This window comes from Heteronotia binoei, chromosome 13, assembly GCF_032191835.1.
Source record: "Heteronotia binoei isolate CCM8104 ecotype False Entrance Well chromosome 13, APGP_CSIRO_Hbin_v1, whole genome shotgun sequence".
Classification (NCBI taxonomy): Eukaryota; Metazoa; Chordata; class Lepidosauria; order Squamata; family Gekkonidae; genus Heteronotia; species Heteronotia binoei.
The window spans coordinates 7,071,084-7,125,675 of record NC_083235.1 but is presented as its reverse complement, the minus strand read 5'-3'; the positions used below and the strand labels follow the sequence as shown (position 1 = coordinate 7,125,675).

Here is a 54,592-nt window from a genome sequence, read left to right as displayed (position 1 = left end):
CCGGGGTCATTGCAAGGGTTTGGACTTCGTTCAAGGCGCAGCTCCCTTCTGGCCTGAGCGCAAGAGACCACGATCCCCAATCAAACCTTGGCAGGAAGGAAGCTCATTATCTGGTCCCTGATTGGGATACGGAGAGAGGAAGGCGGCTGGCGGCAGCGGAAGTGAGCAAAGAGCTTTTACAAGTCCCCGCAGAGCCATTAAGTGAGGCCTGGCAGGCGGCCGTGCTTGATTAGAAAGTTCTTCTTGTCCCCTAAAAGAAGAAACAGCATCTTGGCCTAATCAGCTGACCCGCCGGGCAAGAATTTGGACGCGGAGCGGGGGTGTCATGGGTGCTGGGGGCCCTGCAGAAGAAGCCGAGCCTGCAGAAGAAACTGTACCCCTGCCTCCTGCTGAAGAAGATCCCAGCCCCCCTGCCTCGCCCTCTCGGGTGGCTCGTGTGCGTGACCGCCTCCGTCAGGACCTCAGGGATCGGAGGAGGGCGGCACGCTCACGAGCAAGACGCTCCCTGAGCCCTGAGTTTTGAGAGGATTCTGGCCCTCCTAAGAGCAAGGATGCTTGAGTTGTAACAGGATCCTGGCTGCCTCCCAGAGCCAGCAATTAGCCCAAATGGGCAACAGCCAGCAGAGGGCTATATAGCTGTGGGCTTTGGGAGGAGGCTTTGTGGAAGCAACTAGTTATCTCCCTGACGTTCTAGCAGCCACTCTGGCTTAACTTTGGTTCTTGACTCCCTGACTTTGGCTTTTGACTTCTGGACTCCCTGACCTCGGCTTCTGGACCTCGGACCTGCGATACTTGCACAGCGATTTGGATTTGGCACCTTGGACACTCCTGCTTGCTGGCTACAGACCTCGGACTGCCTCTGGACTTTGCCTGACCCGGCCCCAGCCGTGACAGGGGGCACCTCTGATTTTTAGGTTTTTAGGTTGCATCTTCCATAAGAACATAAGAGAAGCCATGTCGGATCAGGCCAGTGGCCCATCCAGTCTATACAATGGGGTGTTCTTAGCATTGCCAGCTGTGGACTGGGAAACACTGACAGATTTGGGGGGTGGACCCTGGAGACTGTGGGGTTTGGGGTGGGGATTTCAGTGAGGTATAACACCAGAGAGTCCACCTTCGACAGTGCCATTTAAAAAAAAAAATTGGCCAGGGAAATCGATCTCTGTTGCTTGGAGATCAGATGTTATCCTAGACGTTCTCCAGCCGCTACCTGGAGACTGGCAACACTAGGTATTCCCAGCAAGCCTCCGCTCCCTTTAAGTAGGGTTGCCAGATCCAACTCAATAAAATATTTGAGGACTTTGGGGGGTGGAGCCAGGAGACTTTGGGGGTGGAGTCAGGTGCAAGCACAATTTACGGTAACTCCAAAGGGAGTTCTGGCATCGCATTTGAAGGGACCGTGCTCCTTCTAAATGCCTTCCCTCCCTTTGGAATAATGAAGGACAGGGGCACCTTCTTTGGGGGAATCATAGAATTGGACTCCCTGGTGCAATCCTTTTGAAACTTGGCTGGTGTTTTGGGGGGCGGCACTGGATGCTATGCTGAAAATTTCATGCCTCTACCTCAAATAGCAGCCTCTCCAGAGTCCCAGATAACCGCCGATCAATTTTCTATTATACCCTACGGGAATCGGCCTCCATAGGGAATAATAGAGTGCTCAGCAGACATTTCCCTCCCCCCTCGCTTTCTGATGACCCTGAAGTGTGGGGGGGGGGCTCCAAAGCAGGGGATTCCCTGCCCCCACCCCGGAAATTGGCACCTCTAGGCACAAAACCTCAATATGTTGATCCCTTCTGTAACGTACTCGAAGCGGAGACGAGAGTAGGGCAACATGGTTTATTAGGAGCACGTTGCAAGAGAGAGAACCCGCGGGCCGGGTCCCACTTATATACAATCCCCGGTACAGCCTACAGGGTTGGTCAGGCCAATCCTGACCCGTTGAACTTCCCGCCACAGCTGTTAATAGGCGGGTCGATTCGCGCCCTGCGCTGGGGCTTCTGGGACGGCCCAGTTGCCCCTGCGTCCGGTCGCATATTGTTTACTGATACACTACACCCCTCCCCCCCTGGTTAATGAACATAGTCTTGCAGATATGCGGGAGGTCGGCGCTCTCTGGTGGACCGTCTGGGGAGGTCCTGTGTGGGCGGCGCTGCCCCCGCATCTGATGCTGCGGGGGACCCTGGTGCGGACGGCGGCGGCCGGACTGGTTCTTCGGCACCTTCGGGCTCCGGCGGTTCCGGTGCTACCCGGGCCGGCGTTAGGGGTGATGGGGCCGCGTCCTCCGGTCGGTCCCCGCTGGGCTCTTCTCCGGCTCTTGCCTCATCTGTGTCCGCCAGTTCCTCTGGTAGCGTGCGGCGCCTCAATTGGTCTATGTGCCGCCGTAGTACCTGGCCCCCCTCAGTTGATATGTCGTAGTGGCGGGACCCGGTGACTCGTAACACTCGGCCCGCCACCCAATTGGCCCCCCTTGCGTAGTTCCGGGCGTAAACCGGGTCGCCCGCGAAGAAACCCCTGACTGCGTCCCGGACCTCAGGGCTCTCGCGGGTGTCTGACGCCCGGTCAGGGTGTAGTCTGTCCAGCCGGGTTATGAGCTTTCGCCCCATGAGGAGCTCGGCCGGGCTAACCCCTGTGACCGGGTTGGGGGTGATCCTATTGTCGAATAGGAATGCCGCTAATCGGTGGTCCCAGTCTCCCTGTACAATACGGCCCAGGGCTTCCTTGGTGGTGCGGACCATCCGCTCTGCCTGACCATTGGTGGCTGGGTGGAAGGGGGCCGACCTTATGTGCCTAATAAGGTATCGCTGGAGGAACGCCTGGAAGTCTGCGGACGTGAAAGCTGTCCCATTGTCCGAGACTATGGTGTCCGGGATACCGTGTGTGCTTAAGACCCTGCGTAATGCTCGGATTGCGGCTGCGGACGAGGTGGACCCTACGGGGATGACCTCCAGCCATTTGGTGTAGGCGTCCACAATTATCATGAAGATCTGCCCCTGGAATGGCCCCGCGAAGTCGAGGTGGAGTCTCGACCACGGTTTCCTGGTGGACTCCCACCTAGTGGCGGGGGCGCTGGGAGGCTCGGGCCGCGACTCCTGGCACGTCTGGCACCTGCGGACCCAACTCTCTATTTCCCCGTCCATTCCCGGCCACCAGACGTAGCTTCTGGCCAGGGCCTTCATGCGAACTATGCCGGGGTGGGTCTCATGGAGGGATTCTAGAACACGCCTTTGCAGCGGGGGCGGAATCACCACCCTACTCCCCCATAGTAGGCACCCCTTGTGTGCCGCTAGTTCCTCCCTCCTGACCTTATAGGGTTTGAAATCTTCCCCCATGTTCCCCTCTGGCCACCCCCTCACCACCCAGTCGAGCACCCGTGCAAGTGTCTTATGTTTCTGGGTAGCCTTGGCGACCTCCGCTGCGTGAAGGGGCGGCTCTGGGAGGCTTTCCATCAGCATGACCTGGTGTGCGGGGGCGGGGTCTGGGCCCGTTTCCGGAAGCGGCAAGCGGCTGAGCGCGTCAGCGTGACCCATAGCCTTGCCGGCCCGGTGTACCAGTGTGTAAGTGTAGGAGTTGAGGAATTGATTCCACCTCAACACGCGCTGTGACAGGATTTGGGGGGTTTGTCGATCTGGGGCCAGCAGACCTAAGAGGGGCTTGTGGTCCGTGGCTATGGTGAACCTCCGCCCGTACAGATACTCATGGAACTTGCGGACCCCCGCCACGATCGCCAGAGCCTCCTTGTCTATTTGTGCGTAATTGCGCTCTGCCGGTGTCAGTGTGCGGGAGTAGTACGCTACCGGCACCTCCCTCCCGTCCGGGAGTTGGTGCCCCAGGACTGCTCCCACCCCATACGGCGATGCATCGCAAGCCAAGATGACGGGGAGGCCCTCGTCAAAATGGTGGAGCACCGCGTTGGACACCAGAACGTCCTTGACCGCCTGAAACGCGGCGGCTTGTCGTTTGCCCCAAACCCAAGGGGCATTTTTATCCAGTAGGCGGTGAAGGGGCTCTGCTAGGGCTGCCTTGTGGGGGAGGAATGAGTGATAAAAGTTAAGGACCCCCAAGAAGCTTTGTAGCTCCGCTTTGCAGGTGGGGGCCGGAGCTTGCACGATGGCCCGTGTCTTTTCTTCCGTGGGGTGGATTCCCGCTGCGTCCACGGCGAACCCCAGGAACTCCACCCGCGGAACCCCCAGCAGGCACTTCTCCCTCTTGACTTTGAGCCCCGCAGCCTGGAATCGGCGGAGCACCTCTCTTTGGCGGTTGCCGAATTCTTCGGGGTCCGGGGCGGCGACTAAAACGTCGTCGAAGAACGGCTGGACTCCGGGGATCCCTTTAAGGAGAGCGTCCATTATACTCTGGAAGATCCCCGGAGCGACGCTTACCCCGAACTGTAGCCTCCTCACCCGGAAAGCCCCCCTGTGCGTTACTATCGTCTGGGCCTCGGCCGTCTTATTGTCTACCGGGAGCTGTTGGTAGGCCTGGGCCAGATCCAGCTTCCCGAAGATTTTAGACCCCGCGAGGGCAGCCAGGACGTGGCTCACCACCGGCACTGGGTAGGGGTTATCCTGCAGTGCCCGGTTTATCGTGCATTTGTAGTCTGCACAGATCCGCACCTCCCCGTTGGGCTTTAGTGGGGTTACGATGGGGGTCTCCCAGGGGGCGTAGTCCACTGGCTCCAGGACTCCCTGGGCTGTGAGGCGGTCTAGTTCGGCCTCAATTTTGGGCTTTAAGGCGAACGGAACCCTCCGTGCCTTGAGCCGAATCGGCCTGACCGTGGGGTCTAGGGGCAGGGAGATGGCCGGGCCCTTGTAGCTTCCCAGGGACCCGTCGAATACTTCGGGGAACTCTTTGCAAATCTCCCCGAACCCGCTGGGCGTTAAGGTTTGCCCCACCCCCTCCACGCGTATCCCCAAGGGTTTGAACCAATCCAGCCCCAGCAGGGTGGCAAGTTGGCGCTTTACCACCAGGATGTCCAGCGGCCCGTAGAAGGACCCCCTCTCGACTTGCACCCGCGCCCACCCCGCAATTTGCACCGGGTTCTTCTGAAAGTCCCGGAGTATGAAGTTCGCCGGCCGTAGTTGCAGCCGCTGCCGGGGGCACAGTTCCCTCAGGGTCTCCTCCGCTATGAGGGAAATGGAGGAACCTGAGTCCACCTCCATTTGGCAGGGGTTCCCTTCGATGAGGACTGCCACTTTAATTTTATCGGGGGTGGCGTGGGGCAAGTTCAGTACCTGTAGGGACGTGGAGTCTGCTGAGTGGGACTCCGCTGACTCGTGGTGCGTGGTCGGCCTCCGGCGGTTGAGCTTGGCCCGGCAAGCCCTGGCGATGTGGCCGGTCTTCCCGCAGCTCCGGCAGTCCCAGGTCCGGTACTGGCAATCTCTCCGATCGTGGGAGTCGCCGCAGCTGGCGCACTTGGTGGCCGGAACCCTCTCCGACGCTGGTGGTCGATCGGCCGCTCGGGGGCGTTGGGCCGCTCTGTTGGGTGGGCCGGCGGGGCGACGCAGCTGGTAGGCTTCTCTCTCCTCCATGCGGTCGTGGTCCAGCTCCTCGTGGTGGACGGCGTCGGACCGGGTCTTGGGAAAAGTCCTGGAGGTCCTCTCGAACGCCACCGCTTCGCTGAAGGCGCTCTGGAGGGTGAGCTCTTCTTTTGCGAAGAGCTTCTGTTGGAGCCTCTCGTCGCGGAGGCCCCACGTAAATCTGTCGGCCAGGGTGTCTTCCAGCTGGGGGAAGCTGCAGTTCCCGGCGATCTTGCGGAGGGCCGCCAGATAGTCGGCGGCCGATTCTCCTGCCGCCTGGTCCCTCCTGTGGAACAGGAATCTGCGAGCCACCCGGGAGGGCTGCGGCAAGAAGTGGCCCGTGAGGAGTCTGATGATCTCCTCGTAGGATTTCTCCGCCAGGCGGGCGGGCGCCGAGAGACCCTTTGCGATCTCGAACGTGGCAGGCCCGCATACGCTCAGGAGAACATCCCTCTTTGCTCCGGCGTCGGTGACCTTGTTGGCCCGGAGGTAGAACTCGACCCGTTCCGAGTAGGACTCCCAGCCCTCTGGATTTGCAGGGTCGAAGGCCTCGAGGTAGCCGGTGATTCCGCCCTGGTTGGCCATGGTGGCGGCGGCGGTCGCGACCGGTCGTTCGTTGCCCACGATCTACACCTTCCTTTCAGTCACGAATACCCAATTCATCTTCCTTAGTGTAATGCAGTCCCCGGCTTTTGTCCCAGGCCAAACGATGAAGCAATTCAAAATATTGGTGCGTCAGAAGGCCCTGCCAGGCAAACACACACAAACGGTTTGACTTGGAGGCCTCTTCTCGTGCATGATGGAAATGAGATTCCAGAGCGGTATCAGATGCTGCCACTTGGAAACCGGCAGCTCTCCCTTTCGAGAGCCAGTTTGGTGTCATGGTGAAGTGTGCGGGCTCTTATCTGGGAGAGCCGGGTTTGATTTCTGACTCCTCCAGTTGCAGCTGCTGGAATGGCTTTGGGTCAGCCATAGCTCTGGCAGGTGTTGTCCTTGAAAGGGCAGCTTCTGTGAGAGCTCTCTCAGCCCCACCCACCTCACAGGGTGTCTGTTGTGGGGGAGGAAGGGAAAGGAGATTGTGAGCCACTCTGAGACTCTTCCGAGTGGAGGGTGGGATATGAATCCAATATCATCATCATCTTCTTCTTCTTCTTCTTCTTCTCCTTCTCCGCTTGTTGTACATGTGGTTGGAATCGTATCTATGATATGGAGTGCTCGCCTGGCTCATTGGAGCCTGTAGGACTGAGCTTGGGGACTCGGGAACAATAAGCAGCAGAATCCAAATCCCTGCTGCCCTGCTCCAATCACGGGCCCCCTGCTGGTTTGAATGTTCCAATAGCACAGGGGTGGCTGACGGTGGCTCTTGAGATTTTTTTTTTGCCTACAAATCCCGTCAGCCCCAGCCAGCATGGCCAATGGCTCGGGCTGATGGGAGTTGTAGGCAAAAAAAACATCTGGAGAGCTACCCTTGGCCACCCCTGCAATAGCATGCTAGTGCGGGAACCTTGAGTGTTGGCTTAGCTCTCCAGTCTTTTGAGGTAGCGCTATACTATGCTGTATCTAATAAAAGAGCTATGGTCACTACCACCTCGCTTCATCATTGCATGGAACCCACTGCATTATACAGCTCATGAGTCATTCCTTCCTCAGTTTCCCCCCATTCTATCCCCCTATCCCCCCACTCACCAACTGCAAGGTTCCAGCAAGCCAGAAAAGGAAACAGGCAGTTCATACTGTGAGAAGGAGAAGTGTGGTCATAGAATCATAGGCCGTTTTCGCACTTAGCGTTTGCTCCCCTTTTTCCGCGGCGCAATTATGTCCAGATCATTTTTCTCGTTTTCCCACTAGTGACTCTTTGAGGAGTCGCCTTCCCTGAAGCCCCGGCTCAAATCGTTTTCCCACTGGCATCGGCTTGAGTCCGATGCCCTGTCAATCATTTTTTTTTTAAGCGCAAGTCTGGTTGCGTAATGACGTACTAACGTACTAACGTAACATCGAGCTGCTGCCTCCCCTTCTTTTCGTGGACAAACCGCATCACGTGTGCTGCTGCTGCTTATGGATTGGCTGCAGCTGTAGAATCCTCCACAGCCCTTCATGTATTAACAGAAGCATTCACAGTGGAGAATCCTAGCACTAGATTCCCCCCCCCCCCAAATTCTGAAGCACTAGATCCCCCCCCCAAATTTCCTCCGCTCTCTTTCCCCTCCCCGGCTGGCCCTTGCAACGGGGACCTGACTGATTCCTGCTGCCAGAGCTCCCCCCCCCCCCGCTCCATTCTCTCCTTCCCCTTCTGTGGCGCGTGTGAGGAGCTCGCTCGCGTCTACTTTCTAACCGAGCGGAATGTAGCCAGGGAGAAGAATGCAGGACTCCAACTTCCCATTTTATACATGGCGATTTTGTGCAGGTCCAGAAATCCTGGTGGCACAGCTGAGGGAGGCATTCCCTTCTTAAAACACACACACATGGACGCTTTGGCCCGCACCGGCACTACATTCCCCCCCCCCCCAGCAATGGTCGTTTTCGCATTATCGAGATAACGCAACAGCGGAATAACGCAACTAAAGTCAATAATGAAAAAAAATTCTAATGAAACCAATTGAAGTGCCAATTGAGGCTATTCCAGGAGGGTTTTTTTTTTTCTATTTGTTAATTTCGAAATATCGCTATTACGCAAAACTGTGAAGTTTAAAAAAAAAAAATGGCCGTGCCGGCACTTTGGGGAAGCGCCGCGAAATGCTGATGATTGGCCAAGCGGGTGGATGGGGTGGGAGGACGGAAAGGGAGAGGGTGACGCCCCCAAAGCAGTCGATCCGGCGTGGATGGATTTCGCACAGGAAACTCCGCTGAGTGGATCCGGAGTGGATCCGGAGGTTTTCGGAAACTCCGGCAACTTGCTGAAAAACATACTCCGGCGTAAAATCCCTGAAGCGCCAGAGCAAAGCGCAGCGCCGGAGCAACATGTGCGAAATCCAAGAGAAGATCCGGAGGTAAATGGGGCGCTACGCCGGAGCAAACGCTAGTGGGAAAACGGCCATAGAGTTGGAAGGGACCTCCAGGGTCATCTAGTCCAACCCCATAGAAGAAGGAGAAGAAGAAGATGATATTGGATTTATATCCTGCCCTATACTCTGAATCTCAGAGCAGTCACAACCTTCTTTACCTTTCCTCCCTCCCACAACAGACGCCCTGTAAGGTAGGTGGGTCTGAGAGAGCTTTTACAGCAGCTGCCCTTTCAAGGACAACACCTGCCAGAGCTCTGGCTGACCCAAGGCCGTTCTAGCAGCTGCAAGTGGAGGAGTGGGGAATCAAACGCGGTTCTCCCAGATAAGAGTCCGCACAGTTAACCACTACACCAGACTGGCTTGGAAGGAAGGAGCAGAGACACATGGTGCTATGGGGATTTCTCTACAAGTTTTGAGCCCAGCAGGAAGGTACAATGAAAACTAGAGAAGAAGAAAAAGACTGCAGATTTACATCCCACCCTCCACTCTGAATCTCAGAGCGGCTCACAATCTCCTTTATCTTCTTCCCCTTCACCAGTGGGGAGTCAAACCCGGTTCTCCCAGATAAGAGTCCGCACACTTAACCATTACACCAAACTGGATCTCGGGAAGCAAAGATTCTGGGAAAGATGTCGGAATGGCTCCACTATTCCTCAGATATTGGCCTTACTGTACCATTTGCATCTAGCCTGGCCACGGAGTGTCTTTCTAAAGGGAGGGACAGTGGCTCAGTGGTAGAGCATCTGCTTGGTAAGCAGAAGGTCCCAGGTTCAATCCCCGGCATCTCCGACTAAAAGGGTCCAGGCAAGTAGGCGTGAAAAACCTCAGCTTGAGACCCTGGAGAGCCCCTGTCCGTCTGAGTAGACAAGACTGACTTTGATGGACCGAGGGTCTGATTCAGTAGAAGGCAGCTTCATATGTTCAGATGTTCAAAGTGAGTTTCAGAGGGCAGCCATGTTGAAGAAAAAGACTGCAGATTTATATCCCACCCTCCACTCTGAATCTCAGAGCAGCTCACAATCTATCTTCCTCCCCCACAACAGACGCCCTGTGGGGTGGGTGGGGCTGAGAGGACTCTCCCAGCAGCTGCCCTTTCAAGGACAACCTCTGCCAGGGCTATGGCTGACCCAAGGCCATTCCAGCAGCTGCAAGTGGAGGAGTGGGGAATCAAACCCGGTTCTCCCAGATAAGAGTCCGCACACTTAACCACTATACCCAACTGGATCTCATTACACCAAACTGGATCTTGGGAAGCAGAGATTCTGGGAAAGACGTCGGAATGGCTCCACTATTCCTCAGATTGGCCTCACCGTACCGTTTGCATCTAGCTGGCCATTGAGTATATTTCTAAAGTGAGTTTCAGAGGGCAGCCATGTTGAAGAAAAAGACTGCAGATTTATATTCAACCCTCCACTCTGAATCTCAGAGTCTCAGAGCAGCTCACAATCTCCTTTATCTCCCTCCCCCACAACAAACGCCCTGTGTGGTGGGTGGGGCTGAGAGGGCTCTCACAGCAGCTGCCCTTTCAAGGACAACCTCTGCCAGAGCTAGCCTATGGCTGACCCAAGGCCATTCCAGCAGCTGCAAGTAGAGGAGTGGGGAATCAAACACTGTGTGGTAGGTGGGACTGAGAGAGCTCTCCCAGAAGCTACTCTTTCAAGGACAACTCCTGCAAGAGCTATGGCTGACCCAATTCCATTCTAGCAGCTTAGGGTTGCCAATCCCCAGGTGGGGGCAGGGGATCCTCCGGTTTGGAGGCCCTCCCCCTACTTCAAGGTCGTCAGAAAGCAGGGGGGAGGGGAGGGAAATGTCTGCTGGGAACTGTATTATTCCCTATGGAGATTTATTCCCATAGAAAATAATGGAGAATTGATCGGCAGGTATCTGGGGCTTTGGGGAGGCTGTCTTTTGAGGTAGAGGCACCAAAGTTTCAGTATAGCATCTAGTGCCTCTCCCCAAAATACCCCCCAAGTTTCAAAAGGATTGGACCAGGGGGTCCAGTTCTATGATCCCCCGAAGAAGGTGCCCCTATCCTTCATTATTTCCTATAGAAGGAAGGCATTGTGCTGGCCAGAACTCCCTTGGGAGTTCAGTTACGCTTGTCACAGCCTTGCTCCTGGCTCCACCCCCAAAGTCTCCTGGCTCCACCCCCAAAGTTCCCAGATATTTCTTGAATTGGACTTGGCCATTGGCCTGATCCAACATGGCTTCTCTTATGTTCTTATGTGACCCAGAATGTTGGACTGGGTGGGCCATTGGCCTGATCCAACATGGCTTCTTTTCTGTTCTTATGTCTGGGAAGTATGCTTTGTATTCTTAGTGCTTGGGGGGCTCGCAGTGGGAGGAATTCTAGTGTCCTGGCCCCACTGATGGACCTCCTGATGGCACTTGGGTTTTTTGGCCACTGTGTGACAGAGTGTTGGACTGGATGGGCCACTGGCCTCATCCAACATGGCTTCTCTTATGTTCTTCTGTGACCCAGAGTGTTGGACTGGATGGGCCATTGGCCTGATCCAACATGGCTTCTTTTATGTTCTTATGTGACATAGAGTGTTGGACTGGATGGGCCGTTGGCCTGATCCAACATGGCTTCTCTTATGTGACACAGAGTGTTGGACTGGATGGGCCATTGGCCTGATCCAACATGGCTTCTCTTATGTTCCCATTTCTCCAAAACTTAAACTGACAACTCAACAGCACCTCTCCACTGCCTGAGAGGAGGACAAAGGAGGAAGGAGGGTGTTAGCCTAGACTAGAGGTGGCCAAACTGTGGCTCGGGAGTCACATGTGGCTCTTTCACACATATTGTGTGGCTCTTCGAAGCCCCCGCTGCCCCACTGGCTGGCTTGGAGAAGGCAGTTCTCTCTTTAAATCACTTCTCCAAGCCAAGGCAGCTGGCAGCTTGGAGAATGCATTTAAAGTTAAAGTTGTTTTCTTTCCACCCTCCCTCCTCCCATCTATTTGCTTCCCTCCTTCCCTCCCTCCAGATGTTTATTCTTTGAGGCTCTTACATTAAGCAAGTTTGGCCACCTCTGGTTTATACTAACTTGCCTGGGACAGATGTTAGTCTGGCTGGTTTGAAATTTCCTGGTTCCCCTCTGGTTCCGTTTTTAAAAAGTGGTGTCACATTTGCTGTTCTCCAATCTTCTGGTTTAGGGGATGAATTTAGTGATAGGTTTCTCTCCCCAATGTTATTGGAAACTCCTGGAGATTAGGGGATTGAACGTGAAGACGAGTGGGACTTCAGTGCATACTATCCCACAGAGTCCCCCCTCCAAAGCAGCCCTTTCCTCCAGGGGAACTGATCTCTGAGTCTGGAGAGGAGCTGGAATTCTGAGGGATCCCCAGGTCCCCCCTGGAGGTTGGCATCCCTGAACCTCAGTGGGGCACAAGGCCACAGAGTCCCCCCTCCAAAGCAGCCCTTTCCTCCAGGGGAACTGATCTCTGCAGTCTGGAGAGGAGCTGGAATTCTGAGGGATCCCCTGGTCCCACCTGGAGGCTGGCATCCCTGAACCTCAGTGGGGCACAAGGCCACAGTGTCCCTCCTCCAACGCTGCCCTTTCATCCAGGGGAACTGATCTCTGTAGTGTGGAGAGGAGCTGGAATTCCAGGGGATCCCCTGGTCCCCCCTGGAGGCTGGCATCCCTGAACCTCAGTGGGGCACAAGGCCACAGAGTCCCCCCCCCCCCTCCAAAGCAGCCCTTTCCTCCAGGGGAACTGATCTCTGCAGTCTGGAGAGGAGCTGGAATTCCAGGGGATCCCCAGGTCCCACCTGGAGGCTGGCATCCCTGAACCTCCGTGGGGCACAAGGCCACAGAGTCCCCCCTCCAAAGCAGCCCTTTCCTCCAGGGGAACTGATCTCTGCAGTCTGGAGAGGCGCTGGAATTCCGGGAGATCCCCAGGTCCCACCTGGGGGCTGGCACCCCCAGCAGGGCAGCCCGGCTGAAGCTTCTTGTGGAGAGGACAGGACGCCTTTCCCCTTCGTCTGCAGCACTGAAAGGGTTAAACCCACCGAGCTGATTGCTAGAGAGGCCGAGCAGGGACGTGGGGGGGGGGCGGGCACTGAAAGGCTCTTTTCCGGGGATGGGGAAGGCTTTGCTTCTGAAGGCGGGAGGCGAGCAGGACGGGCTGCAGAGCTGCAACAGCCGGGTTCCCTTCCAGGTGAGTCCTTTGGGGATGATCAGCTTTGAGTTCCTGGAAGGGATCTTGGCCACGGGTGGCTGATAGGGTTGCCAAGTCCAATTCAAGAAATATCTGGGGACTTTGGGGGTGGAGCCAGGAGACAGTGGGGGTGGAGCCAGGAGCAAGGGTGTGACAAGCATCATTGAACTCCAAAGGGAGTTCTGGCCATGACAGTTAAAGGGGCTGCACACCTTTTCAATGCCCTCCCTCCACTGGAAATAATGGATGGGGCGCCTTCTTTGGGGGCTCATAGAACTGGACTCCTTGGTCCAATCCTTTCGAAACTTGGAGGGTTGTTTGAGAAGAGGCATCGGATGCTATGCTGAGAATTTGGACCCCCTACCTCAAAAAGCAGCTCCTGCAGAGCCCCAGGTACCCATGGATCAATTCTCCATTCTACCCTATGAGAATCATTCATTTTCCATAGGGAATAATGGAGTTATCAGCAGATATGTCTCTCCCTCTGCTTTCTGATGACCCTGAAGTGGGGGGAGGGCTTCCAAACAGGGGGATCCCCTGCCCCCACCTGGGGATTGGCAACCCTACTGTTCATTTCTTCAGGTATTTTATTATCTGAAGAAGTCGGGCGTGATCCGTGAAAGCTACAGCCCTGACACAAATTCCGTTCGCCTTTAAGGCGCTCCTGGCCTCCTGTTCTTTACCAGGGGTCGGTTTCCGTAGAAAAATACGTGGTGGGGCTTATTAGCATAATTCATTAGCATATGCGCCCCCCCCCACCAGCCAAAAGCAACCAACGCAAGAAAGGAGAGCCCTGGGTGAGTGAGGCCTGTTTGGCTGGCTAGAGATCCAGCCAGTCCAAGCAGGCCTCGCTAGCCTGGGGCTCTCGTGGGCTGCCCCCTCTCCAGTCAAAAGGCCAGCAAGCCACCCGCTGCCCAAAATCACGTAAGAAGTGGAGAAAGGGTGGGGTGGGCTTCTCCACGGGTTCATGAGGGCTGCTGGGGGTGTGGCAAAGCCCCTGGTGGCTGGCTGGCTGCCCGCTCTCCTCATGCGGGGATTGTTATGCAGCTGCACCTCCTATTCCATGGACAAGGGAGGTGGGGAGGAGGAGGGGGAACCCTCAGAAAGGTTCAGAATTCAAGGCCTGCTCTTTACTAATGCACGCATTCGGCATTCTGCAACCCCTTTTGGGGTTTCCCTTAAGACTTAGCCCCAGGACAGACTGAGCCAACGGAATGAGAGGCGAAGCTGGGTCACATCCTTGAAGAGCCAAAGAGAGACGTTAACTTTCCCAAAAAACCACGGAGGCATCTCTGAAATTATGGCTCGGTTTATCACAAGCCTTGAATTCATCAGGAGCTCACAGGAGTGCAGCTCCTGAACCTTTCTGAGGGTTCCCCCTCTTCCTCTCCACCTACCTCCTCCGCAGGGTTGCCAAATCCAATTCAAGAAATATCTGGGGGCTTTGGGGGTGGAGCCAGGAGACTTTGGGGGTGGAGCTGGGAGACATTGGGGTGGAGCCGGGAGCAAGGGTGTGACAAGCGTCATTGAACCCCAAGGGAGTTCTGGCCATCACATTTAAAGGGACAGCACACCTTTTTAAATGCCTTCCTTCCATAGGAAATAATGAAGGATAGGGGCACCTTCTTTTGGGGCTCATAGAATTGGACCCCCTGGTCCAATCGTTTTGAAACTTGGAGAATATTTTGGGGAGAGGCACTGGATGCTACACTGAAAATTTGGTGCCTCTACCTCAAAAAACAGCCCCCCCCCAGAGCCCCCGATACCTCCAGATCAATTCCCCATTATACCCTATGAGAATCGATCTCCACATAGGGAATAATGACGTGGCCAAAAAACATCCCCCCCCCCCCGTTTCTGGCGACTCTGAAGTGAGGGATTGGCATCTCTACTCACGAGTTGCTGCCAACTTCTTCAAAGTAGCACAGACACCCCATCCCAAGAGGAAGCCTTTCCAATCAGGGACTGAAGCCTCCGGAGGTGGAAAGTCACATGGTGGCTGTGGGGGCGGGGCTTCCCCTCACAGGGCAGCTGACTGGGGGGTTTGAAGGAGCCTGGGAAAGCGGGAGAACCCCTGCTGGGACCCGGGGATTAGCAAGCCATTGAATAGGAGGTACAGCTGCATAACAATCCCTGGATTAGGAGAGCGGGCAGCCAGCCAGCCACTAAGGGCTTTGCCACGCCCCCAGCAGTCCTCATTAACCCTTGGAGAAGCCCACGGTGCCGTTTCTGATGTGATTTGGGTGACTGGTGGCTTGCTGGCCTTTTGACTGGGGGGGGGGTAGCCCAGGAGAGCCCCAGGTGGGCGAGGCCTGCTTGGGCTGGCTGGATCTCTAGCAGGCCTCACTCGCCTGGGACTCTCCTTTCTTGTGTCAGGTTGCTTTGGGCTGGTGGGGGGTGGTGGCGGCATATGCTAATGAGTGATGCTAATGAGCTCCACCGCCTATTTTTCTACAAAACGACCCCTGGTTTGTCGTATGGAAAAATGATATTCAACCTCGTCTACAAACCACAAAAAGCACTTTTGTTCTGATCCACAAGGGCAATGCTCATGCATCTCCAGAGCATGTGCTATTGGATTTCTATCCCACCCTATACTCTGAATCTCAGAGCGGTCACAATCTCCTTTACCTTCCCCTGCCCCCCACGCACACACACAACAGACACCCTGTGAGGTGGGTGGAGCTGAGAGAGCTCTCCAAGAAGCTGCCCTTTCAAGGTCACCTCTGTGAGAGCTATGGCTCACCCAAGGCCATTCCAGCAGGTGCAAGTGGAGAAGTGGGGAATCAAACCCCGAGAGGTGGGTGGGGCTGAGAAAGCTCTGACAGATGCTGCCCTTTCAAGGATACCTCTGCGAGAGCTTTGGCTCATGCAAGGCCATTCCAGCAGCTGCAAGTGGAAGAGTGGAGAATCAAACCCGGTTCTCCCAGAGAAGAGTCCATGCACTTCACCACTACACCAAACTGGCTCTCGTTTTATTCAGAATGTAAGCTTTATACCCCGCCCTTCTCTCTGAATCAAGAGACTCAGAGCAGCTTACAATCTCCTGTATCTTCTCCCCCCACAATAGACACACTGTGAGGTGGGTGGGGCTGAGAGAGCTCTGACAGAAGCTGCCCTTTCAAGGACAACCATGCAAGAGCTATGGCTCACCCAAGGCCATTCCAGCTGGTGCAAGTGGAGGAGTGGGGAATCAAACCCTGAGAGATGGGTGGGGCTGAGAAAGCTCTGACAGAAGCTGCCCTTTCAAGGACAACTCTGCAAGAGCTACCCAAGGCCATTGCAGCAGGTGCAAGTGGAGGAGTGTGGAATCAAAACCTGATCAGAGTCCGCACACTTCACCACTACACCAGACTTAACCACTACACCAAAGTTTGCAATGTTTCATAGTGTATCTCCATTCTCTTTTGTTTTCCGTGTGACTTCGAAGGAGAGCCCCTGAAAAATTAATGGATACCCCTATAATAATGAATGAAAGCATGCTTCTTCCTTCAAAAAGACGCAATGTTCATTAGAAACTGACTATACCGCCCTGTGGTCGTGAGCTCCAGCTGTAGGCTTAGATAAGGGAACAGCCTCGTACAGGCCACTTGCTGTATATAGATAGGTAAGGAAACTTCGTCATGGAAATTTTACTGGAAGGAGTTGCAAGGGGGGGGCGGGGAATGTTGAATCAGATAAGCCTGGGGGCCTGCCGGCTTGTTTTTTGGTGTGAACAAAACTGGCTGTATTTAGAATGATTTTGGGGGGCCCATGGCCGACTGTGTCCTGCTTATGGTGCCATAAAGTAAACCTCTCTTCACACAGTAAGTGTGCGAACCTCATAAGAACATAAGAGAAGCCATGTTGGATCAGGCCAATGGCCCATCCAGGCCAACACTCCGTGTCACACAGTGGCAAAAAAACCTGGGTGCCATCAGGAGGTCCATCAGTGGGGCCAGGACACTAGAAGCCCTCCCACTGTGCCGCCCCGCCCCCAGCACCAAGAAGACAGAGCATCCCTGCCCCAAATATATACGTACACACACACACTGTGGCTAACAGCCACTGATGGACCTCTGCTCCATATTTTTATCTAACCCCCCTCTTGAAGCTGGCTATGCTTGTAGCCGCCGCCACCTCCTGTGGCAGTGAATTCCACATGTTAATCACCCTTTGGGTGAAGAAGGGCTTCCTTCTATCCATTTTAACCCGACTGCTCAGCAATTTCATTGAATGCCCACGAGTTCTTGTACTGTGAGAAAGGGAGAAAAGGACTTCTTTCTCTACTTTCTCCATCCCATGCATAATCTTGTCAACCTCTATCATGTCACCCCGCAGTCGACGTTTCTCCAAGCTAAACAGCCCCAAGTGTTTTAACCTTTCTTCATAGGGAAAGTGTTCCAGCCCTTGAATCATTCTAGTTGCCCTTTTCTGCACTTTTCCCAATGCTATAATATCCTTTTTGAGGTGCGGTGACCAGAATTGTACACAGTATTCCAAGGGAGACCGCACCCTCGATTTATACAGGGGCATTATGATACCTCGTTATTTCTCTGCTTCAACTGTCTCTCTTCTTTGCCCCAAAGTGAAGACTCTCTTCGTATCAAATTGACTGAAGGCATCTTTATCCATTCAGACGTGACCCCGGAGAAGGGGAAAGTGATGGAAGAGAAAAACCCAGAAGGACCTGGAACTGGCAAGACAGCGAGAAAAAGCCACTCTCCCACCCGAGCTGGGAGTACTCTTGAATTCTGGGAAAGCCCGGTGCCAGAGATCTGTGATCAGCTCACTTCAGTCTCAGATGTACATTGCCAGCGCTTCCGGCAATTCTGCTACTGTGAGGCTGATGGGCCCCGGGCAGTTTGCAGCCAGCTCCATGGACTTTGCAGCCACTGGCTGAAGCCAGAGAGGCGCTCCAAGAAGGAAATTCTGGACCTGGTGATCCTGGAGCAGTTTCTGACCATCCTGCCCCAGGAGGTGCAAGGCTGGGTCAGAGGATGCAGGCCGGAGAGCAGTTCCCAGGCGGTGGCCCTGGCTGAAGGTTTCCTCCTGAGTCAGGCAGAGGAGAGGGGGCAGGTGGAAGAGGTGAGGGGATTCCAGCCGGATATGTCAAATTCAAGCAAATCCGGCCTTCTCCAAGAGCTTTCCTGCCAGATAACTGTCTGAAGTCAGGAGTGGCCAAACTTGCTTAAGGCAAGAGCCGCATAGAATAAAGGTCAGATGTCGGAGAGCCGCAAGACGTGGATGTCGGATGTTGGAGAGAAGCAAGGAAGGCAGGCAAATGGGTGGGGTGAGGGAGGAGGAAGAGAAAGGTAGAAAGGAAGCAACTTTAATTTTAAATGCATACTCCAAGCCGCTGGCTGGCTTGGCGAAGTGATTTAGAGAGACAAATGTCTTCTCCAAGCCGGCTGGCAGGGCGGTGAGGGCTTCAAGAGCCACACAATGTGTGTGAAAGAGCCACATGGGACTCCTGAGCCACAGTTTGGCCAGCCCTGGTCTAAGTGTTAATCTTCCAAATGGGATATTGAACATTCTCCTTATCTTCTAGCTCAGGGGTATCAGACTCATTTTGTTATGATGGCCAGATCTGACTCAAATGTGACCTTTTTGGGCTGGGCCATGAGCGTTATAAAATGCAGTGCCAGGTAGCAGAGAGATGAACTTTATAAAGGACAGAGACAAACACAATTAAAGATTTAAAAAAACTTAAAATAAGACATACTTAAAACATTAGTACTCAGTCTTAAAGCTGCTTTCTTTTCTATCTCTCTGGTGCGATCCAGGGAACTGGGCCAAGGAAGCTTTGGCTCTTTCCCCAGGGGACCGGGGTGGGGGGGGGACCATCAGCCAATAGAAGGAAGAGAGGCTTGGCTCAGTAGCCCTGCACTGCAATTGAGAGAGCCTGGTCTTATAGGTGCTTTCTTTGTATCTCTCGCATGGAATTCAGGGAGCTGGGTAAAGGAAGCGCTGACTGTGGGGGGGGGGAGCCTCAGCCAATAGAAGGAAGAGAGGTTTGGCTCAATAGTCCCCTTTCCTCCCCAAGGAAGGAGCCTCAACCAGTGGAGAAAACAGAGGCTTTGCTCTGTAGCTCCTGTGTGATTGAGCAAGCCTTGCAAAGCAAGCTGTGATGCTGAAGGAAGCGAGAGAGAGAGAAGAAAGCAGATGACAGCCCGTTGTTCAGGAGCCTGATAGGAGCCCTTCGGGGGCCTGATTAGGCCCCAAGGCCACACATTTGACACCCCTGTTTTAGAGAATTTCTTATTTCTCCAGCTAACTTCCCAGGTCTGCTGATGGAAGGGTGCAGAGTCTGGAAGTGAGACCGGATCCATTCCTGGGTCTCTTTTCCACTCCGTCTCTTACCCCTCTCTCTTGGTCTTCTGTTTCAGGCGTCAGGACCAGGGCTGAAGACAGAACCTACCTTTTCTGGGGCAGAAAGAGCTTCCTTGGAGCAAGGGCAGAGGGCGCAGGTCCTGGAGTGTGCCCGAGATGCCCTCTCCTATGGTAAGAACTCACGGGGCCTGGGTGAAGTAGGGACATCCTGTGAATTTGCTGGGGAGAGAGTTCAGGTCAGGAAAAGAATTAAACCAGGGGTGGCCAAACCTGTTTAACTGAAGAGCCACATGGAATAAAGGTCAAACGTTTGAGAGCCACAAGACATGAACGTCAAATGTTTGAGAACCGGGAGGGAGGGAGGAAGGAAAATAGATGGGGGAGGGAGAGGCAGAAAGAAAGCAGCTTTAAATCTTTTTTAAAAAATTATTTTAAGAAGAAAGCAACTTTAACTTTAAATACATTCCCCAAGTCAGCCGATCGGGCAGTGGGGGGGCTTCGAGAGTCACACAATATGTGTGAAAGAGCCACAGTTCGGCCACCCTGAACCGAACACTTCATTACATGACACAGAGTTAATTTGCGGCACTCGGCGTCCACTAACTGCGATGAAGAGATTGGAGGGCAATTCCCCCCCTTCATTTAAATATTTGTCTCTCGCCTCCCTTCAAAAGAGGAACTCAGGGTGGCTCAAATGAGAAAAGGCCTGGGCAGAGCTCTTCAACCTGGTGAATAAAGGGAACCTCCATCTTTTGAGGCTGTGGAGATCTGGAAACCAGTTCCTAGAGCCCAATAACGATGGGGAAATGCGGCCTCTGTGCCCAGGCTTTTAAAGGCACCTGTCAGGCTGCTGTGGGAAACAGGGGGCAATGGCCTAGCCCCCCCACCCACCGGAGCTTCGGGGTGGGTTTTGCAGAGGGCCTTGGGGCAGCTGGGTCAGGTCAACATTGTGCCTGGGTGCAAACCTGGTTGTGACGTTAGCAGGACAACAGATTCCCGGAAAACTCATTCCTATTCCCCTCAAGTCCCTAGATGCGCTCCAGTCTTGACTGGGCCAAATGTGATGAACATAAGAACATAAGAGAAGCCATGCTGGATCAGGCCAATGGCCCATCCAGTCCAACACTCCGTGTCACATAAGAACATAAGAGAAGCCATGTTGGATCAGGCCAGTGGCCCATCCAGGCCAACACTCTGTGTCACATAAGAACATAAGAGAAGCCATGTTGGATCAGGCCAGTGGCCCCTCCAGTCCAACACTCTGTGTCACATAAGAGAAGCCATGTTGGATCAGGCCAGTGGCCCCTCCAGTCCAACACTCTGTGTCACATAAGAGAAGCCATGTTAGATCAGGCCAATGGCCCATCCAGTCCAACACTCTGTGTCACATAAGAACATAAGAGAAGCCATGTTGGATCAGGCCAGTGGCCCCTCCAGTCCAACACTCTGTGTCACATAAGAGAAGCCATGTTGGATCAGGCCAGTGGCCCCTCCAGTCCAACACTCTGTGTCACATAAGAGAAGCCATGTTAGATCAGGCCAATGGCCCATCCAGTCCAACACTCTGTGTCACATAAGAACATAAGAGAAGCCATGTTGGATCAGGCCAGTGGCCCATCCAGTCCAACCTTCTGTGTCACATAAGAACATAAGAGAAGCCATGTTGGATCAGGCCAATGGCCCATCCAGTCCAACACTCTGTGTCACACAGTGGCCAATATATGTGTTTGTACACACACACACACATACACACACACACATATATATATATACTGTGGCTAATAGCCACTGATGGACCTCTGCTCCATATTTTTATCCACTCCCTTCTTAAAGCTGGCTATGCTTGTAGCCATTACCACCTCCTGTGGCAGTGAATTCCACATGTTAATCACCGTAGATGGTGACATAGAATCCTAGAAGAGTTGAAGGGACCTCCAGGGTTGTCTAGTCCAACCCCCTGCACAGTGCAGGAGACTCGCAAATGCCCGGTGTTCCCTCTAAGCTGAGTTAGTGTGAGCTAGCTCACAGATTTTTAGCCTCCAGCTCGCACAGTTTTGTCCTAGCTCAGGAAAAATGGCCCCAGAACACAATAATTGATGCAGGAGATTTCAACTTTAATGCCAGGAGCTCACAACTGAACGCCAGGAGCTCACAAAGTAGAATTTTTGCTCACAAGACTCTGCATCTTATGCTTTTGTTTAATTCGATTTATACCCCGTCCTCTCCGCCGAAGCGGGCTCAGGGCGGCTTTCATCATATCATAGTATACTATGATCGCAATCACAAGATCAATAAAACCATTAAACAATATACCGTTGGTGCTAACAAATTAGATGTTACTCATATTCTCAGGGCAACAGTTGTTCCAGAATTCTCCTACGGTCGACTGAAGGCTTGCCGGAAGAGAGAGGTCTTACAGGCCTTGCGGAACTGAGCAAGGTCCCACAAGGCCCTAACCTCTTCCGGCAATTGATTCCACCAGGAGGGGGCTGCCACTGAAAAGACCCAATGCCTGGCGGTCGATAGTCTCGCCTCTTTCAGCCCGGGGATCACTAGGAGATGTTGAGATCCAGATCTCAGCACTCTCTGGGGAACGTGTGGGGACAGACGGTCCCTCAGGGAAACTGATCCTTGGCCATATAGGGCTTTAAAGGTGATAACCAGCACTTTGTAACGAGTCCGGTACACTATTGGTAGCCTCCCCCTAAATTCACAGGATCTTCACTGCTGTCAGATGGCCACCTAGCCTCTGTTGAAAAACCTCCAAGGAAGGAGAGCCCACCACCTCCCAAGGAGGAAGCCTGTTCCACTGAGGAACCGCTCTAAACTCACAAATCCCTCCCCCTAAATTCACAGGCTCTTCATGGCTGTCAGATGGCCATCTAGCCTCTGCTTAAAAACCTCCAAGGAAGGAGAGCCCACCACCTCCCGAGGAGGAAGCCTGTTCCACTGAGGAACCGCTCTAAACTCGCAAACACCTCCCCCTAAATTCACAGGATCCTCATTGCTGCCAGATGGCCATCTAGCCTACGTTGAAAAACCTCCAAGGAAGGATAACCCACCACCTCCCAAGGATGAAGCCTCTTCCACTGAGGAACCACTCTAAACTCACAGACACCTCCCCCTAAACTCACAGGATCCTCATGGCTGTCAGAGGGCCATCTAGCCTCTGTTGAAAAACCTCCAAGGAAGGAGAGCACACCACCTCTCGAGGAAGCCTGTTCCACTGAGGAACCCCTCTAAACTCACAAACCCCTCCCCCTAAATTCACAGGATCTTCACTGCTGTCAGAGGGCCATCTAGCCTCTGTTGAAAAACCTCCAAGGAAGGAGAGCACACCACCTCCCAAGGAGGAAGCCTGTTCCACTGAGGAACCGCTCTAAACTCACAAACCCCTCCCCCTAAATTCACAGGATCTTCACTGCTGTCAGATGGCCATCTAGCCTCTGTTGAAAAACCTCCAAGGAAGGAGAGCACACCACCTCCCAAGGAGGAAGCCTGTTCCACTGAGGAACTGCTCTAAACTCACAGATACCTCCCCCTAAACTCACAGGATCCTCATGGCTGTCAGAGGGCCATCTAGCCTCTGTTGAAAAACCTCCAAGGAAGGAGAGCACACCACCTCTCGAGGAAGCCTGTTCCACTGAGGAACCCCTCTAAACTCACAAATACCTCCCCCTAAATTCACAGGATCTTCATTGCTGTCAGATGGCCCTCTAGCCTCTGTTGAAAAACCTCCAAGGAAGGAGAGCCCACCACCTTCCAAGGAAGCCTGTTCCACTGAGGAACCGCTCTAAACTCACAAACACCTCCCCCTAAATTCACAGGCTCTTCATGGCTGTCAGAGGGCCATCTAGCCTCTCTTTAAAAACCTCCAAGGAAGGAGAGCCCACCACCTCCCAAGGAGGAAGCCTGTTCCACTGAGGAACCGCTCTAAACTCACAAACCCCTCCCCCTAAATTCACAGGATCTTCATTGCTATCAGATGGCCATCTAGCCTCTGTTGAAAAACCTCCAAGGAAGGAGAGCACACCACCTCCTCCCGAGGAAGCCTGTGCTAAGAGAACAGCCAATCAGACTGCAGGCCTCGGGATCCTGGAGACTCACGGAAGCACATTTCCAGCTCAGGCCTACTAACACAGCAAATCCATAACACTCTGTATCACGCAGAACGCCACCATTCCAGACGCGACATTTTGAAAGGGGCTCCGGGGTAGTTGGCAAGTGGCTATTTCCCCAGGGGCACGCAAGTCAGAGGGAATTGTCCCCCGCGGTAACCAGGCATTGAGCGGCAGGAGACACATACTGATTCCCTGCTAGCCTTGTCCCAGTCTTGCACTTCTCTGCGGCGCTTTTGTCTGATTCTGCACAAGCTGCCGCAGGGCTGCAGCTCGCCCCGCCTCTTTCCGGCGGCAAGCAGCAACCAGTTTTCAGAGGATCTTGCTTGCCACGGGAAAGAGGCAAGGCGAGTCGCAGACCCGCAGCAGCTTGCGTGAAATCGGACAGAAGCGCCGCGGAAAAGAGGAGCGTGAGACCGTGACAAGGCTGGTGGGGAATCAGCCATAGAGGCAAGGCATCGGTTCTTGGAAAGGATGCTGGGAGTCCTTATTCTTCCAGTGGGTAAATCCCTAAATCAGGGGTGGGGAACCTCCATCCTGAGGGCCGTATGCGGCCCTCGGAGTCACTTGGTGTGGCCCTCGGGGATTGCTGGGCCGAACCGAGCCATGTGGCAGCCTCCCTGGGGCCTGGCTGGCCAGCAAGGATCATGGGGCCCAGCTGTGCTGTGCAGCAGCCTCCCCAGGGCCAGGCAGGGATCACAGGGCCCAGAGGTACTGTGCGGCAGCCTCCCGGGGGCCTGATTGGCCGGCCAGAATTGCTGCAGGGCCTGGAAAAGTTACTGCCACAGTTCAGTTTGCACTTGATTATCCCAGAGGGTGTGGCCTAATATGCTAATGAGTGTGTGACCTAATATGCTAATATTAGGGGATGTGGTCTAATATGCTGCTGAGTTCCTGCTGGACCAATGTATTTGTCTAGGGCGGCAGGCCGTGTGTAAGTGCGCGCGCGCGCCAGATGAGGCTCTCCCCACATGACTTCAAATAGAAAAACAATTATTTGCTTTAATTTTGCTGGCCTGAATTGTTCTCCCTCGGCGGAGCACTGTTTTTTAAGTTGATAATTTTTTATGGCCAGCGAATGATGTTATAAATATCCATATGGCCCTTGGCAGAAAAAGGGTTCCCCACCACTGCCCTAAATCAATCAGGCGGTGGTGGTGGCTACTTGAAAGTAAAAAGGGAAGCCCTTCCAGAGAGTTGGGAACCCCTAGGAGGGCAGGGCAGAACGGGGCCTGTAGGCCTGTGCGGGCAAATTCATGAAGCAGGGTACAAGCAAGCAAACACACTTCCTTCCTCCTTTGTCTCCGTAACAGACAGCGAAGAGATGCTGTTGAGCTGTTGTCTTTCCAGAGATGTGGAAATAGCTGCTGCTCCTCCAACCCAGGTAGGAGAGATGAGCAGGGGAGACAACCTGGGCCCTTCCTCCTTTCTCAGGGGAGGGATTTTGCTCCTGCAGTTTCTGTGAGGAGTCTGGGTAAGAGAAGCTCTGAACTAGGGTTGCCAAATCCAATTCAAGAAATATCTGGGGACTTTGGGGGTGGAGCTGGGAGACTTTGGAGAGTGGAGCCGGGAGACTTTGGGGGTGGAGCCGGGAGACTTTGCAGGGTGGAGCTGGAAGACTTTGGGGGTGGAGCCGGGAGACTTTGGAGGGTGGAGCCGGGAGAACCTAGAAAAACTAGCTTTGCCTCCCTCCCCTCCCTCCCCAAGGGAGGAGCCTCAGCCAATGGAGAAAATAGAGGTTTTGCTCTGCAGCTCCTGTGCGATTGAGCAAGCTGTGATGCAGAAGGAAGCGAGATATAGGGAGAAGGAAGCAGATGACAGCCAGTTGCTCGGGGGCCTGATAGGAGCCTTTCGGGGGCCTGATTCGGCCCCCAGACTGCATGTTCGACACCCCTGTTTCGGGGACGGGCATGGTCAGCGGTTCTGCTTTCTGTGTCAGTGATCTCATTATTAGCTATATATTTGTTTCTCCTTTTCTATAAATGCGTTAAGTATCTGTTACTGTTGAGGCTGGTTTTTCGTGGATGCCTACTGGCTTTTTTCCTGCCCCACCTGGAGATTGGCAACCCTACTCTAGACGCTAATCCCTTTACCCGTCCAAAGTCGTATCCTATACCTTCCCAGACTGGTCCCTTCCAGGGCGCGATCTCTGCCGAGATCTCTGTTGAGGGAATCTGCTCTTTTCTTTCAGGGTTCCTTTTCCTTGGAGGAGGTGTCCGTTTCTTTCACGGAGGCAGAGTGGGCCTTGCTGGATCCGGGACAAAGAGCTCTGTACAGGGAAGTCATGCTGGAGAACTATGGGAATGTGGCTTTTCTGGGTAAGGATCCTTTCTAGGTGCCAGGCTATCAGGCTCCCAAGCAACTGGCTCTCATCTGCTTCCTTCTCCCTATATCTTGCTTCCTTCTGCATAATAGCTTGCTTTGCAAGGCTTGCTCAATTGCTTTTTTGCCACTGTGTGACACAGAGTGTTGGACTGGATGGGTCGTTGGCCTGATCCAACATGGCTTCTCTTATGTTCTTATGTTCTTATGAACTGCTCCCGCTGTGAGGAGCCATGAGTCAAAATACTGAATAGCAATACATCATTTTGCCGCCTGTCCTGCTACTTTGGGAGGGGCAGTGGCTCCCTGGCAGAGCCTCTGCTTGGAATGCAGAAGGTCCCAGGTTCAAGCCCCGGCATCTCCAGTTAAAAGGACCAGGCAGGAGGTGATGGGAAAGACCTTGACCTGAGACCCTGGCTCAGTGGCAGAGCCTCTGCTTGGCGTGCAGAAGATCCCAGGTTCAATCTCCGGCATCTCCTGTTAGAAGGACTAGGCAGGAGGTGATAAGAAAGACCTTGACCTGAGACCCTGGCTCAGTGGCAGAGCCTCTGCTTGGAATGCAGAAGGTCCCAGGTTCAAGCCCCGGCATCTCCAGTTAAAAGGACCAAGCAGGAGGTGATGGGAAAGACCTTGACCTGCTTGGAATGCAGAAGGTCCCAGGTTCAATCCCCGGCATCTCCAGTTAACAGGACCAGGCAGGAGGTGATGGGAAAGACCTTGGCCTGAGACCCTGGCTCAGTGGCAGAGCCTCTGCTTGGCAGGCAGAAGGTCCCAGGTTCAATCCCCGGCATCTCCTGTTAGAAGGACTATGCAGGAGGTGATAAGAAAGACCTTGACCTGAGACCCTGGCTCAGTGGCAGAGCATCTGCTTGGCCTGCAGAAGGTCCCAGGTTCAACCCCTGGCACCTCCCGTTAAAAGGACCAGGCAGGAGGGGATGGGAAAGACCTTGACCTGAGACCCTGGCTCAGTGGCAGAGCCTCTGCTTGGCATGCAGAAGGTCCCAGGTTCAATCCCCACCATCTCCAGCTAAAAGGACCGGGCAGGAGGTGATGGGAAGGACCCTGACCTGAGACCCTGGCTCAGTGGCAGAGCCTCTGCTTGGCATGCAGAAGGTCCCAGGTTCAATCCCCACCATCTCCAGCTAAAAGGACCGGGCAGGAGGGGATGGAAAAGGCCTTGACCTGAGACCCTGGCTCCCTGGCAGAGCCTCTGCTTGGCATGCAGAAGGTCCCAGGTTCAATTCCCAGCATTTCCATTTATTTAGAATTTATATTTGGAGACTGCCGTAGCCCTGAATCCACACGGCTCAGGGCGGTGAACAACATAAGGATAAACATATTGATAAATAATAGAACAATTTAAATCAGGGGTGTCAAACCCCTGAGTATCAGGCGCCCAAGCAACTGGCTCTCATCTGCTTCCTTCTCCCTATATCTTGCTTCCTTCTGCATAACAGCTTGCTTTGCAAGGCTTGCTCAATTGCTCAAGAGTTACAGAACAAAACCTCTATTTTCTCCATTGGCTGAGGTTCCTCCCTTGAGGAGGAGGGGGGGGGGGAGGGAGAGCTTGCTTTGCCACGCTCTCAATCGCACGGTAGAGCTACTGAGCCAAGCCTCTCTTCCTTCTATTGGCTGAGGCTCCTCCCCCCCACCCCCGCAGTTCCCTGGGGAAGGAAAGAAAGAGTCAGAGCTTCCTTTGCCCAGTTCCCCAGATCCCATGGGAGAAATACAAAGAAAGCACCTTTAAGACCAGTGAGTGCTAATGTTTTAAGTTTGAAAATATACATATATTTGTGTTTGTCTGTGTTCTTTATAAAAATTTATATCTCTGTCACCTATTCTTAAATAGGTACACACATAGCCCGACCCAACCTGACATGGCCCGACCCAACAAGGTCTCATTTATGTCAGATCCAGCCCTCAGGAGTTCGACACCCCTGATTTAAATAATACATAGAAACATTCTCATACAGTGTTATATCCTCCCAGAAGCATTTTTTACTTTTTACTTCCTTTCTTCCCTATATAAGAACGATCACTTTCTCTCTCTGTGAATGAAGCCAGAACAGAGACTATGATGGAGACAGGCAATGACCGTACATCCAGAAAAAAGCTGGAGAGTTCGTCAAGAGGATCCCAAAAGCAGATTTCTTTCCTAAATAATCTGGCTGAGAGTAAGTCTCCTTCACGGTTATGTTCAAGGGAACAGGCAAAGAATAGCCACGGGGGATTTCTGATTCACTTAGAACCATAGAGTTGGAAGGGACCTCCAAGGTCATCTAGTCCAGCCCCCTGCACAATGCGGGAAACTCACAAATACCTCTCCCAAAATTAACAGGATCCTCATTGCTGTCAGACGGCCATCTAGCCTCTGTTTAAAAACCTCCCAAGGAAGGACAGCCCACCAGCTCCTGAGGAAGCCTGTTCCATGGAGGAACTGCTCTAACGGTCAGGAAGTTCTTCCTCATGTGGAGCTGGAAACTCTTTTTGATTTAATTTCAACCCCTTGGTTCTGGTCCTACCTTCTGGGTCCACAGAAAACAATTCCACACCATCCTTTATAGCAGGGGTGGGGAACCTTTTTTCTCCCAAGGCCCATATGGATATTTATAACATCATTCACAGGCCATAAAAAATTGTCAACTTAAAAAATAGTGCTCCGCCAAGGGAGAACAATTCAGGACGGCAAAATTAACACAAATAATTGTTTTTCTATTTGAAGTCATGTGGGGGGAACCTAATCTGGCACACACACACACAGCCCGCCGCCCTAGGCAAATGCATAGGTCCAGGGCTTTTTTGTAGAAAAAGCCCAGCAGGAACTCAGTAGCATATTAGACCACATCCCCTAATATTAGCATATTAGGTCACACACTCATTAGCATATTAGGCCACACCCTCTGGGATAATCAAGTGCAAACTGAACTGTGACAGTAACCTTTCCAGGCCCTGCAGCAATTCTGGCCGGCCAGCCAGGCCCCCGGGAGGCTGCCGCACAGTACATCCGGGCCCTGTGATCCCTGCCTGGCCCTGCGGAGGCTGCTGCACAGTGCAGCTGGGCCCCACGATCCTTGCTGGCCAGCCAGGCCCCAGGGCTGCTGCCACATGATTCGGTTTAGCCCAGCAATTCCCAAGGGCCACACCAAGTGACCTCGAGGGCCGTATGTGGCCCTCGGAATGGAGGTTCTCCATCCCTGCTTTATAGGACAGCCCTTCAAGGACTTGAAGATGGTGATCCTATCACCTCTCAGCCGCCTCCTTTCCAGGCTAAACACTCTTTCTTCATAGTACTTGGTCTCCAGACCCCTCACACCGCTTAGCAACACTTTGTTTGGTACAATCATACAGCCTGCTGGTTAAGGCTGAGGGAAGCCTTCTGGAAGCCTGATATTGGGAGGCTCAGAGATTCCTTCTGGGCAAGAGCTCAGCTGTAGCTCTTGAGGGGAGGGGGTATGTTTTCTTAAGTACAAGATTTTGCATGGGATAGAGAAGGCAGAGAAAGACCTGCTTTTCTCCCTTTCTCACAATACGAGAACTCGTGGACGCTCAATGAAATTGTTGAGCAGCAGAAGAAGAATTGCAGATTTATACCCCGCCCTTCTCTCTGAATCAGAGACTCAGAACGGCTCACAATCTCTTTTATCTTCTCCCCCCACAACAGACACCCTGTGAGGTGGGTGGGGCTGAAAGGGCTCTCACAGCAGCTGCCCTTTCAAGGACAACCTCTGCCAGAGCTATGGCTGACCCAAGGCCATTCCAGCAGGTGCATGTGGAGGAGTGGGGAATCAAACCCGGTTCTCCCAGATAAGAGCAGTCGGGTTAGAACGGATAAAAGGAAGTCCTTCTTCACCCAAAGGGTGATTAACACGTGGAATTCACTGCCACAGGAGGTGGTGGCGGCTGCAAGCATAGACAGCTTCAGGAGGGGGTTGGATAAACATATGGAGCAGAGGTCCATCAGTGGCTATTAGCCACAGCGTATTGTTGGAATTCTCTGTCTGGGGCAGTGATGCTCTGTATTCTTGGTTCTTGGAGGGGCAACAGTGGGAGGAATTCTAGTGTCTTGGCCCCACTGATGGACCTCCTGATGGCACTTGGGGTTTTTTTGGCCACTGTGTGACACAGAGTGTTGGACTGGATGGGCCATTGGCCTGATCAAACATGGCTTCTCATGTTCTTATGGGCCATTGGCCTAATCCAACATGGCTTCTCTTACATTCTTATGTCTGGAGCAGTGATGCTCTGTATTCTTGGTGCTTGGGAGGGGGCACAGTGGGAGGGCTTCTAGTGTCCTGGTCCCACTGGTGGACCTTTTGATGGCATCTGGGATTTTGGCCACTGTGTGACACAGAGTGTTGGACTGGATGGGCCATTGGCCTGATCCAACATGGCTTCTCTAATGTTCTTATGTTCTTACTATATATTCTGGTGGAAGGTGGAGAGGTGGTTAAGATCAACCAAGTTGGATGAGGTCAAAGGGCTGTCAGTTCTCTCCTCCTGCAGTCACATAGAAGCCTTCGGACCTTCCCAACTCTCTGAGGTGTTAACAGGATTTATTTATTTATTTTTCCAGCAGAGGAAGATCAGCGAATGCTAGACAGAGTTAAAAATAAAGACTTGAAGGAAGAAGTCAGAACTCGAGAGAGAAAGAAGCAAGATGGAAGAAAGCTGAATGCATATTTTCCAAGGCACAGGATAAAGAAGGCAAGTGAATCCATTCTGTATGGAACGTATTTCAGAAACAGATCACAGCTCTTTGTACACCAAAGAATAAACACAGGGCAGAAACCTTTTGAATGCTCAGAGTGTGGAAAGAGATTCAGTCGGAGTGACAGTCTTCATGTGCATCAAAGAACCCACATAGGAGAGAAACCTTTTGAATGCTCAGAGTGCGGAAAGAGATTCAGTTGGAGTGGCACTCTTCAGAAGCATCAGAGAACTCACACAGGGGAGACACCTTTTGAATGCTTAGAGTATGGCAAGAGACTCACTAGCAGTGCCTCCCTTAAAGTGCACCAAAGAACCCACACAGGGGAGAGACCTTTTGAATGCTCAGTGTGTGAAGAGAGATTCAGTCACAGTGGCCATCATAAAGTGCACCAAATAACCCACACAGGGGAGAAACGTTTTGAATGCTCCGAGTGTGGAAAGAGATTCAGTCGGAGTGGCACTCTTCAGGAGCATCAGAGAACCCACACAGGAGAGAAACCTTTTGAATGCTCAGAGTGCGGAAAGAAATTCAGTCAGAGGGGCAATCTTCATCTGCATCAAAGAACCCACACAGGGGAGAAACCTTTTGAATGTACAGAGTGCAGGAAGAAATTCAGTCAGAGTGGCACTCTTCAGGAGCATCAGAGAACTCACACAGGGGAGAAACCTTTTGAATGCTTAGAGTGCGGAAAGAGATTCAGTCGGAGTGGCACTCTTCAGGAACATCAGAGAACTCACACAGGGGAGAAACCTTTTGAATGCTCAGAGTGTGGCAAGAGACTCACTAGCAGTGCCTCCCTTAAAGTGCACCAAAGAACCCACACAGGGGAGAAACCTTTTGAATGCTCAGAGTGCGGAAAGAGATTCATTCGGAGTGGCACTCTTAAGAAGCACCAAAGAACCCACACAGGGGAGAAATCATTTGAATTGCATCAAAGAACCCATGCAGGGGAGAAACGTTTTGAATGCACAGAGTGCAGAAAGAGATTCAGTGGGAGTGGCGGTCTTCGCCAGCATCAGCAAACTCACACAGGGGAGAAACCTTTTGAATGCTCAGAGTGTGGCAAGAGATTCACTAGCAGTGCCTATCTTAAAGTGCACCAAAGAACCCACACAGGGGAGAAACCTTTTGAATGCTCAGAGTGCGGAAAGAAATTCAGTCACAGTAGCACTCTTCAACAGCATCAAAGAACCCACACAGGGGAGAAACCTTTTGAATGCTCAGAGTGCGGAAAGAAATTCAGTCGGAGTGGCAAACTTCATCTGCATCGAAGAACCCACACAGGGGAGAAACCTTTTGAATGCTCCGAGTGTGGAAAGAGATTCAATCGGAGGGGAAATCTTCAGCAACATCAGAGAACTCACACAGGAGAGAAACCTTTTGAATGCTCAGAGTGTGGAAAGAGATTCAGTCAGAGTGGCACTCTTAAGCAGCACCAAAGAACCCACACATGGGAGAAACCATTTGAATTGCATCAAAGAACCTATACAGGGGAGAAACATTTTGAATGCATAGAGTGCAGAAAGAGATTCAGTGAAAGTAGGTATCTTCAACAACATCAAAGAATTCACAAAGGTGAAAATTGCTATGAGTGCTCAGAGTGTGGAAAGAGATTTGGTTGGAGTGGCAATCTTCGGAGGCATCAGCGAACTCACACAGGGGAGAAACCTTTTGAATGCTCAGAGTGTGGAAAGAGATTCACTAGCAGTGCCTATTTTAAAGTGCACCAAAGAACCCACACAAGGGAGAAACCTTTTGAATGCTCAGAGTGTGGAAAGAGATTCATTAGCAGTACCTATCTTAAAGTGCACCAAATAGCCCACACGGGGGAGAAACCTTTTAAATGCTCAGAGTGTGGAAAGGGATTCATTAGGCGTGACAGTCTTCAGCGTCATCAGAGAACTCACACGGGAGAAACCCTTTGAATGCTCAGAGTGAAACAGATTCAGTTACAGTAGCCATCTTAAAGTGCACCAAAGAACCCACACAGGGGAGAAACCTTTTAAATGCTTAGAGTGTGGAAAGAGATTCATTAGCAGTGGCAGTCTTTGGCATCATCAGAGAACTCACACGGGATAAACCCTTTGAATGCTCAGCATGTGGAAAGAAATTCAGTAAGAGTTGCAGTCTTCAACAGCATCAGAAAATCCACACAGCAGAGAAATCTTTTGAATTCTTAGCGGAAAGCTCTTCGTGGAAAGCCATCTTCAAACTGTGGAACAAACCTTGCTTGACTACCCTCTTTTTTTGAATTTGGGGGGACTTTTTTTGTAAAAATTGTTAATCGTCTGATGCTATAGTTCCTTGATTTTTGCACAGTTCCTTCAATTTTTCCTGTTTTCTCCAGTGTTAAATAAATGAACAAGGGTTTATCCATGAGTACTCATTTTTGTCTCCTCACTTTTACTAATGTTGTCCCAGGTGGGACAGAAGACAGCAGTTCGATCCTTTACTTAGGAAGGGAATTAGGAAGGGGATTGAAAACAAATCAGCCAGTATCATAATGCCCCCTGTATGAAACGATAGTGCTGTCTCATTTGGAATACTGTGTACAATTCTGGTCACCGCACCTCAAAAAGGATATTATAGCATTGGAAAAAGTGCAGAAAAGGGCAACTAGAATGATTAAAGAGTTGGAACACTTTCCCTATGAAGAAAGGCTAAAATGCTTGGGGCTCTTTAGCTTGGAGAAACGTTGACTGTGGGGTGACACAATAGAAGGTGACAAGATTATGCATGGGATTGAGAAAGTAGAGAAAGAAGTCCTTTTCTCCCTTTCTCACAATACAAGAACTCGTGCGCATTACATGAAATTGCTGAGCAGTCAGGTTAGAACTGATAAAAGGAAGTCCTTCACCCAAAGGGTGATTAATGTGGAATTCACTGCCACAGGAGGTGGTGGTGGCTATAAGCATAGACAGCTTCAAGAGGGGATTGGATAAGCATATGGAGCAGAGGTCCATCAGTGGCTATTAGCCACTGGGTATTGATGGAACGCTGTCTAGGGCAGTGATGCTCTGTATTCTTGGTGCTTCTGGGGGGGCACAGGGGGAGGGCTTCTAGCCCCACTGGTGGACCTCCTGATGGCACTTGGTTTTTTTGTCCACTGTGTGACACAGAGTGTTGGACTGGATGGGCCATTGCCCTGATCCAACAAGGCTTCTCTTATGTTCTTATGTCTGGGGCAGTGATGCTCTGTATTCTTGGTGCTGGGGGGGCACAGTGGGAGGGCTTCTAGTGTCCTGTCCCCACTGATGGACCTCCTGATGGCACCTGGGTTTTTTGGCCCCTGTGTGACACAGAGTGTTGGACTGGATGGGCCATTGGCCTGATACAACATGGCTTCTCTAATGTTTGTCCGCTCTTGGCATATGGGTTCTGTGTCTCCCATAGAAAGGCTCTCCTGCTTTTTCCTCCCCCCTCCCCATCCACTTAATTACCATGGGAGCTATGGTGTCAAGCTCCAATAGTCCCAATAGTGATATCCTTTGTTTATTTAAAATAGACTCGTTTGTTCTGACCTAGAGATGCTTACAGGACAGGTAACTGAAAGAACTAAAGAACCAAACCACATACAGAGATATATAATAGGGCAGTGTTGGCGAACCTTTTAGAGACCGAGTGCCCAAACTGCAACCCAAAACCCACTTATTTATCGCAAACTGCCAACACTGCAATTTAAGCGGAATACTGAGCTTTTAGTTTAGAAAAAACTCATAGTGAAATTAACGAACTGAAAGAACATTTGGTCTGGGTAGCATAATGTGTTTAGTGGGAGCTGGTGGTTAAGGTGTCCAAATCAGATCTGGGAGGTCCTGATTCATATGCCCACTCTTCTCTGGCAGCTTGCTGGAAAACCTTGGACCAGTAATATACTCTGAGTTAACAGCCTCATAGGTTCGTTGTGAGGATAAAAGAGAAGGGGAGAGTGTGTCAAACCACTTCAGTGTCCTTTTGGGGGAGGAAGACGGGGGATACATGATAGTTAATAAATTAAGTTGATGAAAGGAGTCCACTGATTTATATAGCTAAATCTGAGTCCAGCAGCACCTTAGAGAACAAGATTTTTGAGAGTCAAAGCTCCTTTTATCTAATCGAGGGAGCTCTAATGCTGGAAAGCTTGTGCCTCCTCCCCCAAATCTTGTTGGTTTCTAAGGTGCTCCTGGGCTTGAATCTAGTTGTTCTACTATGGACCAGCACAGCTACCCTTTGAAACTTCAGGGATAGTCTGAATTGTATTCACTAGAAAGCCTGATGTGAGAAAGGAGGGCCAGTTTAGTATAGAGGTTAAGTGCGTGGACTCTTATCTGGGAGCATCAGGTTTGATTCCCCACTCCTCCACTTGCAGATGCTGGAATGGCCTTGGGTCAGCCATAGCTATCACAGAGCTGTCCTTGAAAGGGCAGCTTCTGGGAGAGCTTCTCTCAGCCCCACCTACCTCACAGGGTGTCTGTTGTGGGGGAGGAAGATACAAGGAGATTTCTACTGGGTGATGGATCAGAGTTGTCCACTGAGATGGTGACAAACAGAATGGACTGCCTGCCAGAGTCTCGAGGCGGCAGGAGGAAGGTGGCGGGCCTAGCTTGCCTGGGAAATTATAGATGTTTGTACACAAATGCTAGAAGTCTTCAAAGTAAAATTGGTGAGTTGGAATGTTTAGTGTTGGGAGAAAATATAGACATTGTGGGAATTTCAGAAACTTGGTGGAATGAGGAGAATCAGTGGGACACGGTGATTCCTGGATATAAGTTATATCGGAAGGATAGGGAGGGAAGGGTTGGAGGTGGGGTGGCTCTGTATGTCAGAGAGGGCATACGGTCCAGTAAGACCAAGGTCAGAGAATTAGATTCCCTTCTAGAAATGCTTTGGGTTGAAATAGAGGGCCAAAAGGCAATTTAACTATGAGAGTTTGTTATCGCCCACCAAATCAAAAGATAGAGGACGACTATAATATGATGGAAGGCTTAAAGACAGTGGCTAGACGTAAAAACTGTGTCATCATGGGTGATTTTAATTACCCGCAGATTGATTGGGTCAATATGTGTTCTGGTTGAGAGAAAGAGATTAAGTTTCTAGATGCTCTCAATGACTGTGCTATGGAGCAGATGGTCTCTGAACCTATTAGGGGTGGGGCGATCCTGGATTTGGTCCTAAGTAATGCCCAAGACTTGGTGAGAGTCTAAAAGTGATCGCACCGCTTGGGAGCAGTGACCATAACGTTATTGATTTCACCATTTGTATAAATAGGGAGTTGCCCCAAAAGACCGGCACAACCACGTTTAACTTTAAAAGGGGTAAATTCTCTGAGATGAGGAGGCATGTGAAGAGGAAACTGAAAGGAAAGGTAAATACAGTCAAAACCCTTGGGGAAGCTTGGAGGCTATTTAAAACTACAATCATAGAAGCTCAGATAAAATAATAATAATAATAATAATAAATTTTTATTTATATCCTGCCCTCCCCGCAGAGGCAGGCTCAGGGCGGCACACAAGATTACCATGATTACAATAAAATACAGTTAATACAATAAAATATAGTTAAAATACAATTAAATTACAAATTCATAATTAAGTTAAATTAATTAATTAAAACCAGTATAAATTGAAGGTGCTACAGTTCAATACATATATATAAAGATGGCTAGGTGTCATTACCAGGATTCCACTTTAAAAGCAAGATGGAAGAGGACGGTTTTACAAGCCCTGCAGAACTGATTGAGGTCCCGCAGGGCTCGCACCTCCTCTGGCAGCTGATTCCACCATTGGGGAGCCATTATCGAGAAGGCCTGCTCCCTTGTTATTTTTAGGAAAGGTACAAACAGGTATAAATTTATATAAAATTTTTGGCCACTGTGTGACACAGAGTGTTGGACTGGATGGGCCATTGGCCTGATCCAACATGGCTTCTCATATGTTCTTATGAGATTGTGAGCTGCTCTGAGACCCTGAGATTTAGAGTGAAGGGCGGGATATAAATCTAATATCTTCTTCTTTCTTTAAACTAAAACTGCAATCCTGTGCATGTGTGGAGAGTAGGTGCCACAGTGCTCACTGTAGATTACTTCCGAGTAACCATGGAGAGCAAGCCCAATGAGGAAAGGGTAAGGGACTTGGGGATATTCAGTCTGAGAAGAGGAGGTTGAGGGGAGAGACATGTTTGCTCTTTTGACATATTAGAAGGGCTGCCATTTAGAGAAGGGCAGGGAGCTGTTCCTGCTGGCAGCAGAGGAGAGGACTGGCATAGGAAAAACTTTTTAAGAGTAAGAGTTGTTCAGCAGTGCAATCGACCCCCTCACTGGCAGTCTTTAAGCAGCAGCTGGACAAATACTTGTCAGGGATGCTCTGGAAAACCAGAACGGCAGTGCAACAGTTAAAAAACAGCTTATCAACAATTTGCCTTATGCTCCCTGTAGCTTGAAAGAGCTCTGCTCAGATACTGTTGTCAAAAGCATCATATTTGAAAGCAAGGAAGTCTACAGTTCCTCCCTTTCTGCTCCTAAACCGGATGCAATCCCAGCAGCTGTTTCTGCCAGATTAGTGGGATCCAACATTTCCTGTAATAAACTCACATCCCTTCAAAAGAGCATGCTTGATTCAAAGTCCTGATCTCTCCTCTCCACCCCCATCCCCACACATTTATGCTCTCTTCTTCCCTTCGGCTTGGACCATGCCACAACAGTTTTGAAATATGAAACGCAACCAGGTCTTGGCCACATGAAAACTTGAAGCTGCCTTATACTCATCCCTTTAGTGTAGGGGTGGCCAAACTGTAGCTTGGGAGCCACATGTGGCTCTTTCACACATTGTGAGGCTCTTGAAGCCCCCACCAGAGAAGGCATTTGTCTATCAAAACCACTTCTTCAAGCCAAGCCAGCCAGTGACTTGGAGAATGCATTTAAAGTTCTTTCTACCTCTCTCTCTCCCTCCCTAGCTATTTTTCTTCCTCCCTCCCTCCCTTCCTTCCTTCTCTCAGACATCTGACGTTCGTGTCTGGTGGCTGTCACACATCTGACATTTATTCTATGTGGCTCTTATGTTAAGTAAGTTTGGTCACCTCTGCCCTAGTGGGTCCCATCTAACCCCCTCCCTAAAACTGCAGGAATACCTGCAAGAATTTTCCTCTGTGTGTTGTCTTGGGGGGCTGCATTGTGGTTGCACCCCTCCCACGTCAGAATTCCAAAAGTGCCCACGAACTCAAAAAGGCTGAAGTACCCTGTTGTCTCTTTGAAGGAGGCCCAGTTAGGGTTGCCAGGTTTGGGTTGGGAAATACCTGGAGATTTGGGGAAAGGAGCCTAAGTTTGGGGAGAGGAGGAGCTTCAATGAGATATGACTCCAGAGCCTTGTGCGGGGGTGAGGAGGGCAAGGTAGTATGCGTGCTCACAGAGAGGGCTCCAAGTGCCACCTCTGGTACCCGTGCCACAGGTTCGCCACCACTGTAATGGGGTAACAGTCGTTGCTACTTTGGCGGGAACTTCTACCCTAAGGGTCACAGGTTAGCATAACAAACTACAGAGAGAGATAGTCAATGCATATCAAAGAGATAAGAGGCCTTGAAGTCATTATGAGGCAAAATAGGGTACCATGGGATTGTAAACACTCCCATGCCAGATGGTAAAGGCTATTATGTAGTAAATTTCAGAGATCAACCGGACTCCTCTGCCAAGCACCTAAATTCTAAAGGGAAGAAATATGAAGGAGCTTGACATACTGCCCCCCTCATGCGGGCCCTCGGGGTTTGTGAGGATATTTTTTGTAAAATTGTTTGACTAACTGTGGAGCTTTTACATCCATCTCAACTATCCACTCATCCTGTGCAGGGGGGAGTATTTCCATCTGACTACGTAATGTAGGACCCCGCCCCCCCCCGTCTTAACTTAGGATCCAAAATTTCCCCCACTTCATGATGGTTCTGGTCCCCCACTGGGATCGGGTCCGGCACCTCAGGTCGGGGGTGCCATTTTGTTCCACCAAGGTCCCGGCGAAGCAAGCTAGAATGATTTTACTAAACATTTTAGGCAGTTCTAGTTCTACAGTCACTTTATTTATGACCCTTTTGATTTTAAACGGTCCCAGATATTTCTAAGCCAACTTCCTGGAGGGCTGGTGTAACAGTTGGCAAGTTCTTTGTGAATAAAAATACTATGCCACCCACTTTAAAGTCCCAGGTGGGTGAATGATGCTTATCATAATCTTTTTTATAAGTCTCTTTGGCGGCTTCCAGATTCTCTTGTATGGCTGACCAGGCTTCACTCTGCTTAGCCCATCACTGATCAAAAGTGGAGGTGGGTTCTTCCCATTCCCCCCCCCCCCAGTAGTAGAAGGAATGGTTTCCCCTCATATCCATTCACTACCCTATAAGGAGTAGTAGTTTTTGTGGAACTGTGTACACTATTGTTGTACCCATACTCGGCGAATGGCAGTAACTCTACCCAATTAGACTGTTGATGATTTACAAAACACCGTAAATACTGTTCTAGCAACACATTTGTTCGTTCCATCAGCCCGTCAGTCTGAGGATGGTAGGCAGAGCTGAGCTCTTGCTCAATATTGGTCAATTTGCAAAACTCCTGCCAGAAGTTGGCAACAAACTGGATGCCATGGTTGCTAATCAGCTTATCGGGGAATGAATGGAGTTTCACCACATTTTGGAGGAACAACTGTGCTAGCTTCTTAGCTGTGGGTATCTCAGAACATGGAATAAAGTGAGCTTGTTTGGAAAAGGTGTCTACTATGACTAAGATCACTGTCTTTCCTTGAGAAGGGAGTAATTCCATTATAAAGTCCAGAGAGACTACTGACCAGGGTCAGCTGGCTGTCTCTAGCGGTTGTAACAGTCCTGGGGGCTTCCCCTCGCTTCGCTTGGCCATAATGCAAATTTTCATGAACAGTCACCAAAATTGTCTATTTATCAAGTGTAGCGTCTCAATATACCCCAAATGACCAGCAGTCTTATTATCATGATAATGCTGCAAAATTTCCTTGCGCAAACTCTCAAGTTTATCATTCTTGTACCAGAACCCCCCTTCTCCTCTACACACTTCCTTGGGTCAGCTATCGCCTTCAACTTCAGCTTCTGTTTTCAGCCTCCCCCCCACAATGTTCCTCTGCTTGCAAACGAAGCTTTTGGGCTCTCGTAGTTACCGTTCCCCCGAGACGGGAAGGAGAAATCAAGGAATCTATTACTTCTTTTTGGCTGTTGTGCTGTGGGAGTCGAGAGAGCGCATTGGCTAAGAAGTTGCAGGAGCCAGGAATGTGTTTCAGTTTGAAATCAAATTTGGCAAAGAAGCCCGCCCACTGAATTTGTTTTCCAGTCAATTTCCTTCGACCTGTGAGGGCTTCTAAATTCTTATGATCAGTCCATATTTCAAATGGAACCCTGGCTCCTTCCGGCTAGAAGCACCAAGTTTCTAAGGTGAACTTAAACACAAAAGCCTCTTTGTCCCACACAGACCAGTTCCACTGTTCCAAGAAGAACTTTCGAGAGATATATGCGCAGGGTCTTAAGTTCCCCTCCTTGTCTATTTGCATCAGAATTCCCCCTACGGCCACATCGCTGGTGTCACATTGCACCACAAAGGGTTTTAATTCATTGGGATGGACTAGTACCGGTTCACTAGTGAACAGCCTCCTTAATTTCTCAAATGCTTTTTGGCACTCACTAGTCCATTCAAGTCTCGCTCCGGGTTTTTTTGCATTGGGACCCTTCCCTTTTGTTTTTAATAAGTCAATTAAGGGTAGCATGGTGTGGGCGAACCCCTGGATGAAGTTATGATAAAAGTTTGCGAATCCTATGAAAGATTGTAATTGTTTTCACGTTCTGGGGGGCTGCCAGTCTAGGACCGCTTGTACTTTAGCAGGGTCCATCGCTAATCCCTTCCCTGACACACGGTAGCCGAAGTACTTCAGTTCCATCTTGTGGAACTCACATTTTGAAAGTTTAGCAAACAATTGGTGATTGTAGAGGGTTTTCACCATTTCCCTCACTAGTTTAATGTGTGCTTGCATGTCGCTTGAATAAATAATGATGTCATCAAGATACACCATGACCCCCTTGTACAGATATTTCCTGAGCTCTTTGTTGATGAAATTCATAAAAACTCCGGGAGCGCCTTGCAGTCCAAATGGCATTACCAAGTACTCAAATTGGCCCGGGGGGGGGGGGAGCGGGGGGGTGTTGAACGCCATTTTCCACTCATCTCCCTCTCTGATGCGGACTCGGAAGTAGGCGTCCCTCAAATCCAATTTTGTGAAGATTTTCCCTTTGGACACAGTATTTAATAAATTCTTTATAAGCGGAATTGGATAGGCATTCCAGGCCGAAATTGCATTCATTCCTCTAAAATCAGTGCAAAACCTCAGTCCTCCGTCTTTTTTCTTGCGGAATAACACGGGTGCTGCGTGAGGGGCCGTTGCTGGGCGGATGAACCCCCCTGGCTAAGTTCTTATCCAAAAATTTCCTGAGTTCCGCCTTCTCTGCCCATCTCATTGGATAGATTTTGGCTTTGGGTAGACTTTGCCCTGGTATCAGTTCTATAGCACAGTCTGTGTCCCGGTGGGGAAGTAGCTCATTAGCTTCTTCCTCGCTAAACACAGCTTTGAGATCTCGGTACTCTCCGGGGATGGATCTCACTTCTATAGTTAAGCATAACTTCTCATTCACCGGAGGTGGATCAGAGCCCCAGTCACTTCTCCACTTATGGCTATCGCACACTGGGTCCTTAAAGTCTATGATTTGATCTCCCCACCTAATGTTTGGTTCATGTTTGGCTAACCAGCTTACTCCCAGTACCAGATCAAATGAGGAGGGGGCTATTACAAAAAATCTCCATGTCCCAGTGGTCTTCTATTCTCACTGGTACTAACTGGGTTTGCTCGGTGCACGGTTCCCCCTTCATTATTGTCCCATCCATCCGCTCGAACTGGATGGGGTGGTGTAGAGGATTCTTGGCTTGTCCCAGAATCTCTACCATTTGTGGAGTAATTATGTCCCTGGTACACCTTGAATCTAGCAAGGCCCTCACATGCATGAAGCGTTTTAGGAAAGGGTTCAATAGAGTCAATGGGATGAAGAATAAAGTTCCCGTAATTCTCACCCTCAGAGGTGTACCGCTCAGTGCAGGTCGTTCTCATTTTCCAATGGCCCTTCCTTCCAGGATTCCTCTCCAAACTCCAGTACTACTATAACATTCTCGTCTTGCAGGGCAGCTGCCGCGATGCTGCCCCGGCCCGATTTTTTGGACAGCCTTCTGTCTTCTTGGGTTTGAGTGTGCTGGTTTTTGGAGTAAGGGGGGGCATTGAAGTCTCTCTGGGCGCTCATTCGCCATATGATTTACATCTCTGCATCAGAAGCACCGTCAGGGACCTGTGGGACTTGGCTGTGCCCCACTAGATCCCCCCTTACCCCTTGCTGCTGCTGTCGTTGGTAGGCGACACGTCGCATATTGGTTTCTACTTCTCCTTCTACCTGGATCCACCCCACCAGTGTGGCTGGCTGAGCTTGGTGGAGGGCCCGATCCAGGATGCTGGCGTTTCGCCCCCTCTGGAATTGCTCCATCTTCATCAGCTCACTCCACCCGTGAACCTTGTCTGCATTGGCCTGAAACTCCAAAGCCTTGACAACTCTGCTAGAGCTATGGCTGACCCGAGGCCATTCCAGCAGCTGCAAGTGGAGGAGTGGGGAATCAAACCCGGTTCTCCCAGATAAAAGCCCATGCACTTAACCACTACACCAAATTGGCTTTCTAAGTCAAGCCATTTGATGGTACTACTACTTCTGGATTTTCTCAGTCCTCTGTCTTCCTCGGCTCAATTATTTGAGGGGAAATAAGCCAGGCTTGAGGTCAAAAGGCCCGTGGCAGGAGAGCAAAAAAGAGGGGGCAGGTAAGGAAAGGTTAAGGTTAAGCCCCTTTTGAGCATGCTGCCTTTTAAAATGAAGAGGAGCAGGAGGAAGAAGAAGAAGATGAAGACGACATTGGATTTATATACTGCCCTCCACTCAGAGTCTCAGAGTGGCTTACAATCTCCTTTATCTTCTTCCCCCACAACAGACACCCTGTGAGATGGGCGGGGCTGAGAGAGCTCTCCCAGAAGCTGCCCTTTCAAGGACAACTCCTGCGAGAGCTATGGCTGACCCGAGGCCACTCCAGCAGCTGCGAGTGGAGGAGTGGGGAAACAAACCCGGTTCTCCCAGATCAGAATCCAGACACTTAACCACTGCACCAAACAGGACTACATTGATTTGGGCCAGAAGTTACAAAAATCTTTAACAGCTAGAAGGGCAGGAGACAGATATATTCAGGCTCGGGGCTCCTTTTGGCGTCTGCTCTTCCCAAGCCTTTGTGAGAGACAAGCAGGCAATTCAGGAAACTTTATTGCAGAGGTGTTGAGTTACAGCTCCAACTCTGGGACGCAGTTTTTGGCTACGACCCTTTGAACGTATATGAACATATGAAACTGCTTTATACCGAATCAGATCCTCGGTCCATCCGAGTCAGTATTGTCTACTCAGACTGGCAGCGGCTCCCCAGGGACTTAAGCGGAGGTTTTTCATGCCTATTTGCCTGGACCCTTTTAGTTGGAGATGCCGGGGATTGAACCTGGGACCTTCTGCTTACCAAGCAGATGCTCTACCACTGAGCCACTGTCCCTCCTCATGAACGTATGAAGCTGCCTTCTACTGAATCAGACTCTCTGTCCATCAAAGTCAGTATCATCTAATCAGACTGGCAGCGGCTCTCCAGGGTCTCAAGCTGAGGTTTTTCACGCCTGTTTTGCCTGGACCCTTTTAATTGGAGATGCCGGGGATTGAACCTGGGACCTTCTGCTTACCAAGCAGATGCTCTACCACTGAGCCACCGTCTCTCCCCACCACCGACCCTCCCCTTCTTTTTACCCTTCCTTCTTTGTTCTCTCACTTGTAATGCAGAAAGCACCCCACTCCAACATAGTATTGCCAATCCCCAGGTGGGTAAAAATATGGAGGAAACACTGACTCCTTATACACATGAATAATTTCTTAGACACTTTTTTGTTTTTCACTTACTCATTGGAACTCGCACATATTTCAAAGCAAAATGCATATCACTCAGAGCAAATTCAAAATTCATGAACAATTTGATTGGTTCCAATAAAGTCCATGTAGCCCCATGGTGCGGAGTGGTAAAGCTGCAGTACTGCAGTCGGAGCCCTCTGCTCACGACCTGGGTTTGATCCCTGCAGAAGCTGGTTTAGGTAGCCGGCTCCAGGTTGACTCAGCCTTCCATCCTTCTGAGGTCGGTAGAATGAGTACCCAGCTTGCTGGGGGGAAAGTGTACATGACTGGGGAAGGCAATGGCAAACCACCTGTAAAAAGTCTGCCGTGAAAATGTTGTGAAAGCAATGTCACCCCAGAGTCAGAAATGACTGGTGCTTGCACAGGGGACTACCTTTACCTTTTTATAGTCCTATGTTCATAAGGTATAAGTTACCTGTTGTCCTGAAGTCCCGTTTTCTGAAAGGCGCAGTTATACCTTGCTTTGCAGATGTATTTTTACTAATCTCTGCACTGTGGTTTCCAGCTTTGTTACAATCCCCGGATGGGAGCAAGGAATCTCCCCATTTGGAAGCCCTCCCCTCGCTTTAGGGTAATCAGAAGGTGTGGGGGAGAAAATGTCAGCTGGGCACGCCATTATTCCCTATGGAGACCGATTCCTGCAGGGCATAATGGAGAATTGATCAGTGGGTATCTACGGCTCTGGGGAGCTGTTTTTTTGTAGGTAGAGGCAACAAATATTCAGCGTGGCATCCTATGCCTCTCCTCAAAACTCCCTCCAAGTTCCAGAAAGATTGGATCAGGGGGTCCAATTCTATGAGCCCCAAAAGGTGGTGCCCCTATCCGTCATTATTTCTAACAGAGGAAAGGCATTTAAAAGGTGTGCAGAATTCAATCGTGCTTGTCGCACCCTTGCTCCTGGCCCCACCTCCAAAGTCTCCTGGCTCCATCCCCAAAGATCCCAGATGTTTCTGGAATTGGACCCGGCAACCCTATTCTGACACCAAACAAGAAACACAATTGCCTTGCAAAAAACAACAACAGCCCAGAACAGAACCAAAAAAAATCCCTGACACAGGATCAGGCTCTGGTTGCAGGATCAAAGACGATGCATCAGAATACAAAAAAACTGTAGAATATAGTTACATGGTAGTTATGTATATATGAGTTAAGATAAAATTAACGACGGTTGGAATTCCGGAGTTGATTTTATAACTTTGGGTTTTGTGTTTAATAAGCACTAAGTGAATTATAGAGAAAGGGTTAGGGAAAGATAACTCTTTGTGTAAAAATTTTATAATGGTGAAAAGATATTTAGCAGTGTATGACAACATTAATTGAACTTTTAATGATAAAGAGGTATTGTGCTAGTGTGATAAAAGTATTAGTAGAATATAGCTACTTGGCAAATATATATATATGAGAGTCAAGAAAAGACTAAGGTAGTGGGAACTCTGGAACTGAATTAATAATTATGAGTGTTGTGTTTAATAAGTGCTAAGTGATTATTAGGGAAAAGGTTAGTGAATGATATATATATATATAATTTTTTTCTCTAAAGATTCTATAATTGTGAATTTACTTCCAATATGCTTTTAATTTGTTTTAAGTACCAGCGGAGGTCATGAATAAGAGTGGGGGGGGGGGGAGGAAAATATGTAATGTATTGGAGAAGTATATTTGAATTTGAATAGATGAATGTATCTCAATATATTGCAAAATAAAAGTTTGGTTACACAAAGAATACAAAAAAACTGTGAGCTCTAAACAGAGTGATTAACCGGGACAATTATTTCTACATTCCCTACAGTAAAAAAGTAAAAAAAAAAAGGTAGTCCCCTTTGCAAGCACCAGTCGTTTTCGACTCTGGGATGACGTTGCTTTCACAGTGTTTTCACGGCAGACTTTTGACGGGGTGGTTTGTCATTGCCTTTCCCAGTCATGTACACTTCCCCCCCAGCAAGCTGGGGACTCCTTTTACCGACCTTGGAAGGATGGAAGGCTGAGTCAACCTTGGGCCGGCTACCTGAATCAGCTTCCGCCGGAATCGAACTCAGGTCGTGAGCAGAGAGTTTAGACAACAGTACTGCAGTACTGCTGCTTTACCACTCTGCACCATGGGGCCGGCTACCTGAACCAGCTTCCGCTGAGATCAAACTCAGGTGGTGAGCAGAGGGCTCTGACTGCAGTACTGCAGCTTTACCACTCTGCACCACAGGGCTCTTTATTCCCTACAGTAGAATCAGTCAGTAGAATGTATTTTCACTGGTTGCTCTTCAGTATAATTGTATGACCGCTCCTAGGATCTCTATTCCAGGGGTGGCCAACGGTAGCTCTCCAGGTGTTTTTTGCCTACAACTCCCATCAGCCCCAGCCATTGGCCATGCTGGCTGGGGCTGATGGGAGTTGTAGGCAAAAAAATGTCTAAAGAGCTACCCTTGGCCACCCCTGGAATACATAAAGGCCAAGCCCAGGAAGTAGTGATTCTTTTCCTGGAAGGCTGAGCTGGAAGCAGGCTGTAGCCTGGAGAGCTGGAAGCAGGGGAAAGACCCTTACCCAGGGGGTAAGTGCTGGTAAGCGTAGGGACTGGAACATAGACGCATTAGGGCAGGGGTGGCCAACGGTAGCTCTCCAGATGTTTTTGCCTACAACTCCCATCAGCCCCAACCATTGGCCATGCTGGCTGGGGCTGATGGGAATTGTGAGCAAAAAACATCTGGAGAGCTACCGTTGGTCACCCCCTGCCCTATTTTATGGATTACTCTTTCTTTTTCTTAGGTTTTTTTTAGAATAATAATAAGAAGAAGATATTGGATTTCTATCCCGCCCTCCACTCCGAAGAGTCTCAGAGCGGCTCACAATCTCCTTGACCTTCCTCCCCCACAACAGACACCCTGTGAGGTGGGTGGGGCTGGAGAGGGCTCTCACAGCAGCTGCCCTTTCAAGGACAACCTCTGCCAGAGCTATGGCGGACCCAAGGCCATGCTAGCAGGTGCAAGTGGAGGAGTGGGGAATCAAACCCGGTTCTCCCAGATAAGAGTCCGCACCATTACACCAAACTGGCTTTTAAAATTTAAAATTAATTCGTTGTATCCTCACTAAGGCTGCATTAACTGAGGTGATCGATTACAGTGTTCTCTATTGTAAACTGAAAATCTGTTAATAAAAATCTGATTCACAAGGCCAAAAAAAAAAAAAGACGACTCATCATTGCAGCAGTGAGACTATTTGCACAGAGGAGACGGTCAGGGGTCACGTGACTCTGCCACGCTGAGCCATCCCCGAGGTCACAGGGGTCAGGAGCACTGCTTCCAATGCCCCAGAGGCAGGAGAGGAAGCCGGGCCGGAAATGTTAGAGAATCAAGCTATTTTTGCTCCTGACGCTTTGAGTCAGGCTCATGACTAAAATAGAAACAAGGGGGCCGAGTGCTGTCATTAAATGTGTCCGTGTGTTTTTAAAAATGTACAAATGCCAGCCTCCTGGTGGGACCTGGGGATCCCCCGGAATTCCAGCTCCTCTCCAGATGACAGAGATCAGTTCCTCTGGAGGAAAGGGCTGCTTTGGGGGGGGACTCTGTGGCCTTGTGCCCCACTGAGGTTCAGGGATGCCAGCCTCCAGGTGGGACCTGGGGATCCTCTGGAATTCCAGCTCCTCTCCAGACTGCAGAGATCAGTTCCCCTGGAGGAAAGGGCTGCTTTGGAGGGGGGACTCTGTGGCCTTGTGCCCCACTGAGATTCAGGGATGCCAGCCTCCAGGTGGGACCTGGAGATCCCCTGGAATTCCAGCTCCTCTCCAGACTGCAGAGATCAGTTCCCCTGGAGGAAAGGGCTGCTTTGGAGGGGGGACTCTGTGGCCTTGTGCCCCGCTGAGGTTCAGGGATGCCAGCCTCCAGGTGGGACCTGGAGATCCCCTGGAATTCCAGCTCAGCTCCAGACTACAGAGATCAGTTCCCCTGGAGGAAAGGGCTGCTTTGGAGGGGGGACTCTGTGGCCTTGTGCCCCACTGAGGTTCAGGAATGCCAGCCTCCAGGTGGGACCTGGAGATCCCCTGGAATTCCAGCTCAGCTCCAGACTACAGAGATCAGTTCCCCTGGAGGAAAGGGCTGCTTTGGAGGGGGGACTCTGTGGCCTTGTGCCCCACTGAGGTTCAGGAATGCCAGCCTCCAGGTGGGACCTGGAGATCCCCTGGAATTCCAGCTCAGCTCCAGACTACAGAGATCATTTCCCCTGGAGGAAAGGGCTGCTTTGGAGGGGGGACTCTGTGGCCTTGTGCCCACTGAAGTCCCTGTCTTCCCCAGGCTCCACCCCCAAATTTCCAGGAGTTGCGCATCTTAGAGCTGGCAACCCTACTCCACCCCACCTTCTGCTAGTGGCTGAGAAGACCAGGCAACCCAACACATGCCATCTGCAGGTAGGCTTGCCGGCCTCCAGGTGGGGCTAGAGATTTCTTGGAATTAGAGTCTCCGGACGACAGAGATCCGTTTCTGCAGAAGGAAATGACAGTAGCAAAGGACACTCTTTATGGTTGCCAAACCTGTGTTGGAAAATTCCTGGAGGTTTGGGGTGGAATCAGGGAAGCTGGAGTTAAGGAAGGGGATGGAGAGGCCAATGGGGCCTGATGACATAAAATGGACCCTCCAAAGCAGCCCTTTCCTCCCGGGGAACTGAGCTCTGGAGTCTGGAGAGGAGCTGGAATTCCAGGAGATCCCCAGGTCCCACCTGGAGGCTGGCAACCCTGTCTGTAGCACAGTGTCCAGGTCTGTTGCATGCCACCACACAACATTTCTTGTGCAGCTGGAGGCAGTGAAATGCCACATTACAAACTGGAAAACACCATGTACAACTTTAATGGGCCGAACACACAAGAAGCAGCCTTATACTGAAACAGACCCTCGGATTGTCTAAGTCGGTCTTGTCTACTCAGACTGGCAGCAGCACTCCAGGGTCTCAGGTCAAGGTCTTTCCCATCCCCTCCTGCCTGGTCCTTTTAATTGGAGATGCCGGGGATTGAACCTGGGACCTTCTGCATGCCAAGCAGAGGCTCTGCCGCTGAGCCAGGATCTCAGGTCAAGGCCTTTCCCATCCCCTCCTGCCTGGTCCTTTTCAAGTGGAGATGCTGGGGATTGAACCTGGGACCTTCTGCATGCCAAGCAGAGGCTCTGCCGCTGAGCCAGGATCTCAGGTCAAGGTCTTTCCCATCCCCTCCTGCCTGGTCCTTTTCAAGTGGAGATGCTGGGGATTGAACCTGGGACCTTCTGCATGCCAAGCAGAGGCTCTGCCGCTGAGCCAGGGTCTCAGGTCAAGGTCTTTCCCATCCCCTCCTGCCTGGTCCTTTCAAATGGAGATGCTGGGGATTGAACCTGGGACCTTCTGCATGCCAAGCAGAGGCTCTGCCGCTGAGCCAGAATCTCAGGTCAAGGCCTTTCCCATCACCTCCTGCCTGGTCCTTTCAACTGGAGATGCTGGGGATTGAACCTGGGACCTTCTGCATGCCAAGCAGAGGCTCTGCCACTGAGCCAGGGTCTCAGGTCAAGGTCTTTCCCATCCCTTCCTGCCTGGTCCTTTCAAATGGAGATGCTGGGGATTGAACCTGGGACCTTCTGCATGCCAAGCAGAGGCTCTGCCGCTGAGCCAGGATCTCAGGTCAAGGCCTTTCCCATCACCTCCTGCCTGGTCCTTTCAACTGGAGATGCTGGGGATTGAACCTGGGACCTTCTGCATGCCAAGAAGAGGCTCTGCCACTGAGCCAGGGTCTCAGGTCAAGGTCTTTCCCATCCCCTCCTGCCTGGTCCTTTCAAATGGAGATGCTGGGGATTGAACCTGGGACCTTCTGCATGCCAAGCAGAGGCTCTGCCGCTGAGCCAGGATCTCAGGTCAAGGCCTTTCCCATCACCTCCTGCCTGGTCCTTTCAACTGGAGATGCCGGGGATTGAACCTGGGACCTTCTGCATGCCAAGCAGAGCTCTGCCACTGAGCCAGGATCTCAGGTCAAGGCCTTTCCCATCACCTCCTGCCTGGTCCTTTTAACTGGAGATGCCGGGGATTGAACCTGGGACCTTCTGCATGCCAAGCAGAGGCTCTTCCACTCAGCCACAGCCCCACAAGTGTGGAAAAATAACCCGGGGAGGAGTACCTCGCTCTTTCTCTTTGAATCTTTAGAAGGCAGCTGAAGAAGGCTTTATTTAGACCTGCATTTTATTAAAGGAGCCCTGACTTGTGTTTTTAAAATTTAAGCTTTATGTATTTTTATGTGCTCTCTTTTATGTATTTGACGTACAGCGTCAGCTGCCTCGAGCTCCGTAAGGAAGAACTACAGCTAGCAGATATTTTAAATAAATACATTATGTACAAGTCTCCATAACGTTCAGCTCCTCACCTCGCATCTTACGGGATCTGGTTGCAGAAGGCTCTCTTGCTTTTTCAGCCTCCGGAAATGGGCGTGTGGGCTGGGCTGGAGGGTTCTTTTGCAAGATGCTGAGCGGAGAACACTTTGTGGTTCTTCCCGTTCTTCAGGTTCTGGGTTATCAGGAGATGAGCCTGATTTGCCCTGACCAGACCTTAAATGACATCTCTTGCTGCTGTCATCCGCCTTTACTGAGGTCTCCATCTGTGAGGGCAAACAGCTGCGACAGCCAGTTTGGTGTAGTGGTGAAGTGCGCGGACTCTTATCTGGGAGAACCGGGTTTGACTCCCCACTCCTTCACATGCACCTGCTGATGGGTCAGCCACAAGTTCTCTCACGGCTGTTCTGCTCAAGAGCCATTGTGGGAGAGCTCTCTCAGCCTCCCCCTACCTCACTGGGCATCTGTTGTGGAGAGCGGAAGGGAAAGGAGATGTGTAAGCCACTGCGAGTCTCCTTTGGCTAGCGATGGGCGGGGTATAAATCCAATCTCCTCCTCCTCCTTCTTGCCTTCGGCTGCTATTTTAGATTGTTGCAACTGGGCCCGTCTCCTTGTGGACGGTGTCTCCAGGACAAAAGGCGAACATCGGCTTTGTTGCACCAATTGCTATGGTGTTTTGTAGTTTCTGAGACTGCTGTACACTGGCATGAGTTCTCCAGATGGGACATCGGGATCCTCTCTCCCTCCCTCCTCCCATCAATTTGCCTCCCTCCCTTCCTCCCTCCTTCCTCCTTTCCTCCCTCCCTCCTTCCCTTTATCCCCTTCCTCCCTCCTCTCCCTTCCTTTCCTCCCTCCCTTCTTCCCTCCCCTCCTCCCTCCCATTCCTCTCTCCCCTCCCTCCCCTCTCTCCCTCCCTCCCCTTCCTCCCTCCCCTCCTCCCTCCCTCCCTCCCTCCCATTCCTCTCTCCCCTCCCTCCCTCCCCTCCTCCCTCCCTCCCTCCTCCCTTCCTGTCTTGTGGCTCTCAAACATCTGACGTTTATTCCATGTGGCTCTTACATGAAGCAAGTTTGGAGTCTACCTCTAATGCAGCCATTTTGTATCCAGGGGGAGTGGCCTCCATTGTCTGCAGGTCAGCTGTAATTCCAGATCTCCAGGTTCCGCCTGGAGGTTGGCAACCCTATTCATCAGGCTATTCCGAGGCAACGATATGCAAGGATCTTGTATGCTTCAAGATGTAGTTGCTTGCGCACAGTACGCTGGTCGCCTCTGCCTGGTGAATCTTCTTAGGTACTCTGCAGACATGATGATGAAATACTGTAAAGCTGTGTAGAAATTTCATCCGTGTGTATCTGGACGTGTCAGTCCAGTCATAAGTCGGCTTTTGCAGACTTTTTGGCAAGAGGGCCAGTGACACTTCGACACATGACGCTTCCAGGACAAACGTATGACCTCGCACTCATCCACCCTTCTGGGGAAATACATGCTCATTGCAGATCTCCCAGGGAGATTGTCAGAGGGTCAGGAGACGATTGCTTGAAAGGAAAATATTTCTTGCACAATCACTGCTGCATCCACCCTCAGAGTGAAGCTCTTGTAAGGGCTGAAGGAGGGTAGTTGTGACGGCCTTGCAAATGAGAGTCTGGGAGGACAGGTCAGGGAAGAAGGAGGAGGAGGAAGAGGAGAAGGAGGAGGAAGAGAAGGAGGAGAAAGAGAAGGAGGAGGAGGAGAAAGAGGAGAAGGAGGAGGAGATGAAAGAAGAGGAGAAGGAGGAGAAGAAGGAGGAAAAGGAGAAGGAGAAGGAAGAGAAGGAGGAGAAAGAGAAGGAGGAGGAGGAAGAGGAGGAGGAGATGAAAGAAGAGGAGAAGGAGGAGGAGGAGGAAGAGGAGAAGGAGGAGGAGATGAAAGAAGAGGAGAAGGAGGAGAAGAAGGAGGAAGAGGAGAAGGAGAAGGAAGAGAAGGAGGAGAAAGAGAAGGAGGAGAGGAAGAGGAGGAGGAGATGAAAGAAGAGGAGAAGGAGGAGGAGGAGGAAGAGAAGGAGGAGAAAGAGGAGGAGGAGGAAGAGGAGGAGGAAGAGAAGGAGGAGGAGGAGGAAGAGGGGAAGGAGAAGGAGGAGGAAGAGGAAGAGGAAGAGGAGGAGGAAGAGGAGGAGGAAGAGGGGAAGGAGGAGGAGGAAGACGAGAAGGAAGTGGAGGAAGAGGAGAAGGAGGAGGAAGAGAGGAAGGAGAAGGAGGAGGAAGAGGAGAAGGAGAGGAGATGGGGGAAGTGGAAAAGGAGGAGGAAGAGGGGAGGAAGAGGAGAAGGAGGAGGAAGAGGGGAAGGAGAAGAAGGAGGAAGAAGAGGAGATGGAGGAAGAGGAGGAGGAGGAAGGAGGAGGAGGAGGAGAAAGAGGAGGAGGAAGAGGAGGAAGAGGAGAAGGAGGAGGAGGAGGAGGGGAAGGAGAAGGAGGAGGAAGAGGAGGAGGAGGAGAAGGAGAAGAGGAAAGGAGGAGGAGATGAAGGAAGAGGAGAAAGAGGAGGAGGAGGAAGAGGAGATGGAGAAGGAAGAGGAGAAAGAGGAGGAGATGAAAGAAGAGGAGAAGATGGAGGAGGAGAAGGAGGAGGAAGAGGAAGAGAAGATTATACTGGATTTACATTCCACCCTTCACTCCGAATCTCAGAGCAGTCACAGGTCTCTTTTATCTTCCTCCCCCACAACAGACTCCCTGGGAGGTGGGTGGGCTGAGAGAGCTCTCCTAGAAGCTACCCTTTCAAGGACAACTCCTGTGAGAGCTCTGGCTGACCCAAGGCCATTCCAGCAGCTGCAAGCGGAGGAGTGGGAATCAAACCCAGTTCTCCTTGATAAGAATCCACACACTTAACCCCAACACCAAACTGACCACTACACCAAACTGAGCGTGCAGACTCAGTTTGGTGGACTACTGTAGAACATGTCAGAAAAACAGGCCAACCAGAAAGAAGCACCTGTACTTCCTATTTCTATTTCAGGGTCTCTGACATGGAGCCCCGGGGCACCACTTCACCTGCCAGCACCTTTCTTGGCACCCATTGAGGTTTTCTAACTGAGAGCCAGCGTGGTACAGTGGTTTAGAGCAGCAACCTATAATCTGGAGGGCTGGCTTCGATTCCCCTCTCCCCCTCCACATGAGGCCTTCTGGGTGACTTTGGCCTAGACCCATTCTCTCAGAGTGTTCTCAGCCCCGCTGACCTCATGAGGTACGTGTTGGGAGAGGAAGGAAAAGGCAATTGTAAGCCACTTTGAGATCCCACCCCTCTCCTCCTCCTCTTCTTCTTCCTCCGTACATCCTACCCTGCTTGATAGTGGATAGATTTTTAATCATTCTACATTTAAAAGTTTATTTATTGTATCTTCTGTACTGTTTTTATTGGGCATGTTTTATATGCTGTTGGAAAGGGAAAGGAAAGGAAAGGAAAGGAAAGGAAAGGAAAGGAAAGGAAAGGAAAGGAAAGGAAAGGAAAGGAAAGGAAAGGAAAGGAAAGGAAAGGAAAGGAAAGGAAAGGAAAGGAAAGGAAAGGTCCCCTGTGCAAGCACCAGTCGTTTCTGACTCTGGGGTGACGTTGCTTTCACAACGTTTTCTCAGCAGACTTTTTACGGGGTGGTTTGCCATTGCCTTCCCCAGTCCTCTACACTTTCCCGCCCAGCAAGCCAGGGACTCATTTGACCGACCTCAGAAAGATGGGAGGCTGAGTCAACCTCAAGCCGGCTACCTGAACCAGCTTCCGCCAGAATCAAACTCAGGTTGTGAGCACAGAGTTCAGACCACAGTACTGCAGTACTGCTGCTTTACCACTCTGTGCCATGGGGCCGCTCTGAAGAAAGGTCCCCTGTGCAAGCACCAGTCGTTTCTGACTCTGGGGTGAGGTTGCTTTCACAACGTTTTTCTCAGCAGAGTTTTTTACAGGGTGGTTTGCCATTGCCTTCCCAGTCCTCTACGCTTTCCCCCCCCAGCAAGCTGGGTTCTCATTTTACTGACCTCAGAAGGATGGAAGGCTGAGTCAACCTCGAGCCGGCTACCTGAAAACCCAGCTTCCGCTGGGGATCAAACTTAGGTCGCGAGCCCAGCTTAGGGACTTTAGTACTGCAGCTTTAGCACTCTGCGCCACGGGGCTGTTATATGCTGTTAGCCACCTCCCAAGTCCCATTCCAGGGCGAGGGAGTGAGAAATAACAACAGACCAGGCAGGAGGTGATGGGAAAGACCTCTGCCTGAGACCCTGGAGAGCTGCTGCTAGTCTGAGCAGATGAGGCTGACGTTGACCGATGGTCTGATTCAGTAGAAGGCAGATTCACGGGTGCAGAGAAGGCAAGAGAAAACCCAGGGTCTTCCAGTCCAACGCTCAAGTCCAGGGGTGGCCAGACTTGCTTAATGTAAGAGCCACACAGAAGAAACGTCAGATGTTTGAGAGACGCAAGACACGAATGGCAGATGTTTTGAGAGCCACAAAACAGGAAGGAAGGAAGGAAGGAAGGAAGGAAGGAAGGAAGGAAGGAAGGAAGGAAGGAAGGAAGGAAGGAAGGAAGGGAGGGAGGGAGGGAGGGAGGAAGGAAGGGAGGGAGGAAGGAAGGAAGGAAGGAAGGAAGGAAGGAAGGAAGGAAGGAAGGAAGGAAGGAAGGAAGGGAGGAAGGGAGGGAGGGAGGAGGGAGGGAGGGAGGGAGGGAGGGAGGGAGGGAGGAGATAGATAGATAGATAGATAGATAGATAGATAGATAGATAGATAGATAGATAGATAGATAGATAGATAGATAGATAGATAGATAGATAGGCATCAGGGGTGTGGCCTAATATGCAAATGAACTTGCAAATATGCAAATATGCAAATGAACTTCTGCTGGGCTTTTTCTACACAAAAGCCCTATGCTAAACAATGGTGATGTCAGGGGATGTGACCTAATATGAAAATGAGTTTCTGCTAGGCTTTTTCTCAAAAACGCCCTGGATAGATGGATAAATAGTGTCAAGCATCGATATTTCTCAATAACCAGACTTTTGTTGTTAAATCAAAAGTTGCTTTGTTGTAGAAACTCAGAAGCTTTACCAAGGACAGAATCCTTGGAAGTAATGAGG

At 51.0% G+C, this 54,592-nt stretch overlaps 1 protein-coding gene across 2 annotated transcripts; it reads left to right on the top strand.

The window, feature by feature from the left end:
• Positions 1 to 12,498: 12,498 nt before the first annotated feature.
• On the top strand, positions 12,499 to 32,511 carry LOC132581256 (zinc finger protein 420-like). 2 transcript variants are annotated; one of them, XM_060252426.1, is made up of 7 exons: positions 12,607 to 12,676; positions 17,245 to 17,743; positions 19,045 to 19,159; positions 24,420 to 24,490; positions 25,298 to 25,424; positions 27,459 to 27,602; positions 30,002 to 32,511. In XM_060252426.1, exons 2-7 carry the CDS (start codon positions 17,321 to 17,323, stop codon positions 32,062 to 32,064), a joined length of 2,943 nt encoding a protein of 980 aa, XP_060108409.1. In that variant the 5' UTR covers positions 12,607 to 12,676; positions 17,245 to 17,320; the 3' UTR covers positions 32,065 to 32,511. The 2 variants fall into 2 exon arrangements, with proteins under 2 accessions (XP_060108410.1, XP_060108409.1); XM_060252427.1 differs by lacking the exon at positions 27,459 to 27,602 and having other exon boundaries at positions 12,499 to 12,676.
• Positions 32,512 to 54,592: the final 22,081 nt, after the last annotated feature.

Excerpts from the sequence above, each read along its gene's own strand:
- LOC132581256 (XM_060252426.1), top strand. The coding sequence starts at position 17,321 with ATGGAAGAGAAAAACCCAGAAGGACCTGGAACTGGCAAGACAGCGAGA. Across the intron at positions 19,160-24,419 it reads CCGAGATGCCCTCTCCTATG|ACAGCGAAGAGATGCTGTTG; the intron begins GTAAGAACTCAC and ends TCTCCGTAACAG. Across the intron at positions 24,491-25,297 it reads CTGCTGCTCCTCCAACCCAG|GGTTCCTTTTCCTTGGAGGA; the intron begins GTAGGAGAGATG and ends CTTTTCTTTCAG.